Source organism: Pagrus major, chromosome 22 (genome assembly GCF_040436345.1).
Source record: "Pagrus major chromosome 22, Pma_NU_1.0".
In the NCBI taxonomy this organism is placed as follows: Eukaryota; Metazoa; Chordata; class Actinopteri; order Spariformes; family Sparidae; genus Pagrus; species Pagrus major.
In genome coordinates, this window is record NC_133236.1 from 13,130,231 (window position 1) to 13,200,079 (window position 69,849).

Genomic DNA, 69,849 nt, shown 5'->3' on the forward strand with positions numbered 1-69,849 from the left:
AGAGGGAATTCAGGCTAACTCTGGTGAAGATTATTTAATTCTTTTCAAATCTAATGTAATTATTTGTTTCTTGCAAGCCTGTCTAATACCAGCTCAGCAAACCACCACAAGATGTTAGGAAATGTAGGAAATACCTGCATCACTAATGGATGGCTTTTAATTCCTGGGGTTTCAATGAAAACATGAATTCTCTTTGCGTCACGATGCACTTTCTTTCTAGCTGATTCTCCAAAGCAAGTCAGTGAAATAACCAGAGAGAAAAGAACAGCTTCCAAAACATGCACCCTCTGTACCTTCACATACAATGACGGGAGGAAGCAGCATGAAGATCGCATGTTTGATCACTGAGCGCATCAGACGAAGAAGAAAAGCACCTCAGAGGAACTTTGGTGTCGGTTTTTCTCACAGGCTCGTTCTGTAAACTACTACACTACACCACCAAAGTCAGTGTATAAATATGAGAGATTGCAGAAAATAAAACAGCGTACTTTGGCCTGAAAGAATACAATCATTCTAGGAGACTGTAAAAACTTCCTAAAGAAAATAAATGTCAAACGTGTGTCTCCCTAGTAACTTGAATATCACTATAATGAGTGAAAAGTAGATTCTAGTATTCACAAAATGAAAAAACCACATTGACTTTTCAAACCCACAGAAATGTATTTTAGATTCTGGTAGAGATCCCAAAGTTTAATGTTCAACATTAAAGAGGAAATCTGTATGTTAGGATGTTAATCCAACACCAGCTTTCGCAAACCACTTGGCTTAGACCTGAGGAAGACCCTTCCTGGATCTGATCTGTTCAATACCATGTTCTTGTAGATTTACTTCCTGTATGCACCAGAGTGTTTTCCCAAAGTATCTGTCTCTCAGGACGAGGTGTGAAGAAGGGCCATTTTTGATGAGCTGAACACTGTCTTCTCTTAGGAACAGGAAAAATAGCTTGAAGAAGCAGATCTTAAACAGTTTTATGGAGTATTAACAGGTTTTACTGTTTCATAGCGGGCTCTAGAAGGTTTTAACACATTTGAATAGAATTCAGGGGATATGGAGCTGATGAGAATGTGGCTGTCATGACCAAAAACACATGACTGAACAAGTAACTTTAGCCAGCTAAAACCCCAAAATCAGCTTATATTTGACATGGTTTACAGTAATGTTATCTTTGACTTTCGACTTATAACTGTGGTGGGTGCCAGTTGTTTATTGATGTTAGCAGACTCCATTTCTACGCTTTCATTTAGACTATGCACAGTGTCGACACTGTAGCTTAGTTGGTTACTCACTAGCAATTTGTCTATGTTGGCAAGCTAACGTTGGCCAGCTAGAACCACTATATCATATTATATTTCACATGCGTTGCAGTGGCCTAATGCTGTGTTCAGACCAAACGCTACGTGAATTTTTCATGTGACTAGAATACATACGCAGTCAATGATATAATGCGATTAGACGTAAATTCAAGCAAAATTTTCATGTGACACTGTGGCGAAAGCCTATCGCCGTTGCCGTTCACACTGATGTCCGGACATTCATGATCAACAAAGGAGGAGTGGTTAATAATCACTAAAAGTGACTGTTTGAAGATACCCAGAGCTGTACGATAACACATCTACTCGTACCAAGACAGGACAAATGAGGAGCTGCCGTAGAGGGAAGTGAGTGAGAAGGTCAGGCTACCTGGTAAGTTTTGGAAATACGTCTCAGCACTGCACAGCAAAGCTTTTATCGATCTGAACTTCATTCAGGGAACAAACATTTAAAAAGTTGTTTGCTTGTCATCTAGCCGACAGACCTGACGAAGCATGAGTTCAGGTTTTTTACAAGACGGCATTATGATGTTATTTCGGCTCCATTTATTGCAGTCAGATCGCAGAGAAATCTCTACGTTTTGGGTGCATACTGATGTGGTTCACTGTTATTTTTATTCGCGTTACTCATGCGAGTAGACGTGATTAAAAATGTATAACCCCGCGTTCAAACTCATGTGAGTCATGCAACGCAAATATTTACTTGCCGTTTGGTCTGAATACAGCATAAGGTTGGCTTTACTTTGGAGTTTGTGTTGGACTCTTGTGTTGTGGTGGGTACCAATTGGTTGACGTTAGCAGACTCCATTACTAAGCTAACGTTTACTAGATATGCACATTGTCAACACTTAAGTAGTAACAGTAGTTACTATTGTTTGTCTACGTTAGCAAACCAGCTACTGTTAGCTGACATTAGCCAGCTTAAACTACAATATTACCTCATATTTCACATGGTTGCCAGTAAAGTTAGCTTTGACTTTGCTTTATAATGACACAGCTTGAACTTCATGGTAAAAGTCTTCACGGTAGTATCTCATTGAACTTGACTATGAATTGGCCTCTAGATGACTGCTACCTTTGGACTATGGTACAAGTTATTATGTGTTTTGTGTTCTGGTACAGTAGTTTTGTGGCATACTCTGTATACTTTGAGTTTTTACAAAAAGCTGCCAAACTCCAGACAACTTTCTGGATCCAAAAAGAGACTTGATGATTTGTGCATGGTCAGCAATCTGTTATGTCAACTCCCACCTGGTGCCCGCCCCTACCTGCAATGCTTTCTGGTACTGGGCTGATGGCCAATTGAAGCAATGCAGGAACTTTGTCCATTGCTTCTTCTGTTTGTTTGAACTGATACTGGCATTGAAATTACTGTCTATCCAGGTGGAGCCTGAAGAAGAAGAAGAAGAAGAAGAAGAAGAAAAGGAAGGAGAAGAAACTCTAAAGAGGAGAAAGGAAAGTCTTTACATTTGAAACTTTCATTCACAAACCCTAACCTATACCTCAACCCTAATATTGTTTTATCTGTGCACCACGAGTTACACCCAGAAGATGTACACTCTCCCTTTTAAACTAACCTTAATTTATCTTAATTCTAATCGTAATGCTAATGAGTGCCAATAGAGGGATAAAACAAAAATAACTCACTTTGCAAAACATATCCTCGTTCCGAAGATCAAAAACTCAAAGAGGACAGAAGCACAAGGACACACACCTAGAAATCAGTGATGGAGTCCACGTTTCAGTAAAGGAGGGGTGAAAACAAGCCCCCGACAAATGGGAGTTTTTGTCTGCAAAATGGTAAGATAGTAACCTTTGACCCCCTTAGATTCCAGCGCCTAAGAGGCAGGGCCCCCGCAACCCAGCGGGCGCTCTCATTGGACAAGGTCGTTGGACATTTGAGCTCTGTGGGGGGACGTGATTGGAGCGCGAGCCTTATGCAGAGCACAGGATGCAGGCGAGAACAAGAGACACCGACACAGCATGAGACACAGGCAGAGAGAGAAGGAGGCTGAGACAAGAGGGATGGATGGATGGAAGGAGAGACGGTGAGGAAAGTGTGTGTGTGAGCATGTGTGTGCGTGTGTGTGTGTGTGTGTGTGTGTGTGTGTGTGTGTGTGTGTGTGTGTGTGCGCTACAGAAAAGCCCGGATAGCAGTGTGTCAAGAGTGCTGTCAGTCACTCATCCATCCAGCTGGCTAATTGGCTCCTTACCCTCTCTCTCTCTCTTTCTCTCTCCTTCTCTTTGCCTCGCTCGCTCTCTCTACCTACCTCCCTCCATCCCTCCCTCCCTCGCTTGCCCTCTCTCTCTCCCTCCATCAGGCGTTGCTCCTAACTGCGCGCCGGAGGCCAAAATGCAGATGAGCTCTGCCTCGCGTCAGGGGGAGCTTCTGCTCTGCTTAATTATCTGAGTGTGTGTGTGTGTCTGTGTGTGTGTTGTGTGTGTGTTGTGTGTGTGTGAGAGAGAAAGAGAAAGAGAGAGAGAAAGAGAGAGAGAGAGAGTTAGCTTATCAGCTTACCAGCCCACACACACGCACATTCACACACACCGTTCATGCTGCGGTTGCTGTTGCTGCTATGCTAAACAGCAAGGCATCCTGGGAATTGCAGTGACAGCTCATTTTGGTTTTTTCGCAGTCTATGTATGAAAGCTGCTGAGAGACAACCCTTCCTCCCCCCCTTTGCCTCCCCCCTTACAACACACACAAACACACACTGACATATACGCACACTCTCTCTCCCCGGTGCTCATGGGAACGGGTCCGGGGCCTGTCACTAACCCTCCCCCCCATCCCTCCCTCCCCACATCACCCCACCCTTCCCTCATCGCCGCGGTGACAGGGCTTGTTGACAAACGCCAGCAGTCATCAGGGCACCATGGGAAATCTTCTGCCACCATTTTGTCAGCAGAATGACAGAAGTTGTTAATGTCTCGCCTCTCGCCCTGACACGAGACGCCGGGGCTGACAGACTCTGACACGCGCCATACACACTCACGCACACACACTCCTTGAGATACACACTGCCGTGCGCAGCCGTACACCGACACAAATGTCACGCTCGACACCGACACAAACACACACATCCATGCAAGCACACACACGACATTCATGTCCACATTTTGTGCCCCCCATCCTTCACTCTCCCCCCATCTCACTCAACTAAATCAGTCAGTGTGTGTGTGAGAGTGTGTAAGAGTGTGTGTGTGTGTGTGTTGTCTGGAAACTAGATGTGTATGGATGTTTAGTGTGTATGACTCGGGAGTGTTAATGAGGATATGTCTATGAGTGTGTATGGCTCCTAATGAGTTGTACTCTAGTGTGTGTGTGTGTGTGTGTGTGTGTGTGTGTGTGTGTGTGTGTGTGAAAAAACAGTGTCTCAGCTCTCGTTATGGATGCGGTGTATGCGTCTGATCAATAACATTTACAATCCCGACAGGAGATCGAGTCTGGCGGACAACCCTAACTGACCGTTATGAGAACATGATGAACTCCGGACAGAGCGAACACACACACACACATACACACACACACACACACGCACACACACACACGGAGATACATATGGGCAGCTTCTCTGGACAGCCAATTACCGTTCCTCATAATCCACTTGCTCCACACACAGCCTCTGACATCCACCTGTGTATAGTCGGTGTACAACCGACAGATGTCGAGATGTATTTCCGAGTGTGTGCGTGTGTGTGTGTGTGTGTGTGTGTGTGTGTGGGTTGCTGAGGATGCTAAAGTTCCCTCATGAATCCACAAAGATACACCATCTTAGGCACACAGGCCCCTGATCAGATCAACATTGGTAGTTTACCACATCTCGCTGCACCAGCTGCACCTGTTAGGAACTGAACTCTCTATTTAATGCAGGATTTCATTGAGTCCTACCTGCAGGGACGAACACTGCAGAATCTGTTGAAAGTGGAAGAAGATGTGTTTATATTGTGCTTCAGAGTGTGAATTAGAATTAGATTGGGTGTTTCCAGAAGTGGAAAAGAAGCCCAGCGAGTAAGAGCGTTGCCAAATTGAAAATACAGATAACACAATGTGACATCTCTAAAACAAGACATGTTGAGGCCGGGTAAGAAAAAAGCCATATTAGCCTACAGCAGGTCTGGAGGTTGCTTTGATATTACAGAACGCAGGCATGTTTGTTCGGTACAAAAGGAAGGTGATTAACCATCAATGTTTTCATGACTGAATAAACTGAATAAACAAACTGACCTTAAAGGACAACACAATTTCATACTGTTTAATTTGTTTATATGTGGCGGACCCTGCCACCTTTCTAGCTTCAAACAGTGTTCTGGGACCTTTATTTTCCTCTGAGAACAGCTTGTTTATTCACTTATGGAAAAAATAAATATTTCTGAGTTTGTGTAATTACCTCATTAATATTGTAAATATTAAAATTCTGAGTTTGAATTTCTTCTACAAAACTACGTAGTGTCCCTTTAAGCTAATTAAACATATACCAGGAGTTCTCAAGCACTTTCAAGTTACATATACATGTAAGAGAAGGAGCATAATTGTTAGAACAAAAAAAACTGTTATTCTTGATTTAGTCTCAATTCAATGCCTGTACACTGTAAAGTAAAACAAAAAGGTGTGGGTTACAGTGAATATATGATGTTATAGTTATTTATGTGACTTTAAAAGCATCTTTTTGAGAATTCTTAGGGAGCATTTCAACATGAGCACATAGGTGTATCTTTTTATCAATGTGATCTTTTTTGTTGTTAAAATACATTTTAAAAAGCATTAATTTTAAGTCGACCTGACATCAGACATGAGCATGTTATAATCATGTGGCCTTCACACAAGTTTTGAACCAGCATGGGGAGTTTGACAGCAAGAATAGTACAGTACAATAGTAAAGGTTGTTTCGTTTCCACAACATTTCTAAGATGTTTGCTAAAAGTCTGACCCAACCTGTTATTGGATATTAGAGCATAAAAACTTGCATACTATATATAATCAGTGGGGATTCCAGCAAGTCAAATGTGGGTATTTGCTGCTTTTCTCTGTTTTATGTAATTTTAAAGTGAATATGGGTGTTCAAACTGTTGGTTGGACAAAACAAGAAATCCGAAGACATCTTCTACACTGGGAAGTTGTGACAGAAATTTCTCACAATTTTTCTCATGTTTTTACCAACTGGATTTTTGATAAACAGTTAACTAAAGAGTAATCCATAATGAAAGAAATATCTTGCACATTACTGCAAGCAATACCTGCCCGATCTGTGTATAATTACGAAACCCAGTAATATGCATCATAGAACTGCACTCTCTACTTGAGATACTTTGATGAAGGTGTATCACAGCAGGCATTAAATATCAGTGACCTGCAATGACTTTTAAATCTTGTGTCATCAAATTTTCTTAACCAGGGATGTGTGAAGTCAGTCACAGTTGAGGGTGCTGAGGGGTCAGTCTGTATAACGATGTCGTAGTAAATGGTGCACGACATTCATGTTTTTGTATAAATTTGAATGGCCAGGATAATATAATGTATCTGATCATTATTAACAGTAATTTACAACAATTTGTTTTGTGCTATAGCAGACGGCGTGAACATGAACACTGACATACTATAGGTCAAAGCAGCCACATCAACTGCACTCAACAACAGCAAGGAGATGAAGAGGCAGAGGAATTCCCCAGACTCCCTTAAAAAATGGCTCAATTTTGTGAGTTGTTGAATTAGGAGAACTTTATAAAGTTCGTAATTATTTGGGTCTTCTTGTAAATTCAGCATATGTTATAGCCTCGTTTTATGGGGTGCTGCAGCCCCCTCAGCGACCCTAGTTCCCGCATCCATGCTTGCAACTTGCATATCGCTCGATCAAAATATTTTGGGGGTATCAATTTCTGTAAGCAAATTCCCACATACTGTCTAACCTGCGAAACTAAGTTTATTAGCAATATTTCGAATAATAGAACGGAGCAAAATAGTTCTCTCAAAACTGGCATGTGCACATACAGTATTCATCTTTAGAGTCCTCCAACCTACAGCACATAGAGTCAACTAAAAAGTTTGTCTGTGTTTGCGGTACACAGAGCTCGTCTGTGATGGCCATTTGTTTGTAACTCTTGTATAACTGCCATAACTGTCTCTCCTAGTCTACTCACAGTGGAGTTCTGACTATTAGACTACCTAAACTGGTTTAATAGTATCTACACACACACACACACACACACACACACACAGTTGGGCTCTGACATTTTTGCAGTATTAAAAGTTGCACTCACTCTCTTTTTAACAAACACTGTCAGAGCTCTGACACTTGTACAGTAGAGGCAGCAAAACTTTTAACATCACACACACCCACTCACACTCATTCTGACACTTGTACAGTACGTAGGCTGTATGGAAACCTGTTAAGCATCACACACCCTCTCTCTTTCTCTCTCTCTCACTCTCTCTCTCTCTCACACACACACACACACTGGTAGAGATGATCGAGATCTAGAGGGAAGAGCTTGTAAACAAATGGTACAAACAGTTGCTGTCCTGGTTGTTGGTTCAGATGAATAATTACACTTTCACTGGAAATGCTTTAGAACTTGCGTCAGTAATATTGTATATTATATTATAATAATATATAATATATATTATATTATTGTGGTATCACTCACCCCTCTCATGTTCCTTCCCTTCACCCTGACATGGTTACTTGTCATCACAGTCATATTCAGTGCATATGTCACCTTAATGTTTTTTAGTCATTCAAACTGTATAATTAAGTGGAAGATAATGGTCATTAAGTCTGATTGGGAGGCTAAAAGTTGTCGCCCAATCAACAAGATTTCAAACACTGCATCTGAATCTCCCTAAACGATTGACAGGTCTTTTAACACACAGAAACAAAAACTAAGTTACACCTTGAACGTTGATTTTTGACCTTGGAAACAGCAGGTGATAAACAATATTCACTAAAGGTCCGCTTGTGCTGGAGCTTCATCGATGAAGACCTCAAAAGCAACGAAACACAGAACAATCTGCATAATTTTCTTATGCAGTTTGTACAGTAATGTTTCTCAACACAGAGCAGAACTACAGTTAAAGTTCTTATGAATTAGCCTATAGAGAGCCGAAGTCACGCACCTTCCAGTAGACTCCACGGGACCTAATTTCGGATAAACTTTGCATGGTAGTGAATGAAGTTTAGATCCTGTGTGAATTGTGCGATGAACTACACATATGATTTTGTCAATTTTAAAAGGTAATTTTCCAGGTCAAGAAAGTCGCAGTTTGTCATAAATAAAGTGAAAATATTATCTAGTTTTGTGTTAAACCGCTCAGTAAGCTACATTGTCTCACTCAACATTTCAGACAGGATCAAAAAAATGTTGTGTTTCTCCTTTCACCACCATACAAAGTTACCATACAATTGCATTAGTGACGCTGTCTCGTTAACCCCTAACTTAAACATTGTAGAGCTGCTCCTGTGTGTTAGCAGCTCACAAAACTGACCAACTCTCCTTTCACATAACTGCAGTCGTCAGTAATGACCAGATTTATGTGATTTTCACCTTTTTTACTACTTTTTCTGCTCCAAGTTGGCGGCCATGTTGGTGTTGGTGACGTGTAGAGCCAGACGGTGTAGCTCACTGATCAGTTCAACTCAAAACTAGATGATATCTTACTTAAATTACGACAAACCGCGACTTTCTTGACTTGAAAAATTACCTTTTAAATGGACAAACATCGTGTGTGTGGTTCGAGGCACGAATCAAATGGGATCAGAAATTTTATAGTGTAGCTTTAATTTTATTACTATTTTTTTTTTTTTATTATTCTTCTAGTGACTTTTTTTTTCTAAAATGGGAACAAACAGACCCTTGACCCTGAACTCTCATTTATTATTTTACTCGCGTTCCGGTACACTACAGCACAGTGGAACTTGGATAACACACACACACACATACACACACACACACACACACACGCACACATACTGACATACTGAGTGAGTGAGTGAGCGCGCGAGCAGGCGGAGGAAGTGCGCGAGTCAAGTGCAGCTTTCAGCAGGTGCCGCCCCGCGTGAGCCGGCGAGGACGAGATGAAAGACACCGCTGCACATCGACTCCTCTCTCCTCTCCTCTCCTCCCTCCCTCCCTCCCATCCTCCCCCTCCGCGCCGGCACCCCGTCCCCTCCCTCCTCCTCCCTCCCCTCCTCTCCTCCCCTCTCGCTCGCTGAGGCAGATTTGTAGTGACAGCAGCGGGTGCATTCGCCAGTCATTCCCCATAAAAGGTTCCGTCTGATCAAAGCCCCGCTGAGGCAGGGAGAGGCAGGGAGGCGGCCCGCTATGTCGGCGTGTGTCGGTGTGTGTCTGCGGTGTCTCGCAGGGTTGAGGCGGGTTTGAAGCTTTAAAAACACAGAAAAAAAACCTCCTCTCTGTCTCTCTCCCTGCTATTTACATTCGAGCTCCGTTTTGCCTCGGCAGTAAAACATTGGTTTTTTATTCCCTCCGCCTGCAGCCCGTGTGACAGGCTTCGGCTGCATTAATCAACTCCTCCCCGCTCAGAGCCAAGGATCCCTTAAACTGGGAGAATTAAATCTTTAAATACATTTTAAACGGAAGCGTCTGACTGATGTTATGTTAACAAGCCCCGCAACCTGAGGTGCGTGCGTGTGATGAGCGGGGCGCACTCCCCGGTGAGCGCTGAGGGGATCGCAGCCCGCACATCCAAAAGCACAAAAAGGAGGCAGCGTGTTGATATAAATTTACCCATCCGCTGTCAATTAGACAAACACTTTAAACGGGTGTGGAAAAAGTTCGGGTCTCCACAATAGGAACACCAAATATCAGGGAGACAGCACCGCAACATGAACTTTAAAGTAACCTGCCAGCCATACTTCCCAATTTATTTATTTTTTTCCATATTCATGTTGCTTTAAATCACCAGGAAGCCCGAGCATCCCTCTTTACCTCCTCATTAACATCAGTCGTCTCGTCAGGAGCAGACAGCGTTATTCACCATCAATTAAGCGCACAGGAACCCAAAGCCAGTCTGCTGCTGACACATCTTGATACAGGATGCAAATGCAGGAGAAATTTTGGCAATGCAAATTTTCAAGTTAAAAACTAGACCCCCCCCCCCCACACACACACACACCACCCAAAATTTCTTTCACTGTTGTTGTTATTATGTGCAGCACAAAGCTGTCTATACATTGATCTTCTCCTTTGCAATAGTCCCAGTCCCTGCTGAATTAAACATAACCCATCAGCACTGCTTGAAGTTGTTGTCCGCCCATCAAGGCCTTCAATCAGCGTTGGGGGGGGAATGTAAGTGTAAAGAAAATGAAATAAACTGCTTATAAAGTAGCTGTGATTCTTGGCCTTGTTACTGGAAACATAACCACTAATACTTTAAAGGGCCACTATGTAATTTTGGAGAGGAAACACAAACTCAGAATTAATTAATGAGGTAATAATACAAACTCAGAAATATATTTTATTTTTCCATAAGTGAACAAACAAGCTGTTCTCAGACAAAAACACTGTTTGAAGCTAGAAAGGTGGCAGGGTCCGCCACATATAAACAAAGTAAAACTGTGTTGTCCTTTAAGGTCAGTTTGTTTATTCAGTCATGAAAACGAAGAGAGTCTGTTTAGTTTGTTTAGGCATAAACAAGATCAGTCAGTGAAGATCTCTCTCTTCTGATTAAAATTTCTTCCCCAAAACTACACAGTGCACCTTTAAATTTACTAATCTAATCATCTTTATTGGGTTCCTCCATCTTTTTGTTCATCTTGGCCAGGCCTCTAGACACCCATAGTTTTAGTTAGTTTTGGTATTATTTGTAAACAAACACTTCATTTTGCATCCTTGTTCTAGGGTATGGCGTCCCTCCTAATATTTCGCAGGTCACAAGGTAGAGCCAACTGTGTGTTTTGTTGTGGCCGTAACATGTAGATAGTTTTTTCCGTCAACATTGCCGGGCCACTGTTACCCCCTATCCACCAAATTAACTCTGGTTCTTGAACATGTGTAAGGTCTGTAGAACAGTGATTGAGTTCACCAGTTGCACAATGCTAACACCAGTTCTTTTTTTACTTGCCTCACCCTCAGTGGCCTGCATGAGACTCACAGCTTTATTAAATATCATAGGTGGGCTAATGTTCCCAGGTTGGATGACCAAACATGGTATTTAATAAAGCTGATAAATAGCTCTCCTGGTAAAGTGTATGCCTCTCGCAGGCTACTGAGGTTGAGGCCTCCTCCCTGTAGCTTTTGCTGCACAGAGTAAAATTTAGCTGTCATAAAAACTTTAATTTTGAACCACAAAACTGATTGAATACACATGAATACACACTGATCATGACCAACACCGCCGCAGGCAAAATGGACTACCCTCATTAAAACGAATGGGGAAACCTGTGTTTTCGCCGCACCGCCGGATTTGGTCTGAAACCAGCCTTCAGCGTCACATCTTACTGGGACAAGTGAATATAAATGAACCAGGGGGGTCACAAAAGAATAGCAAACCCAGAAATGAGTGTCAGTGTGGTTATCATCACACTATTTAATCTCAACAGTTGGTAAGAAAAAAATATTACAGCATATATAAACATTAGGATCACTCCAGCTCCTCTGAGTGCTTAAACTTTGCTATGTTACATTCGACTCACTGACAAGTCCACAAAATCCAAGGCAACGCTCCTCGACGACACTCTGCTATAATTTAACAGCCTCTAAGCAAAGCTGAATTTACACAAGAATCCTCAAACACACTCACATACTGTATCTGACTCGTCTCTGATCAAGGCAAAGTGGTGCTAGTATGTACAGTCTGTTGTGTGGATGTTAGCGTGCGTGTAGCCGTCATGATGAATCTGAAGATCAGGTTGTAGATGTCATTTTAATTTATTGGGGGTAGGCTTCGATCACCATGGCATGACCCTAGAAAACAAAAGTAAAAAAAAAATAGGGTGTTAAGATCATTTTGAACAGTTAAATAAAAATATAAAGAGCTGTCAAGTCTGAGTAGTCAAAAAAATATGTAATCTGGAAGAAATTACTTCCCTTGTCACCAGATACAAAAAAGTACTACAAAACACTGAACACGCATACAAATACATTTGAGCTTTAAACTGTGAAATTTGAATTTAACAACTTGTGTGACTGCTGTCTCGGGCACATTACCTGTCCTCCAGCAGCACAAGCCGCCACCAGTCCGTACTGTCCTCCCTCCTTCTGCAGCCGGTGTGCCACTGTGGTCACCAGCCTGCAGCCTGTGGCACCGAACGGGTGACCCAGAGACAGAGAGCCTCCCCACAGGTTGAACTTCTCCATGGGAGGAGCTCCCACCTGCACACACAACAGACATTTGGTCAGGACTGTGAAATCAGAATTCAACGTTCAGAGAGGTGGGGGATATAAACAGACACTGAGTACCAAAGTTAAAGCTCCAGTGAATCATTTTTCAACCCATATTTACAGTCTTCCATGTTACTGGAAAGCAGGTAAAATGGAAAAGATGCACCGAAACATCCATTAACATGAAATCTCTAAAAACTACTTTGCATTATCCCTTGATGTAAATTAATGAAATTATTTTATTAGTATGAGTTTGCTTGATATTATTCTGTACTTTTTAAACATTATTATGGTATAAAACTAAGGAGCAACTAAGAAAAAACATTATTAAGTGTATTAAACTAGGGATTGTGATATTATTAGGCGTGAAATCAAATCGAAGTCTATTTCAGTATGTTGTAAGCATCCACATGTTCTCTATGGATCCATTCTGACCAGCAGTTACATTTACCTTCGATTTCCTGCCCAAGTACGTCTGGCCGAACCAATCAGAGTCCATAGCCTTCAGATTTGCCATTATCTGGCCCTGGAAAACACACACACATACATCCACAGAGTTACCATAGATACCAGACAGAAAAACACATTGATTTCTACTGATTCAGAAGTCCAGGATATGAAGAAGACCGGTCGGATCTTCCTACAACATCAGCGTCCGTGAATAACACAGAACAAAAATTGGATCATTGCAGAGAGAAATTTAGAGTTCAAATCAATTAAGTGATGCATCTGTAGCTTAAAACATCTTGGAGATTGACAGGTTATTAATAGATCAATGTACACATTCAACAACCACTACATATTTTTTTTCCACCGAGTATGTTGTGATAACTTACTGCGAATGCCTCGTGGAACTCGAAGACGTCAATGTCATTCATGGTTAAACCGGCTCGTTCCAGGACCTTTGGTGTACCGTATGTTGGCCTGAAAGAGTTCAACAGAAAACAGAAAAACATTCTGATATTTAAAGGAGCACTGAAAAACGTCATCACCCCCTAAAAAACTTAAAATCCTCAAACTAAATTGACAATTTTAATAGTGTTAGAGCCTAAATGGTTTGTTTTTTTATTGTGATTATATGAATGCGACTTATGATTCTGTTACATTGCTGCAAGCAGCCTTGTGACTGCAGTGAAAATCGAAAAGTCATAAAACAATCCCACACAGCCACCACTGAATCTAATCTACAAGTGGTATAACACTAATAACATCAGTGTAGTATAATCTTTATCTGAAACTGTGCCGAAATACGGGCTATAAACAGAATGATTAAAACATACAAAAAACAAAAAAAACTGCACAACATTCATTATGAATAATGCTTTGAAGCTTCAAACTATTTAGTACAGCCCTATTACCTGCTGACACAAATGTAGAGCAGATCAAAACAAATGTTGCAAACGTTTCTTACTTTCGTAGCTCAACAACATTTATGAACAATATATAAGCTCTAAAATCCAATAAGGAAAACAACCGTCAGTTGACATTTTTACCAGACAATCATCTAATACCGAGGGACTCACCCCAAAAGCAGCTGATCTTTGGGGTCTTGAGACACGTAGACAAAGTCTCTGCAAGGATGAAATAACAATATGATCAGCACCTCAACTGAAATAGCATCCCTGGTGAAACTGAGGCTGCTCTACCAAACAGAGAAGGTGCAGATACCTGAGGTAGGCTTTGGGCTTGTAACCCATGGCCAAGGCTTTCTCTTCAGACATGATGAGCACAGCAGAGGCACCGTCGGTCTGAGGAAACACAAGTGAGCAGTTTAGTTCAGGGTTCATACAGCTTACAAGAGACTAAAAATCAAGCACTTTCAAGGTAGCTTAAACGAAAATTACAGGATTTCTTTATACCCACAGCACTTAATGTATAATGTAACCTTGTTTAATTTACCAGCTGTTCATATTAACTTTGAATATGAATATTAAATGACTTTTGGTTTAGATGAGTGATTGTGTAGACGAAACACCAGATTATATTGAATAATTGAGCATTTTTCAAGGAGTATATTCAAGTTCAAGCACATTCCTAACCTTGAAGACTGATTAAAATGCAACATTTTCCAAACTTTGAAGACTTTGTACGAACCCTGTTACTTATAGTCAGGACAGGTTATGAGTTCTGGCAAGTTTTTCCTCTTGTGAGGCAATCAGGTTACACAGTTGGCAGAGAATCAGTGAAGAAAAAAAATTATTTCATAAGCAAACCCAGAATGTCACCAGAAAATTTTATGATGAAGTGCAAATAAGATAATAAAAAACGAAGCTAAAGTTGGTTAACAGTGTTTTGCTTGAGGTAATTTACAGCTTTGTTTTTGCAGCCTGAAGTGTGTGTAGCTGTGTGTGTTTGTTTTACACACAGAAACAGATGCTTATGTCTATGCTGAAGGTGTTTTTGAACCAGAAAGGAGGAAATAAGGAAGGCTGAAAGTGCTGAAGGGTCCGATGAGAGTGTGTGTTTACCAGGAAGGAGGAGTTGGCGGCGGTGACTGTGCCGTGAGGTTTAATGAAGGCAGCTTTTAGTTTGCCCATTTGCTCCATGGAGGAGGGGCGGATTCCGTTGTCCTTGGAAACAATATCACGACCTGGTGAAGACAAAAAAATATATATAAAAATATATTCAGTTTACAGTGATATAAAACACAGGAAGCAGAAATCATCACATTAAAAACCTGGAAACAGTAAATATTACATTTTTTGCAGGAAAAAGGACTTCTGAGGATTAATTGGTTATCAAAATGGTGGCAGATTAATTTTGTGTCACTCGTCTAATCAATTAATTGCTTCAGCTCTACACACAGCCATCAACACTCTCAATAGATTATTTAAATGAGCACTTGCAGGATAAAATAATTGGATGCAAAGAACACTCCAAACAGGATCAGACAAATGATAATTACAACAATGTAACCAACAACAATTAATACACACATTTAATGTATAAATGTGAAAGAGGGAAGCTGTGTCTACCTGGCACTTTAAAGGAGATGACATCCTGCAGCAGACCGGCATCCTGGGCCTTTTTGGCCAGAGTGTGTGATCGTAGAGCAAACTCGTCCTGTTCCACTCTAGTGACTCCGAACGCAGCAGCCAGACGATCTGCACTGTGACCCATCGTTTCAGCTGTGGAGAACTCAGCCACGGCAGGAAGCTGAACATAGACATAATAAAGGGTTATAGGAGGAAACACTGTACTGAGTCTAAAAGAAGAACTTAACAAACCCAAACTGATGCAACATTTGGAGATTTTTTGTGAATATATACCTCTGGGGCAAGGTGTGCCATCCGGATGCTGCCGATCAGACTGAGCTTCGCGCCAAGGGTCTTTGCCTTGTTGAGGGACAGCATGGTCTTCCTCATCTTACGGCTGTGACGGATAGGAACGTCGGACATGAACTCCACCCCTCCTGCCACGACAGCGTCACACTGGCCTGCAGCAATCAGACCAACAGCTGGAGAGGAGGAGGGAGAAAGAAGAGACGAACAACGGTCAGGCAAACAAGGAGACAACCAGAAAAACTTATTAGGAAATAAAATTTAAAAAAATATGTACACCCGTTATTTTGCTTCATATTTTTTCTTCCTTATATTAGTGACATAAAGACACATGTGATCTCAGTCTCCTGCTGTGATCGCTCTTCTTTATTCCCCTTCATCGTCATAAGACAGCTAGGTGTTTCATACTGACATCTTAAGCTAAGGCAAAGTCCTTCAAATGAATTCTCGGCGTGCACAAAAACGAAACACCAAATAATCTCATTGTTGTTTGCAGCTACAATGTAAGACTACGTAGCTTAGTTTCTTCTGATAGTCCATAAATGATGATAATTATCATCCAGCCCAAAATATACAGTATGGATATGTCAGACAGAGGAGGATTGGTGTGGCGATAGTTTTCCCTGACATACCTGAGGTCATTGCCTGGTTGGAGGAGATGCAGGCCATGGTGACGGTGTGAGCTGGGATCTTGTCAGAGAAGCCTGCACCCAGGGCTGCCTGAAAAATGGAGCATGCAGTTCAAACGCTTAGGACCAGGGCTTAAAGAGAGTATATGAAACATTTGCAAGGCACGCAGATTCAATAACCATTACATGGGTGTACTGTATGTATGTGCAATCATACCTCTCTTGCTACGTTGCTGGTTTTGACCTCCTGAATGACTGTTCCATAGATGATGTAGTCTACAGCGTCTTTGGGTAGACCTGTTTTATTCAGCAGACCCCTATTGAAACCCAGATCAAACATTTTAAAATCAGCACTAAAACAAAAAACATCTTTCTGCCATGCATTTAGATCCTAAGAATTTGAGAAATAATCTTGTGACAAAACAGAATGGAGACTGATAAAAAGCATCCTGACTGAATTTATTGTATGAGAAAAGGGACAAAAGTAGCTGTTGTTTTCGATAAAATGCAATGTTCTTCTATCTCTTCTGCTCTCTAAACCATCGTCAGTTTTCAGCTGTTTATTACATCTGAAGGCCACCCATAAATCATAGAATCGTGGTTATATATATAACTCTTGTTTTAATGTCTACCATCTTCCACTAGAGGACGGCATCACTGGATTTTCTTCGTAAAAAGGGAAATGACTTCTGTTGTAATGAACATTATAGAACATGGCCAGGATCAACTGACAGTGTAATAAAGTTTCTGCACATATTATTTACTAAAGAAAACCCTCTTTAATGTCACTGGGGCTTAGTGGCAAGTATAGAATAGAACAGTGGTTTCAATAGGCAGTTCATTGGAACAACTACACACAATATCAGCAGCCTTTAAATTGGTTAATGGTGTTGATGGTGGAGAAAAAACACAACCTCAGGAGACACTTACTGCAGAGCTGCTCTGGCCAAGTCATGGGGCATTAGGTCAGCATATCTGTAAACACAAACCAGGACAGTTTTATCCTTCACTAAACACTATCTCTCTGTAAAAGTCATTCAACAGGTTTTCCTTGACAAATAAATCAGTATTGAAATGTAAAAGTATTCATCATTCATTTTTCTGATCATCTTCACGTTTTTTGAGCGATGTTCTTATTAAAGCACCGTAAATGTCTGTGTTAAGAAAAGAGTTGAGACGTACGTTGTTCCAGACAACAGGAAAGGGGTTCGAACTCCTTCAACCAGAACCATGTTCTTCATACCAGGCCGAGCCAGCGTCTTTTTGCTCTTTGTCTGAACTGAAGGAATAGACAGACAGATATAGACAGAAACGGGTAGATTAGATATTGATAACTGTGAGCTGACCTGAAGAATGCATTTGAGTACCATCTCAGTAGCATTTAATGTATTTTCAACCACTTAGATTCCATCTAGGGAAGATAGTTTTGCAGAGGTTCTGTCCAGGCAAATAAATTAATCAATAAATAGAGGCTTATAATGATCAGCTCGAATTTTAATCACTGTGATCTCCACAAGACTATAATCTGGATTTCTATGTGAATATCAATGATTACACTGAGAGTAATGACTTACCCTGAGCCTGAAGCTGGGCTGTCGTACTGAGAGAGCGAGCCCCTGAGCAACAAAGACAAAAATATTCTTTATCATTCTCAATTAACATATTTTAAATACTTCACCAAACTGTGGCTGGCACAAACTTCTCAAAAGATTGACGATAATATAACAAATGGAAAGGCTATATAAACAGAAGTGACAGTGGCCAAAGATAATATCTTTATAACAATTAATATACTGTATGTGTAACATAAAAAATCTATTTGCTGTCTGTGTTGTATCTTGCATTTGTTCTTGCATTGACTGTATTTTCCTGTTTTGGCAGAATGTTTTTCTCATTACTTGGACATATATCTGGCAAGAAAGTCTGTATGCAGCTTACCGATCCGCATCGCCCAGGAAGGGCTGACCGGGGAGCTCCGCATTGTGTTCAGCAACATGGAAGCCATTATGTTCTACAGAGAAAGAAACTGCAATTGTTACTTCTAGGACTGCAACTAACAGTGTTTTTTTTTTTCGATTAATCCGACCATTGCTTTCACAATTAATCAATTAATTTTTTTAAAAAATGTGAAAAATGCTCATTGCTATTTCCCAGATCCCAAAGTGACGTCTTCAAATTGCCTCTTTTGTCCAACCAACAGTCCAAAACCCAAACACTTCCCATTTACTGTCATGAATGACAAAGAAAACCGGCAGATCTTTACTTTTAAGAAGCTGGAACAAACAACTGTTTGACATTTTTGCTTGCACATTGACTAAATTGATTAATCTAATATCAAAATAGTTAGCAATAAACGTTCTTTGGATCAAGTAATTGATAAATCGACTAATTGTTGCAGCTCTAGTTACTGCAAAGTTATAACCAGGGATCTGGTGGAAGAAGAAGTTCATGGCATAACATTCTTAAGTTTTAAAAGTTTTACTACTTTCTGTTTTAACAGTGTTGTTTTTAGGGGGGCAGAAAATAATCAAATTTCAACTTAAACTGGACTGCAAACTACCAGCTAATACAGTATGTAGACTAAATAACAGAACCCCCTATCTGTATAAAATGACCAGAAAGCTGAATAAACACGTCTCTAAAACAGCTTTAACAAAATGTGAACACTATAACCTTTTGGAAGGTAGGACTTATTGCAGCACTGTTGTATTAGACAGCAACTTAATAAACTGGGAATTAAGAAAACATACTCTCAAATTCCCATACAGTGAAAAAGTTTTCCTGGTTTTCCATGACCTCCTCAGAGAATCTGTCAAAGTCTTGGACCTCCTAGTCTGAATTCAGGATGAATTTTTTATTTTATTCCTGACACCACATAACCCATGATGACTTAATTGTCCTTTAAAACTTTTATTTCATTTTACTCTTTATTTTAAATCTATATATTATACTTCTATATATTATACTTTATTCTTTTTACTGCTGTTGTGCCTTCCTGTTTTAACTCACCTTAGACGAGGCTTCCTTGTGCTCGGCTTGACTGCTGAGTTTTATTTTGTAATATTGTATTCCTGAGTTTCCTGCTTTTGCTTGCTTATTTATTATATTACCGTTGTTACTGTGTGAGTGCGTCCTTTTAGAGTGACATAACTACACTACATAGCCCCGGTGGTAATACTCAGATCAGGCTCTGTAGGTAAAAGGTCAACCTGGGACTGGATGTCTGGATCAGACACTCGACCCATAAAACCGTCATCCCCGAGTCCCATGGTCTGTTTGACTGTTTATGACTAGGTAACTTGGACATATGGCTATACAAATTATGAGCTGATAAGGTTGTGGTGTGACTATAAATTACTTGTGAAAACAGGATGGGGGAATTGCAATAAGCTTGAAAGACTTCCCCATATTTTGTAGCGTAGAGAGAAAAGCAGCTAGTTTAGAGAGAGTGAACACCATAAGAAACTGTTAATGCAATGTTACCTTGCTTTATAGTACAAACACACACCCCTGTGAAGTATAACATAACCTTAAGACATTTAATGATTCCTTATTTAGCTTTAATGTGTTCCTTATTTTCCCATATAACATAGCAATGGGGTTTTAATTCTAGGCTATAATAAATAGATTTATAATAAATCCTATTCTGTCTTTTATTATGTGGGCTAATGTGACATATCGTTGACATTCACCCAACCCCACCCCCCTTATCCAGGCTGTGACCCTTCACCTAGATTCCTAGCTGGAGAATGACAGAGACAGAAATACAGAATCACGGGACTCAATCTGGATCTCTACTGTTTACAGAACAACTTAGTATTTGGCTTAAATAACGTTTGCACAAATTGAAAAAAAAAAAAAATTAGCTAGTGTAACAAATGGCAAAACGATGACGCTAAAGCTCAATGCAAGCTAATAAAGCTAGTTAGCTACTTGTTAGCTAAAGTTTCCACTGAGTCAATTCATATCCCCTGTGTTTGGGTTGCAGATACGCATTAGCAGAGTTCATATCATATCTTTGCTCTTTTTTAATTTTATTAGTCGAAGTGATAGATAAGTTGAAGCTTACCTGTTCTAGTGTTGTATCTTTGCCGACAGTGCTTCCCTGTCAAACGATCAGCCAGGCTCAGGAGCGCTGCTGGACTACGCTTTCAAGACCCGTTAGCGTTATAGCTGTCTAAAATAATGCCTGAGTAAAACACACGGGTGACCAATAAAAACACTTAACTGCTTATGTCTACGAGGTATTATGATGATGATTTGTAACACCGAAGTTATAAAATATTCATGTTTTACAAATGAAAGATAATTATTTGAGTACAATAACATTTTAGGCTACGGCAATCTTTCAGTGTGTTTTGAGGTCCTTACCCTGTTTGCAACTCTACACTGTTGGCTCTGCTCTAGCGCCTCCATCGGTCAGGATATGTGTTGTGCATAGAACCTATGACAGGTGTGTTGAATACACTTTTCCGTATATCCATCATTGACAGGTAAATAACAGCTGGATGACAATAGCACCATCTCATATACTCTCACTAACTGGGCCAGACTGATGGTTGACCAAAATATCAGGCCATTTCCGTAGAAGTATAGCTATGTGTTATAATGTGTGTGTCTTCCTCTGATGTGGAAGTTTCAAGACCAGATTTTTTAATTGTTTACTGTCCTTTCCAGCCTGTAACAGTTAATCAAGTCAAATGTTAGCCCAAATTAACCTTTATTTGCATCGTCAGTATCACTAAACAACTGATTTAAAGGTCCCTGATAGAGTTTTCATGCAAACACATAAAAGTTGTTTACATACACCGTTGACACATCAAAACACACTGTGTGTATCCTTGAGAACTAACAGACTGCAGCTTGATAGTTTGTTGATAAATTAAAAAGGAGTACTTCAATGATTTTCTTAGAAACAATGTATAGACTCAATCAAAAGTAATCCCTCCAATGACAGCATGCAAAAATGTAGTGACCAGGTTAAATCTCTGTCTCAGTCTCTGCTCTGTGTGTCTGTTTGACCAAGGGTGGAGCTACACACACACACACACACACTGGCGGAGAGGCAAACAGCTAAGGGCCCGTGTCCACATGAGGTTTTTTTCGGGCAAAAAAAACGCTGGCTGTGGGCTCAGGAGCACTGAGATGAAGGGTTTTTGCTCTGAGGGGAAAAAAACTGCACATGCGACTTGTCTCCATGACAACAACATTTTGACAACCAACGCTGTATGATCGACACTGCCCCTTTGCGGTTTACTCTCCGTTTGTTTTTTTATTTGACATCAGGACATCAGAGCAAGTAGGATGTGGGATGAGAGATTTTAAACTCAGAGCACTCTTCATTCACTCTCCAGCTTGCTTGACCTCAGTTGGTCACTCTCTCTGTCTCGCTCGTTGAGCCGGGGAGGACGGGACTAAATTGTGTGTTTACAAACAGCAACTGACAAATCATCATCATTGGTAGCTCATCATCAGGGAGTGTGTTGTCTGACTTTGAAGACCAGCCAATGATCTTGGGGTTTAGTTACTCTTTAAAAACATTAAAACGTTCATTCAGTTGTTGACAGGCTGGTTCTTTCGCCCTCACAGTTCCCTATACACCCAAGTGTCCTTGAGCAAGGACACCATTCATGTATATTTGTGCTATATATGCTAACGCTACTAGAAATTAGCATAATACAATACTGGTAGCCCTCTGCCTGACGGCCTCTCATCTTTTGTACTCTTCTCTCCATCAAGCTCGAACACACGTCAGCTACCAGCTCAAGGATGATGTGGCAGTTATACGACTCAATGATCCAACAGCCACGGTGTGTGTGTGTGGGTGGGTGTGTGTTTATGGAAGAGAGTGTGAGACAGTACATGCATGTCAGAGAGACAGAGAGATTATGTTTGTGACAGTCTTGACTGCCTGTCTCTGTCTCTCACTGACAGATGTGACATGACTAATCAGTGTGTGTGCGTTTGTGTGTGTGTGTTTGCAGGTGAACACACCGACGGCACAGATGAATTCTGAGCTGACGGAGGCGATGGGAGAGATCTGGTCGAATGGAGCTGTGAGGTACTGTCTTCATCTCCAGCAAGCGTGGCTGCTCCATCGCCGGGGCAGATATCAAGTAGGCTTGCTAGAGCTTGAACAAGGATTTACAGTACTTATGTGTGTGGTCGCTCCTACATTTGTATGTTGTTTGAACCAGAGGTAAAACGTTAATAATGGTGCATTTTGACATTTTAAACTTTCCAGCAAACTGAAGACAGTCACACGAGTCACTTCACAGCCAGAGTCCCCAAAACCGAAGACATATTTCGTCCAATGTAAAGAGTGGATTAGGCCTCACCATCAGCTGAACATCAACATCATCACCAAAGACCCCTAGGAGCTTAGCCCTCTGACCCCCTAAGTAAAGCTTTTCCGGCAGTTATTTCTACTTTTGACGGATCTGGATCATCATACCCTGTTTTACTATCTCCTATATCTGTACTTCTGTAAAATTTGATCCCTTTTCATTCTGATGGGTTTTTTTTTAATTGCTCATTATCTTGTATGGCCTGCCGTCTTCCAGGTCACCATGGTGGAGTGCATTCAATTTAGAGGAGTTAGCCCAATGTCAGATCTGCCAGTTTTGCTTCCCCCTTATCTTTGTGGTAACATTAAAAGGATTTGGACGAGGACAGATTGGTTGGTTGCTGACGTATTTTTAAGATGATATGAATTATTGTTAGCTAGAAAAGATATTAGCTTCTCTTGTTTTCATTGACACTAGTATGACTTGGCCTCAAATCGCATCATTTTGTCGTGTTCGTAAAATTTTACATCATGAAATATCCCTCCATCGCATGCTGTAGTCCCTGCTGTTGCCTTCTTGAAGCTATATGACCTGAATCCTAGAAACAGGATCACCGTTGCCATGTTTCTTTTTGTCACTTGGATTGGACTTTGGATTGGTCAATGCCTTCATGAAACTGACATGTATTTTTTGGGCTTTTTGAGCACCACAAGCCTTCTAGTTCCATTATATTTGAGAGACTTCTCCAAAACTCAGCAACTCACACCAACATGTATTTTAGATTTTGGGTCAAACTGTCCCTTTAAAGTATTACGTCTGTCCCCTTATGTCTTTACTCTCAGGATAATCCAGTCCTGTAAGAGCAGTGAGGAGGTCACCCGTCTCTCTTGGGAAGGTCAGAAGGTTTTGGAGAAGACTGAGAAGGCTCCAAATCCCTATCTGCCCGCACCAGTCAGAGACCGCCTCAAACGGTATACATACACACACTCATATTAATCAGTTATTCACTTAATGTCTTGAAAGCACTGTCACAGTCTTGCGCTGGTGGCTACTGAGTTACACTGGAGTATATTAAGGTCAAGAGGCTCACTTTGGGGGATATCTGTTCATAATATCAGCAACCGGCTTGTCTCATGCCCATGTGTGTGTGTGTGTGTGTAGGTGGGTCTCCCCGGAGCGTCTGACATGATGCTGACAGGCAGGAACATCAGGGCAGATAAAGCCAAGAAGATGGGTCTGGTGCAGCAGCTTGTGGACCCTCTGGGTATGTTCTACGTGTGGCATTTCTTCACTGCTGAAGAAAGATAGTGTTGTTTTCCTGCTGTAATCTTCTGTGGTTTGATCCTCTAGGCGAGGAGCAGGAGGGGATTAAACTGTTGTGTCTGTTCACTCCAGGCCCCGGTGTGAAGCCTGCCGAGGAAAGAACTGTCGAGTACCTTGAGGAAGTTGCAGTGGGCTGGGCCAAAGTAATCGCCAACAAAATGGTATATTTTTACTTTACACTGAGGTCAAACAGCTCTGTCCCTGCCTGATAGCTGTTTTATTTTACCATTTTCTTTAAATGCAATAGCAGCATGACTGTATCCTGCAATAAACCCCACATCTATGTAACATCTATGTGGATGAAACACAGGAGGATAACTTGCTTTCCAGAGGTCATTACGTTTCTATTTATTTCGTATTCTCTCATTTATTTCTTCATCGCTCTTCTTACAGTGGCCTTGCAGTTACATGATCACATAGAGAGAGAGAGAGAGAGAGAGAGAGAGGATTTATGGAGTTTCTGTCATGAGAAACAGTTTGGAGAAACATCAGTGGCGTCAGTGAGCAGCCTCTGACCCGTCTGCAGCCTGTCAAGTTGTGGGAATGTTACGGAATTGAAAGAAAATGATCTCAGACATTATGAGAGAACAGCAGCTTGAATGGCAACAAGAGAATCACAAGAACTAACACACAGGATTACTCTCTGACATTTACAACAACATAAATTGCATTTTCACAGTTGTCTGGCCGACGTGGATGGTTTTGCTTCTTGTAGCTGAGGCTAAAGTTCCTGGTTATGTTCATTTTTTTTCTATCATCAGTCCCTGTATGAAGAAATAGTTTGTAACGCTATAAAAGCTAGATACACTCTGTGTGTCAAATTCATAGAGCAGGCAGAATTATGTGTATCCCTCTCATCTGCTAATGACTGGATTCAGTCTGGGGCAACATTTTTTAATCTTTCTGGTCATTTCTGACTTGTCTTATTTTTGAAGGTGTTTGTGTTTTTTAGCCACCATAGATCAAAGCAGTAGAATAATTATTACATTTTCTCATGTTGCACCTATTTTGATTATGTTGGGTAGAGGATACAGCAATTTATTTAAATGTTGGGCTGTTACTCATTATCATTTTCTTAATCTTTCAATTAATCAAGTAAGAGTCTGGTGCAGGGAATTTAAGAAACTGGTGAAAAACAGCCATTGAATTCCCTCAGCTTACTTTGGAAAGTTTAAATGGCAGACGTTCCTAAAAAAAAATTGTTCATTACCTCCACCAAGAAGGTTATGTTTTCACTTGTGTCCATTTGTCTGTTTGTCCATTTGTTGGTTGGTTTGTCAGCAGGATTACACAAAAACTGCTCAGCGGATTTCCACCAAACTTGAATGGTGGATGGGCCTCAGGGGCCCCACTTTCTTTAACATTACCAGATAGGGCGTTCTTCGATACTTCTTCGATACAACATCAATTAATGTTGATGAAAAATATCAGCCGTATTTAGGTGGTCGGTATTTATGTGGAGTGCAGTTGTAGATCCTAGATCTGGTGAGCTTAAATTATGGTTAAGCAATTTTTGGGAGTTTAACATTTCGAGTGATGCAGGGCTAATGAGCATTTTTTCTTTTATCCAAACGTATTACTTCCAGGCATCAGTGTGTTTTTTGTCTTGTTATTTGTAGTGAAAAAAAATAATTACTGGATGTGAATTCAATTTATTTTTTATGCCTGGCCAAATCAAGCAGATCTGAAAAAGTGATCTGAGGTACATTTTGAGAACTCTATATCCGAGGAAGTCGAAGCTTCTATTAAAGATGGCAACACATCTGTATATCTGACAACAGGCGGACGGACATCTTGTGTCACGTTTGAAAGGAATGTAAAAAAAAACTGTATATTTGAGTTCAGTTTCATAGTTCAGTGAATCATTGATCGGTACCAGAAACTCAATCAGTACTTCATTGGGTGCTTTTAACTTTCATATTTTCTTAATTTCCTTTTTTTTGTTACGCTTTAAACAACTTTAACAACTCTTTCTTGTCTCCTCAGGACCACTTTGTAAATTGAGCCAACTGCAGGCTGCTGAAGCTCAATGAGACGGATGAAGGACATTCAGGTAGGAACAGATTCAATGTTACATCTGTGTCATCACGTGTCACCAACAGAGGCTGTAAATGCCCCTCATACTGAAAAAAACACTTACATTAAACCCTCCCTGTTGTTTGAATGATGCAATATGAAATTCTCTCCATTTGTCAAAATATTGTTTATGGAGAATGAAGGCATTTTTTCCCTCACATCAGATTTTGTGTGGGACCACAGCATGAGGGAACCTCTCGCTGTCTCGGAGAATGAAGAATGTGGTTGAAAATCTGCCCAAAGAAGAATTGAAACGGGGCACTCTCATCATGTGGCCCTCTGTCGTAGCCATTTGTTAGTAAACTAGTCCCAGTCTGTGATTCAGACAGGAAGTACACAGTTAGTCTGGCGTGAGAGCCAGTCAAGTGTCAGTCCTACAGTTTGACCACAGGGTGGCGTCGTTTCCTTTAGCATAGTCTCAGCTTGAGTCAGTCGTGGCTCAGCAGCCGGTTGGTCACAGTGGAAGGCACATTCAGGACGGCTCAGTAGCCAACAGGCACATTATCAGGACAGTGTGTGTTGTGTGTGTGTGTGTATTAGATCTTGGGCCTCCAGCCCTGTATGAACTGTGTGATCTTGGTGACATGGAGTCGGCTCAGGTGGAAGTCATGTGACAGGATATCATCAGTCAGCTGCACCAGGAGACTGCCGTCGATTCGCTCCCTCTGGAACACGGCCACCGCTGCCTCTGATAGGCCAATGAACCGCAGACAGGCCGACACTTCCTCCAATGACAGCACCGACAGGTCAGCAGGAGGCCGCCAGGTAGGGTCAGGGGTCGGGGACAACCCTTCAGTGACCCCTGTGGACGTCCCGCCACCCTCCGCACCTCTGGAGGAATCTGTTGTGGGATTGCATGCGGGCTCAGGCGAGGGGCAAGGGGACTGGCGGTTGAAGGGGTTCAACGCTCCGAAGGGAGCAAATCGACTCTGAGGAGGTGGTGGCCTTAGTCGGGGTCCGGAGGAGGTGAAGGAATCTACCCACGGCTCCGCCCAGGTGGCCTGTGCTGGCTGAGGATTGGCTGTGATGTCTACAGGGACGGCAGAGACCGGCTCAGGACTGGCAGGGTTAGGGGCGGGGCAGTCCGCCCAGGAGCAGGGGTAACAGTAGAGGGAAGCATCTGGAGAGGGCGAGCAGCTGGAGCAGAACAGGAGAAAGAGACATTAGCTTCTAGTATCAGTCAACATGACTCAAAACACCCAAAAATTCAATGTGAAAAACTGAAACCATACACTTTTTATTGGGGTATAGTTAACTTATTCCCATGTATTGAGGGTCAGAAGTCATCCAGACCTGTAGGTTACAACTGGGCTGAAGTTTTTTCAATATTAGTTAAAAACTATTATTTCACAGTATTTAAACGGACTACAAGGAACTTTTAACTGTCTCAAATTAAAGACAAACTGAAACAGTCTCAAATTAAAACTAATGCCTCTATGACCTACATAGGAAACATCAGCAGGAAGATTGGCTGTTTCTATATGGTTATTATATTTATTCTTAATGCCTGTTACTGGGTTGTTTATTTCCAACTTATCCAGATTGGATAGGTCATAAAATAAAAACTTTTTTTATGGTGGAGTGCTGAGGATGAATTTAGGGCTCGGACAGCCAGGGGAAAGAAGATGCTCTGTAGTCTGGTCATAAACTAGAACAAAGTTGACTTTGTTTCACCCTCATCATCTTCTGTCCAAAGGGGCAGCCAGAATCAACAAAAAAAGGAGTTCCTTGTAGTACCTAAAAAGGTACTTCAATTCAATCTCATAGTCGATTAAACAATCTCACCACAAGGTCCCTCAATTAGCTGCTCTGAGCTTTGAATCATAGCACATGATCATCAGCAGATGGAGTTTGCCACATAATTGTTAATATCAATATTTCCAATCTTTCTTAGCACTTTAAGGACTTTGTTGTTCATGTTGGCTTAAAAGTTCTCAAGTTTCAACATCCATCTACTGTTGAAGATCTCCAGTTTAAGTCGAAAGCTCCAGAACAGCTGCTACATGGAGCTTTTGGCGAGACTGCTTTGTCAACTGCTGTTTGCAGCTCATGGATTCACTTTAAACCTCAAATTTAGCGCAGTTTTAATCTACACGTCAAGAGCAAAAATGATGATATTTGGAGGCAACCTCTGATTAGTAAACAGAGCTTACATTAACTCAATTTGAGCTGGAAGAGCGTCAACCTCTTGTGCGATGTTTGTTGGCTTGTTTGTGTGATGAAGCACATCCAAAGTAAAACGCTGTCAGAGGCAGAAAAGGCCAATCCTCTCAGTAATTACACTCAAGATTTAGGGCTGCAACTAATGATTATTTTCATTGCTGATTCACCTGTTGATTCTTTTCTCGAATGAGTTGTTTGGTCGATAAACGTCAGAAATGGTGAAAAATGTCAATTAGTGTTCCCCAAAGCCCAAGATGACGTCCACAACCCAAACATATTCAGTTTGCTGTCATCAAGTAAAGAAAACAGAAAATATTCACATTTAAGAAGCTGGAATCAGACACGTTTGTGTTTTTTTCTGAAATTATTATTCAAACTGATTCATTAATTATCAAAATAGCTGGCGATTAATTTGATTGACAACTAATCGATTAATCGTTGCAACTCTATTATGATTGCGAATAAATGTGATATGACTTGTTGCATGTTTTCACACTGTACCTGTCCTGAAGTCCAGAGGAGTAGAAGGAGAGGTTGGGTCTCGGGGAGGTGGAGGCTTTGGGGAAGCGAGGTGGGACGGGAGGGCTGGGGGCCGGACTGGAGATGGAGCCTCCTTTAGAGCAGCGAGGGGGAACCGGAGGGGCGATCAAGTAGCGACACTCCTCTCTCACCTACACACAAACACACACAGAAACATGAGAGCTGCAAAAAAAAGTTAACTCCTGAAACTTGACTTCTCAGGAGGCTTCATGGAGGGATTGTGTGTGTGTGTGTGTGTGTGTGTGTGTGTGCTGGCTTGTCTCAATGTTCTGCTTGGTAAATGTCAAACTTGGTGACCTTTACACCTCAAACAAACTCCCTCACACACAGCAGCGAGCTCTTCACACACACATGCACGCACACACACACACACACGCACAGTCTTGGCAGGCTAAATATCAGGGAATGAAGAACGTGGTGTGCGACAGGGTATAATCCAGCTGCATAGCAGACATCAACACCCACGCACCCTCTGTGTACTGCTGCTAGCTGCCATCACTTTGAAAGAAAAAAGTTAATTAAGCAAAACAAGCGTGATAATTTCCCCTTCACAAACACAGACAGGCCATATACACTAACATATGAACACTAATGTTGGTGAACAACCTAATGGCTCCACAATAAGAACAGCTCAGCTACAAAGACAACCTTGTTTTAACCATCACACCATTCTCTGGTTCAAAAACTATTTCTTTTTGAGATGAATTTATGTACGTAAGTAAAGGTCATACTACGGAGGCACATAAGAGCCGTCAGTTGAACATGAGAAGCATCACACAATATGCGGACAAAGTCGTAGCTTTGCCAGTGCACATACAACCCTCAATTCTCAAGTACAAAAAAGAGTACAAAAAGTTAAAGAGCAGCCACAAAAATCCGAAAAAGAAATTTAGTGACACGTCATATATTACACATGAAATGAATATTCCACAACCTTCCGAGATATTCTGAATAAAAGAGGTGTCTCTTTCTATCACTAAGTGATGTTACACAGTGATGCTCCACCTCATGTTGTTTATGGAAGCCTGTCCTTTCTTACTCTGTGATTGCTACAGTATGTCATGGAAAAGAACAGGGAGATGCATTTTCTGTTTCCTCGTCATATTCAATCATTAGAAGAAGAGGAGGTTGGACACTAAAAATTTCAAATACTACTCATTCAAATATTCTAGATTAAAGGGTAACCCCACCAAATGTGCACATTTTTTTAAGTTTACAGGTCTCAGGGAGTACTACTGCATATGTGAAAAAAGTAGTTTTGTCCAGAAGGTGCTGCTTGTAATCTGATAAATTGCCCCCAGTGATGTCACTCCGTGGCTAAGATGCATTGTGGGTAATGAAGACACCAGGTTTTGAAAAGCAGTCCACTGGTCTGCATTACACTCTTATAACAATGTTGGACTTGTATTCCTCTCATTCTCCTTTTTCGAAACCTGGGACCTACAATTTCCCACAATGCAACTAAGCCATTGAGTTACATCACTTGTGGCTTAGTCTTCAGCAGTACCGCCCAAAACCTGTAGACACACTTTAATCTGTAAAATTGGTGGAGTTACCCTTTAAGATCAAGTGCCTTACCTCTGTGAGAGAGTCAAAGTCCCCTCTGCTAGCTAATCACTGTTCCACTAGCATTATGGGAGCTTTAGTTGTTGAATATAAACAGAATAATTGCTATTTTACTTTGCTGTAATTATGAGGTGCACAAAACTGCTATCAAGGTACCTTAACGCTTAAAAGATAGACTGAAAACTCCACATTAGTTGTTTGACTCATTTGTAAAGCAAATTTCCCAGAGTTTTCTTTTTATGTATCTGAAAAATAAAATTAAATCAAGATGCCACCTGTTCTGAATAAAGAAAAATACAGACATTAATTTAAAACAAATAGAATTTGTGGGCCTAAAGATACACCTGTTCAGGCAACAAGGCCTTTGGATAACATTGCAATATTTTTAGGTGGTTTGAAATCTCCTCAAAAGAACTTCATAAATGCTAGGACTGGCCAACAAAATCAAATATCACAATCATGACCAAATACCTAACACAATGAGGTTTTTCATAATCATGTGTAATGTGCATACAATTACTTAGGGGGTAAAGGCAAGTATCAGAACAACAGTCTGGTAAAAGACAACACTTCTGCCATATAACGATATCCAAAATCTTAGACGATATATGGTCTCATATAATGATCAGGATATCATTTTGATATATTGTGCAGCCCTAATGCAAAATAAGTTGCAGTACTCCACTTGAGCTAACAAGCTGGCACTTGAGGTAAGAACCAAAATGGTCGAGAACAACGGGCAGACAAAAAAAGTGTCAGAAATCCAGAGACAAAAAAGACCACCCTGTTTGACTGCCAAGTAATCTTTTGGGAAGTGGATAACCTCTTTTACAACAAACAGTGAAGTATGATAGCTTTTGTATTCTTTTCTAATCATCAGATTTGATTTGACTGTCACTTTGTGGCCACTTTATGTCATGAAATCGATAATAATTTGGTTGTTCTAAAGACCAAAGTGTCCATCAGTATTATACTCCACCACTGGAATGAACTGACTCCATACTATTTATTCAACTCTTGTATTTAATGTACTCCAGGATACAGCACATGTGTACCTGCCTTCTTGGTGATGCTGACGCATGAATTCATGTGCTGTGAGTGTGTGGCAGCCTTTCCAGGAAGTCAGTGGGTGTTTGTGTGTGTGTGCGTCAGTGAGGTTTAAAAGCTGTGATGTATGAATAATTCAAGGCCAGGCATCCTGACTTTTAACAACCGGATGCTGCTGTGGACAGAAATGCGAGATGAGAGATGGAGGGATAAAGAGAAGGACAGGAGGTGAAGACTGAAACTCACAGCATCAGATTTTGGAGGTACAGGTGGCGGGGTCGACACTCTTGTCACCACGGTGCCAAGAGAACCGTCTAAAGAGGAAGACGAATGGAACGAGATGAGGTTTGGCTCCTTCCCCAAGCCCTCTGCATTCTGATTGGTCCAAAGTTCCTCATAAGGGATTTCCTCACTGGTCCTCATTTCAGCCTCAGTCCACTCAGGAGTCACATACTCCCGCTCCTCACCTGGCCCCTCCCCCAACCGCTCTCCAATAGAGTCCCTGCAGCGCTGCGATAGGCTGTCCGAAACCCCACCCCCATACCCGCACATGGACAGGCGCTGCAGTGCCGGTGCCAAGGAGTCCTGACCCGATACACACATGCGAGAGCGCCGCGGGCTCACACACTCCTCCGTCATACACTCCAGCTCTGGCCGGGTCTCTCTAACAGCCCGAGAGTAGGCATCTGGGTCAAACGAGTGTCGCAACAGGAGGCTCTCTAGCGCTGCTGTGTGAACGGAGGCCTCGGCCACGTTGAACCGGGGCATGCAACGCAGCAGCAGGAAGTGGGAGGGGGAGACTTCCTGTCGGCGAAGAACCATGCAGAGCACCACCGTCTTGCTGACGATGTTGAGCAGCTTGTACCGGTGGCCCTCTCGGACCGCGTGGCGGTCATAGGGGTTTCGTGGTGGTCGTGAAGGCACGGACACATTGACGGGGAGGCGAACCCTCTCGATGATGCTGCGTACCGTGTGCTCCCCTCCCAGCATGCCTTGCTCCAGCGGGGAGCGTGTGCAAAAGCGTCCACGGCAGCCAAAGGGCAGGCTGACGCTCTGATTGGTGCGATGGTTCATACAGACCAGACAGGGAGTTTTACCTGAGGAGGAAGAGACAGAAAGGTGGATTAGCAGAAGGTCAAAGAGTACAGGAACAAAAAGTAAAGGTTTGGTCACACTACATGACTTTCAAAGTTGTCAGATCGCTGTACTTGTAATCTTAAAGCAGGGGTCACCAACCTTTTTGAGTGGTGGGCGACTCACATGCTCACTGTGGGCGACCAAACACTGGCGGGTACTGTGTTGGCGACCGTGTTAGATTGTTCACTACATAACTGATCGGTCCGAGTTGTTTGTGCACTGATTTGCAGTGAAAATTAAAGGAAGAAATAGAAAAAAAATATGGGTGCGATAACTGGAGGCAAACAAATATCTTTGGAATTGTGTGTATGTATAATGACAGAAACTAAAACTGAAGAAACTACTGCCCCCTAACCCAACTCATTCCATTACATGAGCAGGTATTTAGCCTGCTAGATCTCTTTTGGGCATTTGAATAGTTCACACATTGGGAGCGAGCGCTGATTTGCCTCTGATCTGGAGCTTTTGTTGGAGATCTGTGAGCGAGTTTAAGATCAGGAGTTTGTAGTTTATGGTTTGGCAGTGTGATGTACTGAGCATGGTTGACTTAATTTCCAAATACAGTGCATCACTGGCCGGTCACAGCTGCATGGTCAAAGTTGAATAAACTGCAAGTCCAGAGGGATTGAAACAGGAAACAATGAAACTAAATGTGATCAGAAATACTGTTAGTCTGCTAGAAGTAGAATGCAATGAAACAGAGCTGCAGAGATCACACTTTAATCTTTGAAGCAAGCCAACCAGATCACAAGGAGGAATACACTTCTCATCCCGTACAGTTTGCACAAAGATTTCAGTGATTCACTTTTTCCTTCCTTTCATGTGCTTGAACAACCGCTGAAATATGACTCAGTTTGGTCTTATTTACTTCTAGGAGTCTTGCCCAGGCGTCTCAGGAGTGCGCTAAGTCCCGTCTTTTCCTTCGAGGGCGTGGCACAGAGAAGCTCCGCCTTCCCCATGAGTGACAGCTCATCTCCAGCCTGCAGAGTGAAGCTGTAGGGCTCGCTGTCCTCGCTGAACTCGCCTGAAACCACCTGCAGCATACACACGTGTGGGCGTGTGGACATGATATTGCATGACAGGAACTTAACGCATGGTATTTCCATGTTACTCAAAAATTATGAAATTATCTGGCGAAAGCAGACAAAATGCAACACATGTGCAGTGCACAAAAATACTGCAAAATAAGGAGAAGAGGTAAATAATCACGTGTGAGTCTGTAAGAAAAACAAACCTTGACGCTAAAAGTGATCGTCTCCATGACAAAGACCCTGTCAGGGAAGACTCCAGCAACTTCCTCCACACTGGAAAAATACTGGACCGGATCCCTGACGTCTCGGTCTTCATCCAACAACTTGAACTTCCCTGCAGAGAAAATGGAAGCAGGACAGGGGAAAGAGAAGAGACGGGTGAAGGAGGTTTAAGAAAGGAGGTGCAAAAATGGAAGGAGGAAGAAACTTGTCAAAAAGGAAGTAAAGGAAAGCAAGAAACAAGAATAAGGTGGAGGGAGCCCAGAGGGAAGAGGAGGAGGAAGGAAAGAAGGTAGGCAAGGAAAGAGGAGGAAAGAGAAGAAGGGAGGAAAGGGTAGAGGAGGAAAGCAAGGAAATGGAGGAAAAAAGACAAGGTCAAAAGTTGTTTTTGCTCTGCCTTTTTCTTTTTTTCTGACTCCCCACAGTCTTACTGCAAACACACACACACACACACACATACACACACACACACACACACACACACACACACACACACACACACACACACACACACACACATCTGCAGGAGACACTATTTGGATGAGAAGAATACAAAGACACCTCCGTGACCTATGACCTGGCACCAGCTCCCGGCCAATCAACAGCCGACAGGGTTGGCATGGCAACCAATAAAGGACCCCCATTCTCACGCAGAGCAGAGACACATCACCATGGAGACACTCACACATACACTCGCGCACACAGACACACACACACACACACACACACACACACACACGACTCTCTCTCTTTCACCCTTTCTTACTCTTGCTCATCCCCTCCTCCGTCTGTAAGTCTTTCACATTCGGTCCAGTAGCTGTGTTTGTGCTCTGTGTTCTTAAGACTGTAAATGTTTCTGGTCCGTGCCGGGTTTGATGTTGTAAGGAACCACTCCAAGAGGCTCCAAATCAGCTTTGTTAAAATCAAACCATCCTTTATTCTTGATTACAGTATTGAATTGGATTTAACTACAACAACCCTCCAAGGACCCCTTCTCTTTCTCAGAGTCAAAGTGTTTGTGTGTGTGAGCGAAAGAGAGATGAGAAAGTTTTTGTGTCTGAGAGGCAGAGCAGAATACCAAGCTCCACCATCCTCTTCGCCAGAACCTCCCTCCCTTTCTCTCCCCCTCTTTCTCCTGCACCCCCCACCTTCCAATTCAGACGGAGCCCCCCGGATAAGGAGCTTCCACCAACCCAACAATACCAGCAAGTGCTACTTTTCAACACAACCCACTAACCCCCTGCTCAGAAAAAGTGACACAAATAAAACAGGTTTACCACTAAACCAAACAAAACCACAGCTACATCCTGAAAACTCGTACATGTGAAAGGACTATGTAGCTAGAAACCAGCACAACTGAGATGTAGCAATATATTAAAGGTAAAATACTGAGCAGCTCTGCCTCCAAAGCTGTATTCAGGTTTAAACCAATGTCCTTGGTGTAGTTCAGTAGAAAGAAAATAGTTCCTACATGAAATCCCTCACAGGAAGCTTTCTGGATTTATTTAAGTAACCACGTCATGATTGACGCTTAGCTTAGCTTGGTTAGCAAGCCTCTATAAGTAGATGCACGGTTGCCTGTGTAGTTTGGTTGAAAGAGTTAGGTCCTACATGAAAGTGATCACAACAAGGTCTGTGGATTATCTTCAGTAACCAGATTAGGATTTCTGGAAGGAGACATTGCGGTTTAGTTTCCGCATTTTTTTTTTTATCATTGAGCACCACAAGTTAAATGCCATCGGGTTCCATTGTATTCGAGAGAAGGCAGACATCTCCAAAACTTGCCCCTCGGGTAAGAGGATGTCTTTTTGAACTGTCCCTTTAACAAGCTACTATTACTCTGTGAGAAAATGTTGCCCCAATAGATAAAAACAGAATCAGTCTGAGGCTTTAAAAATCCTTACACAGAAGGCTTTGGCAGCTAGTTCCACATAACAACTGTGGCTGTGGCGCCACTGGCTTCCCTGAAACCCATTCATTCAGCTTTTCTGCCCTCATCCTCGCCTCTCACTGATGGACAGAGGAGGATAACAGACAGAGAGAGAGAGGATGAGAAGGAGGGAGCTTCCTGTTGTCCGTCCCCGGGGGGAAACCTATATTACTCTCCTCCTAAGCTTATTTAGACTTCCTGTATGAAGTCATCACACAGACATTAGCTCATCACTGGTGATGGCCTCTGATTCAACAACTACTCACCTGTCATATCTAAAGAGACTTGTGTATTTGGGTAGCCCTAAAAGTATGCATAAATTTGAACTGGCTGCGTTGGCTGTCTCGTTCTTGTCTACCGGAATGCATCGTTAAAATGGCTCACAGGGATGATTAGGTTGATGTAATGCTTCAGGGTCTGGCAACAGAACTGCCCCCAGCGATGTAAACGCATGCATTATTTTGCCAGAAAAACCTCCCAGTCTGAAAGAACCCTGTGGCAGCCCTTTTAAGGTTGTTACTAAGACCTATTAAGCTCCTTTTTACACCAGTGAAACCGTTTTTGTTCCTTCTCAACGGTTACTTCCATTTAAAAAAAGTCCCGGCACAAACATTACTAATTAGCTAAACATAAGAATGTGGGCCTTTTCAAAAATCTGGCAACCAGGTGATTTAAAAAAAAAGAAGGAACAGACTGAGCAGTTAGCACAGAGCCCCCAGTCGCATTTGTCCATTGCTAATTCTAGTCAAATTTATTCAAACAAAACAGCCGTGTCCTTAACAATGTTGACTATAAGAGAGAAAATTCTAATTCTTACTTTCCTATAAAAAAAATATCTTTTGACAGAAGCCCTGAGGAGAACTGGACCATGAAACTGCGCAAACGGCACGACAGCCAACCAAAACTTCTGATAAGCCGGAACTTCATCTGATCGTCCAAAAGAAAACAATTTTTTAGAGGTAATTATTTTTAAAAAGATGCTTGTGGTGTACTTTAATTATTAAATTCTGAATGACGTTTACTGTTTCAGCGCACTGATGTAATTTTGGACAGTAAAGTTTATTGGTAATCTGTTTTATAACAGCATTTATGGATTATTGCAAAAATCTGAATATTTTACTCCCTAATATGGGCATCGGCATCGGCCCCAAAATCTGATCATAGGTCCAGCTCTGGTTGTGATCTCCTCGAATGTCAAGCGACAACGAATCTGGCAGGAATTTGACCACAAAATTGGTTGGAGGCGACGCTTTCAGGGTTAAAATCGTGCTTGATTTGTACAATATGTGCTTGACTTTAAGAGGTGGAGTTTTAAAGCTTGAGACGACAATGGCTACAGAAAGTTTTCTCTATATTTTCTTACATTAATGTGACTTGATTGTAATATTTCATTATGTTACTGTTTTAATATATTAAATTATAGTCCACAATAACTAGGCTTTTCCTATCACCTATTACCATTGTGTCTATTCTTGACAGTACTTTGTGTTCAAAGGACGTCTGAACTTTCCCTTGAAATTTTGGTGGAAAAGGGCCTTAAAGGGACACTCTACCAATTTTGTATATGAAAGTCAGTTTACTTGCATTATGGGAAATGTAGGATCCAGTGTTTGCTGAAGCTTGACCGATGTCTCTTGTTATGTCTCTTATGTCTCAAGTACTACTGAAACATCGCTTAGAGAGCGCTTAACATAATTCATTATATTATTTATAGTCCTTCTACTATAGTGAAACGAAGACAGCTCCAGTTCACTCAATATCTCTGTTACATTTATATTTATCATGTATTATACCTATTACTACTCTCTAAGTATTTGGACTTGGCTGTTAATATCTCCAGTGTTGGTGGTCACACACTTCCGATGTGAAAAGCTGAAATGTCTAAAATGACAGTGATCTCAACATCCCCCCTCCCACCCAAATGTTCTTTCATTCTTCCGAAAAGGAGCCTGAGAGGCGGCAGTGGAGCGAGGTGACATCAGCAGTCCATCAGTGAAGGAAACAATGAAGAGGAGGCATTAGGATCCAGTTACACAGCGAATAATGTGACTGGTCAGACAGTATGAACAATGGGATTGTGGGGATAGAGCTCCGGTGAGGTCATAATGACTCGACTCATTCAGCAGGAAGACGACAGGTCAATGGACAGGAGGAGTCAGGGAAGGTCACATCTACAGGAGCTGGTTGGATGAATGAATGTGAGCTGTAGTGAGCGTAACTGTCGCTGATTTTATTTGAAGCCTTGATCAATATTGTTAAACGTGAACATTTATTTTGAAAAATGATCATCTGATTTTACCAATTTCACACAAATCCCAGTTTTCACAATGTTTGTGTCTACTGTATTGTAGCGAAATCTTCGGTAATGTGGATATAATGACTAAAGGTAAGTATTATAACAAGTAAAACAGTCTGGGAGGGTCTGAAAGTTTACTGTAATGCAGCCTCTAAACCAAGACAACACTTATCACAGCAAGAGAGACCATCTTGTAAATGGATCACACCAACCATGACATCATGTTCATGACCGATCAGACCCATGTCCACAGACAGATGGACAGGAGAGGAATGATTGGAACTGGGTTACAGTAATCTCCATCTTAAAACAAAGGATAATGGCCCCTGTTCCTACTTCCTACCTCCCTACTTTAATCAATCAATCAATCAATCAATCAATCAATCTTTATTTGTACTGTGCCAATTCACAACAAAAGTCAATCTCATGACACTTTCCAAATTGAGCAGGTCTAAACCATACTCCTTGATTCATTTATTTAGAAACCCAACATTTCCCCCATGAACAAGCACTTGGCGATGGTTGCGAGAAAAACTGCCTTTTAACAACATTTGCATTGCCCACACCATGCCTATTTTCAAACTCAGCCCTTTTTCTTTTCCTTTTTTAAAAAAAAAGATTTTCTCAACTTTACACCTATAAAGTTTTGTGACTGTATCTTGCAGGGTTGTGATGCCACTTGTGTCACTGACAGAAATCTGTCCAGAGACATATAAACACCTGGCAAAATACTCAAAGTTGCTTCTGTGTTAGTCCCGCAACAAAAGGTGTCACTAGGAACACATTTTGCCAAATTTAGTCTCATTTCACGATAATGATATACTATTGATATATCGCCCAGCCCTACAATATGTCTGTACTGATCCATCAAAAGGAAAGATGTCTTGTACATCATTTAATACACAAATGCCCCAAACTCAGTCTGACATATTGCCTATATCTTTGGAAACTTTAAGATATTTCCAAGGATTTCAAACTTTCTGTATGTTGGACCAAATTTTGTCTGAGTTTGTACAGACTGGCTCAAGACAAAGGCTTAAACAAGATAAATTGCAGGGGTATTTCTAATGCCTGACATGCAGCAAGAAGAAGGTCACATGAACATGACCCTGGAATATATAACACAAACATACAATTTCACCGCTGACAGTTTAAATCATAGATGGTAGCTGGGAGGATTGTGGGAAACGTATTCACTTTCTTTAGAGAGAAATCTGTCGTGATTCTGGGAGTTTATATTTTGGTTCCGTTTCACCTTGGACTTGAAAGGTCTGAGCTAATCCTTCTTCTCTCAGGGAGTTCATGTTTTGGTTCTGTGTTATATTGAACTTGAAAGATTTTGGATGTTGTCTGCCAAGTTCATGATGAGTCATCAGAAACCACAAAATAGGAGACTGCTGCACTTCCATTGTAAATGTGTTCTTGTTTTATCTGAGCTCGACTATTCTAAGAACTTGTTCGCATGGGAATAAAGTACTGAACTTGAGGTTACTGTATCTCAGCTCCAGGATTGATCTTATCTATCTTATTAATCTAAAGTGACAATCCCCCCCCCCAAAAAAAATAGAGTAAGTGTGGGGATTTATTTTCCCCTGGAGGAAAATAAAATTCAGGGGAAAACTGGTATATAAAGTGCCAAGTTGAAATTGTGACTGACTATTAAATCATTTTGTGCATGCAAGTCTAGAAATGCAGTGTGTGTGTGTGTGTGTGTGTGTGTGCATGCGTGGGCGCGCACGCTCACCCTGGTATTGCAGAGGGATGTCTATCTTGGGTCCAATGACGTAGTGTCCCTCCTCTAAGCTGTGGGCAGTCACTGTGGTCCACTGACGACAGGAGTGTAACAGCACCACATCCTCCTCCGACAGACCCTCCACACATTCACCTGGAACACACACACACACACACACACACACACACACACACACACACACATCAACACACATTTACAGAGAAATGGATTAGGAATAAACAAATAGTCTACCAACAAAAAGACAACAGGTTTTTAATTTCAGAGCTCACAGTAAGTAGCTCAGCGAGGGAAAACAGTTCAACACTCCCCCTGACACACACACTCACATCCAGTGTCCATAATTACCACCATCAGTGATGGTTCACCACCCCTAACCTACTCATCAGGACCTTGCTATACAATTGGCAACCCACTATTACACAGCCCCCATACATACACACACATCCATACAGCCTCACACACACACACACACACACACACACACAGACACAGAGCTCTCCAGCTTTCACTAAAGCCATCATGTCGCACAACAGCATTGATTTCTGCTGATAGCACAGTGGTACAATTCAATCACATCACACACACACACAGACTCACACAGATCACTCCCTTTTTGCTCTTGTTGCTGATGGATAGCTGTTAAACCTTTTAATCTAACAGTCATGTTGATGGATGGGTTGAATACGCACACAGAACAGATGATGAGAGACTGTCAGTAGAAATATAGAGGGCCCTCTGAAAAGGTAATTATCAGCCTCTAATATCTGTGTGACTCAGATCGCTCCGGCCAGTGAACATGTCAGAGCTTTTGCTGCGTGTCAGTTTCACCAAAACACCAAAAAAGACACATCTCCCTCTCATCCCATCTGTACCGGTTGCCATTTTTCCTAAAGTACATGGTTACTGGATAACTCACAGACCTTGATATAAAATGTTTTCATCAAGAAGGATTTCCTGCAGTCATGAAACCAGTCACAAAGGTGCTGGATGTAAGAAAGTCAGTGAAAGGAAGTTAACTGCACACTTGTCTCCATTACAGACAGCAAGTTTATTATCTGAGCTCTGATGAATGTCCACTTGATCGGAAGCTAACACAAAGTGTTTGCTTTGGTGACGTGTGTGGAAGGACACCTGTGCACGTTTGTTTGTTTGTTAGTTGATTGGTTGCCTGGTTGGTGGTTGGTTGCCTTGTCAGCAGGATTACACAAAAACGACTGAACGGATGTCCATGAAACTCGGATGGAGGATGAGTCTTAGCCGAAGCAGACCTCATTAACTTTTGGTGCAGATTTAGAGAAAAGGAATATTAGCCCATAACATATATTGTCGAGCTGCAATGATTAGTTGAGAAGATGTCAACTAAAAAGTAAAAAGTCCAATATTTCCCTCAGAGATGTAGTCAAGAAGTACAAAATAAGATCGAATGGTACTTCAAAATTGCACTGAAGTACCAAGTACATTTATAGTAAGAGTAAATGTACTTTTCACTTTCCATTACTGGTTACAACCACAGCTAATTCCACTCAGATTACATGAGAAATTGTTGTTTTCTTGTGAATGGGAGTAATTTACACTTCATTTCACTGACATGTAGACTGACAATGCATTTGTGTCGCCTAATTTACCTTGCAAACAAGGCTATACTTTATCTGTAAGGCAAATATTTAGTCTTGGTTTAAGTCTATTGCTGTCTGGAGCGTCTATCAGGGAAGCCAGTGAAATACACCCCCACACTCACATACCACTGAACAACAGTCTGTCCATACAGATAAAAAATAAAACAGGTTTGTTTGTTGTTAAATGGGCACTTTGTGGATTTGGAGAAGAAATTAAAACTCAGAATTTTAAAATGTACAATATTAATGAGGTGATAATACAATATTTTCCATAACTGAATGAACAAGCTGTTCTCAGAGGAAAATAAGGTCCCCAGAACACTGTTTGAAGCTAGGAAGGTGGCAGGGTCCGCCACATATAAACAAAGTAAAACAGTATAAAATGTTGTCCTTTAAGGTCAGTTTGTTTATTCAGTCATAACAAACAGAGAGAGTTTGTTTATTTAGTCTGTTTAGACATAAAAAAAAAATCAGTCAATGAAGAAATATGAATACAATTTCTTCCCTCAAACTACACACTGCACCTTTAATATGAAATGAAGGGAAAATCTTGCACCACCGGTGCTGACTGACAGCATGCCCTATTGTAAATAACTAACCACCATCTGTGTTGGCTGTCTGTGCAAACAAACAGGCATCTGTGGGGTAACTACAGTGCGGTTAATAAACACCTACGGGCGCTGCTGTCTCTTCACACAATGACGCGCGCCGGCAGCGGTAAGGTGCGTAATTTCGGGGAGCATGTCACGGCTCGGACGCGCGCTTCTATCCAAGAAGTAAAGTTGGAGGTTTTCCTGCTCGTTAGTATTCACCACATTCACCGACAGATTACAGCATTTACATATGAAAAGAATTGAGCAGCACTTCAGCAGCACAACAGACACTTTGTGGCTTTCCGGGCCTCGCTGGACTGGAACAACTTTGGCCATGACACCCATCGACCGTTCCCAAAGTAAAGACCCCAAATCGGCTCAATCACATAATCACGATGATGGCGGCAAAACATAACGATTAAGAAAGAGGAAACCGAACACAAATGTTGCATGGTGACCCCCCTTATGCAAGTCAGTGGGTTGATGTGAGCTAGAAAAGTCAGTTTCCGAGAATAAACGCTGCAGCTGCGTCAAGGTGGCCAGATTGAACCAAAATCATAACGGATATACAGGGATGTTACTTTCAAAATAAGAGCACCAAATGTTTCCAGGCAGCTGGGTCAGTCACTAAAACCTGTCAATATATTGCACATGTATTGACAAGTGGCTTTGTTAATGTTTTGTTAAAACACATCAATAATGTCCAAAGTGTTGCACGTGTGGCGCAAGTAACATTTGTAGTTATCTGATGAAGCTTATTAGTTATACTTTAAAGGTGCTATTTGTAAGAAAGGTTGATTTCTGAGTCTCATTCCCAACAAGGAGCGGATTAATTAATGTGATTCACTAAGTATGATACAGGCTCATAAGCACAGATAGTCTCTAATCTCCAAGTGTCAACAGTAATATTACTCTGTGCAGTTTACTTGAAACACCTTTCAGGATTTCTGGGTAATGGAGTTCCAATTTATCATCCAGTAATGTGATAATGTTGCCAAGTCAAAGTTGGGTATCAATCTGTAGTTAGTGTATAAAGGGTAACTTTGAACTACTTTTCGGACAGTGTAAAGCAAGAGCACTGGGACAACATCTTGCTCCACTTTAATGTCCACCTCAACAGTAGGACATCTGAACACTGACATCACCTCACTGTCTCACATTATATCACTCCGCCAATCTTAATATTGACCATCACTTACATTACAGGCATAATTAGTTCCTGATCCAAATTAGGGAACAAAATAAAATATATATTGTATGTAATTGCCATTAATTAAATTATGCAAATGATCTTAACAAATGAAAGGAAAATAACTATTCAAAAGAAATCTTCATAAAAACAAATATCATCTTACGTTAGCGTGACACCATCAACAAACATAGGTTCAGACAGTTAAGTACCACTGAGGGTGCATTCCAAATTGCATACTTCTGTCTTTCTACATTAGTACGTACTGCAACTGCCCTTACAAAGTACATGCTGTTGCATGCAGTATCCATACAATTGGGACGTACTACTTTGTCAGGACAGTGCACCTTGAACTTTGACCCTCTTGCTCCTATATCTGTTGCAGCCTTAGCATGAATATTTCGAGTACAAATGGGACATCCAATACCCATGCTACCTTACTACTTAGTATGCCAGAAAAAGATTTCTGGAAATCAAGAAGATGTGAAACGCAGTATGCCAAAAATACCAGGATGTCCTACTACATCTGGTCACATTTTGCAGCATGGAAGCCAGCATGCTTTTCTGGCTATTCTTACCCACAATCCTCTGCGCAGTGGGAGATACGTCACAAACATCATGGTGTGTCACGCAAATATAAACAAAGCCGACATAGCACAAACAAATGACAGCTCACTGACAGATGACAGACACCACAATGAGAGATGAAAGCACAATTAAGTCAAAGTACTACGTTCTTTGTCCACAAAATGTTGTGCTAAGGCGATGGATATAGGAGCAAGAGGGTCAAAGTTCAAGGTGCACTGTCATGACGAAGTAGTGTGTCCCAATTGTATGCATACTGCATACTGCATGCAGCAAATGTACTTTGTAAGGGCAGCTGCAGTACGTACCAAACGCAAAAAGAGAAAGTATGCGATTCTGAACACACCTTGAATCTTTTTCTGGCATACTAAATAGTATGGTAGTATGGGTATTGGAACGCAGGGCAAATGTCCAGTTTCCTTTAAAATACACAACCTTTTCATGTCAAGGTGCTATTTGTAAGAAACGTTGATTTTTGAAGTCTCATTCCCAACTGGTCAAAAACCAAAGCTTTGGGACTGTAGGGCGGGTCGGATGCCATCCCAACATGTCAGTTTTTGATGAGCTGGGACTGATACTCAAAAATCTAATTTTCCTACACATAGCACCTTTAAATGAATATGAATTCTTGCTTTAAACTATCAGATCATCGCTATCAAAATCTGATGATAATTGAATTTCTGTTTTGACAAGATTATGTGAGGTAGCCCTCTAATAAATCATCCCTCTGATAGTTGATTATATTCATTTATTTTACTGTTTAAAAACTTTGTTTTGTTTTTTACAGAAATATGACAACGTTGAGTGTTTATTTTGAAAGTTTCGACCGGAAGTCGTACCTTTTCCTGTCGGTCTTGACGCCGTTAAAACGCTCTACAGATTCTTCACTAAATTTCTACACTCGTTCATGAATCTCACCGTCGTTTTGCTCACAAAACCTCTCAGAAACACTCTTTCCTCGATGAAACTTAGGGTCTTTTCTCCTTCCCTGACTGTAAAAGCACATTTATCGTCATTTATCATCACTCCTGTCACGGTTCATCTCAGCTCCGCCGACATGAGACGACGGAGGAGCGTCTGAGTTAGCTAACAGTTGTGCAAACAGTGCTAAAAGTTCTGTACCGGTCGCGCTGGAGGTCGGGGGCACCGGGTGAGTTTGGACTCTTACCGTGGGCCAGGCGGACCAGGGTGGGCAGACGGAACTTGCTGACCACCGCGTCCAACGGCAGCGCCAACGGGCTCCAAGCGATCTCCGACAGGCTCGCCGACAACTTCTCCATCCTCCCGGGTCATCACGGTACCGGAGATAATGGTGATGATGATGGCGAAGGTAACGAGGGTGGCGTCAGCGGCGAGGAGGACGGCGAAGCGGAGGACGGCGAAGCGGAGGAGGGTGAGGGTAATGATGGTGGTGCTTTAATGTCAAAGAGTTTCGCCATGTTTGAATGTGGGAGAGAGGGAGCGCAGTCACAGTCGGTGCGCACAGGCGGTGGGAGGGAGCGCGAGCCCTCTCTGTCTCCCTCTGTGTCATTTGTCAGACACACACACACACACACACACACACACACACACACACACACACGAGAGCAGGGTCAGTCAAACTTTAATTTTCTACAGTTTGTCATCATAATGGAGGGAAAAGATCAAACATTTCAATCAATCAAACTTTATTAATATAGCACCTTTCAAACAAAATCAAAATTCAATTCAAGTTGCTTTACAAGTGATTGAATGAAACATGGTATAACATCAGGTTTAGAGACTGATGCACATCTACTGCAATAGAATGGATAGTTAGGATAAGAAAAGATAAAAACAGGCAGTACGAATTATGATGAAAATAAAATGAAATATTGCAAGTAACAGTAGTGAAAAATGTTAATAAAAAATAATATAAAATTAATAACAGTAATATGTAAACACAAATCTACATCTACACAAAGTCACTTTCACACACTGATTGCAGAGGCTGCCATGCAATGTGAGGTTCAGCATCTTGCTCAAGGATACCTCGACTTGCAGCCAGGGATTCAAACCAGCGACCTTCCGATTACTGGATGACCTGCTCTACCTCCTGAGCTACAGTGGCCCCGTAGTACCAATATTTCCAGTTCCTCTCAGATTCTCCAGCAGGCTGTTGGAACGGCTCAGACGTCAAGCCTCTTATCGAGGCTATTGTTTGATAATCTGACTCATATCATCATGTTTTCCTCATCGCTTATTGCACCAGTTTGTCCACAGAGGTTAATCTGAGGTGTAGCCACCCACACACCTGCCTGAATAGCAGATGCAAGGACTATTTGAGCAGGATTTCGTAACATTTTCTGGCCTGCTGTGGGCTCATTTTAACATCCCAACATTTTCATGAGCCCAGCAATTACAGAAGTCATGTGATTTTGATTTTTTCAGGGGAACTGAATGTACATTAACCCAGATGATCAATCAAGCAATCAAACTTGATTTATACAGCATTTTTCAAGCAAATCAAATGTAATTCAAGACAAACAAAACAAATATGGGTTTAGAGACTAATGGAAGTCCCAACACCCATTCAAACAAATCAAAAAGTAAACAAATTGAATAAAACAGCAATAAATTTACAATAGTAAAAGATAAATAAAAGATAATACAAGCAATAAAAATGATGATTAAAAAAATATGAAATACTACACATAAAAATGCATTCCCTGAAGTACAGTGCTTTTGCTTTATGTACATGACTTTATGCTATACCTTCAGTTCACTACATTTGAAAGGCTTTAAATGTACGTTTTAGAATTTCATACACAAAATCAATATTGAGCTAAAATGTGATACATAGCAGTAGTTCCCATCCCAACCTGGGGATTGTGATCCTATGCATTTCAAAAAGTAAACTTGAGGGTCAAGAGATGATTCACAGGACAGGAGAGACGGTAAAACTTACTTCTGCTTCAGAATGTTTTTTTATTTATTTTTATTTTTTTCTGACTTTTCTCAATTTTTTGAATTCTTGAATGACAGGATACTTTACTCTCTTCAGGCCTCTCAGATGTATACAAATGAAACAATCCAAGAAGGAAAACATCCATGGCATGATATCCTTGGCACTTAGAGCAGGAAGGAACCGTGACAGCTCTCCCAGACACTCAGACAAAGACATTTATTTAATGATGTAACATTATGGTACAACAAATATGAACGCCTACACAACAAACCAGTGTCTCTACCCTGTCGTCAAAAGCCATCGATTCATCTCAGTCTCAAGAGAGCAACTCTACAAAAGACTACTGCATCTATGACATAATCAAAGGACAGTTGTATTATTTAAAAAAATAATAATAAAGAAAAGAAAACTGATATTTTTCGAGGCACCTAATTATGTTTTGGGGGTTTAGCTTTAACACAACTAATGAGATGCAACAGAGATTAACTGAAAATTCGATGTGTTTTTCTTACTAAACGTGTTGAAACGAGACAACTTCTGCACAAGTTCAGAATGTAGAATCGACGTATCGATTTCAAACCATTGTTAAAACATGCTTTGTTATAATAACAGAGGTAATGCCATCTTCTATACACCAGTTGTGCATGTGCATGAAGTATTGACACTGTTCATATCAATCCAATCACCAGCATACACAGACAATAGTGATGTTGTGGAAGTGTAATCACTTTATCCACCTCTTCGCCCAGCACTAAACTTCTGGCCCCGGGCAGGACTCTGGCCAACTCACTCTCAGTTCAATGAACCAAACTGTAAACAGATACTGATTCATTTGCTATTGATTTTCACCAACAAACCAGTTGTGATGCTACGGTCCTTTGTGCTACAACTCAGAGTGAGCGGTTCAAATTCAAAAGAATTATACCTAATTGATTAAATATACAATTGGAAGCTGGAGTACTATTCAAAATGTGGTTGTGTGTGCAAATGGAGATTATCATTATCACATTGGCTCGTACCTTCACAAATATTTGGTGAAATGTGAGATTTCTGGCTTCCTAGAATCACCAACCACGCCCACGCTCACTGAACACCAAACATGGCAGCGCTGTGGTTTACTCTCTGTTCAATCAGTTAAAATGTAAACTCAAACTGTGATTCATTGGCTAATAGCTCACTCATTCATCCACAACTGTGTATGACAACACTGAAATAAGAGGATACATTTCCAAAGGACCACACAACCTGGACTGAACCAACCAATGCGTTATAACAACTGATTATAGAATGGATTTATGAGTTTGAGTATTGTTCATACTCCTAACTGAAACATTGGATTTACCATTAAGCGTGACACAGAATTGGGACGCAGTAGTTCACTGAATTTTCCCTTATTTTTCTTTAAAGGTTTAAAAAATGTGTCAAAAATGTAATCATGTCATCTCCACACCAGTAAACATCTCTGTAAAGGCAGAAGCAAGAAATGTATTGACCATTATAAAAGGGTTCATACACCTTTTACACCCCAATTCCAAGTTATCCCAGCAACTTACATTTGTAGTAAATTACACAATATTTACAGATATATACAAAATTATTTAACTTCATTACTTTAAATCATGTTATTGTGCTATAAACAACCAAAATTGTGTTTCATAAAATTCCACAGGATGAAAAATTTAAGAAAAACAAGAAAATTTAACGTTTCAAAATGTGTCAGTGGTCTCTAAGATTTGCCATCTGTATAATAAATATATTAAGCAGTTTCAAGCACTTGATCCAAAATCCAAGCATCTTTCAAACCTTGAAAATACCACTTTAAAATTCAAGTGTTTGTGTTTAATATACATATTAAAAATATATGAATTTTCTGTTAATCTGGTTATGAGAAGGGCCTAATGTTAATTCACATACCTCTCTTTTGATTAAAACATTTCCTTAGCAGCTTTTTCGGTCTACAGTCACCACTGTGTTTAAAACAAACAACTAATTTGGCATTAACTTATAAAGGACAAAGTAAAAAAGGAAAGAAAAGACAACAATGAAATGATTAAAGGTTTGGATAGCAACTTTATTTGTTCCATATTAACAAAAATTCTCATATGAAGCTGGACTTCTGGACAAACGACTGGGGCATTATTTGACAGCAGGAGGGGGGCTGGTCAGCATGGTGGAATACTCAATGGGCAGGCTCTGCAAAAAGAGAGGACCACAAAAAATAAACATTGAAACACAGACTGTTGAAATAAAACCTTTCTAACAAAGCATGGGCAGACCAAAAATCATCAAAATATCAGCCAGTAATGACCAGATTAGCCACCTGTCAGTGACATCTAGAGGAAAACATCTGTACTTGCACAAAATCAAGTTCAGTTCACTGGTGCTTGAAAAAGAAAAAACCCAGGTAGTACCGTTATATACACTGTACACAGAAGTGGACAACATGGGTAAAATTCTCTAGCATGATATGTGCATTTTTTTATCTTGCTATAAAGATATACATCTATATCTTTCTATGCATCTTTATATAAAATTCTCATTGATGCTTGTGCTCATTCATTTGTAACATTGCCCACAATGGCCAATATAGTCAGACATCAAGGGTCAAAAAAATTATATCACAACATGTGCATTCACGATCCACATCTAAATTGCAATCTTTTTCTTAATTTTGACATGCCCTATAGACTAAAGCCAGCCTTGAAATGGCCTATGAATGTCTAAACTTGCACCCTTAAAGCACAATATTGCAATAAAAATGACACTTCCTCATCTGCCACACTGCAGGCTATAACTCATGTTGCATTATCTACAACTGCCCAAGTAAGAGTCCCGCAAAGTAATCCGTTCAACTAGCATAGCCATCTACTTGCCTACATTACTCTATTGATTTGTTCAAATAGCGCAGATCTGCTAGTCTAATGTCTAAAATTCATCTGAAAAGTTGATTGTGGTCGCTGTCAAGATTGTTCACCATCTAAAATTGTAAGGTCGCCTACCCCTAGGGATATCTACCAATGGTATAGCAAAATCTGATGGTAGACAAATTTATATCATCTCACAATATCATATAATCTTTGCCTTTCCCTAATTATTAAGTACGAATAAACAAAATGCAAGGTTACTTACTGTCCTTTACTGCCTTGTTGCCTGGAATAGAAAGAGAAGAATGATATATTAGTTGCATTAACTCATACCACAGAAACATGTTCATTTGAAAAAAAAAAAAAACATCTCAGTACATCTACAGCTGCTTACATTACTCATATTCAGCACTATCAAAGCCATTTATTTCAGTTCTGTTCACAACTACTGTATACTTATGACAATAATGTAATATAACAACATTATTATGATACCATATGTTGTTTGTATAATGAAATACATCTTCATTTTCAATCTACATTACAGAGCATTAAGTCTTGAACTCACCCCCATAGGAAACTTTGTAGTACGCATATGTCATGATGCCCAATCCAACCCATACCTCCTGGTATGCCTTTGTGTAGTAAGGGCCCATCTTGGACCACCAAGCTGCAAAAAAGCTTCTGGCCATCTGTGGAGACAGCAACAGCATAGCATCAAAACAGTGCTTAGGCCAGTGCAAATGCTACAACATCAAATAACTGTTTCTTTCTGTAGAGATTAGAAGAGCAGTGCCAGAAAGACCACACCAAACTCCATTCACAATTCTACCAATTTACTGAAGTGTTGCTTTTAGGCTTATCTGACAGAATTAAGTTTTTAATCAGCCTAAATAGTCATATAGTCATATTTTTGAAGTTACATTTAATACACTAATGTTGACTGAAGCTAAGTTTTAGAAACTGATTCCTTCATTCAGACAATGTTGTTTCTCAATATAAAGTTAGCTTGTTTGCAGCCCTGACCCTCAGCTGTGATAGGCCTAGCTAATGACTTTGGCCACCTTGGAAGGACTGATCAAAAGAGGAGGTAGCAAAAATGGCAACACCATTTTACTCATGTAATCTTTGCTCTTGGTGGAATAAGTGCCATAGCTTTTCATTGACACATTCAGTAATTTATCTTTACTGAGGATAAAGTTACGGTAACGTAGCTGGCTAACGCTAATGTGTTGCTGCTAATATCACAACCTCGGATTTGCCAAAGTCAGTGTTAGCATTAAATGTTAAGATATACCAGCCGCTTAAAAGAATGAAGAGGACATCTACAAGCAGCCATAAAGCTGACATTTATATTGCGTTCATTTAACTATACTAGCTAACTAATTCAATCAATGAATGGCCCCTGACTAGCCGTGCTAGTATCTACTCTACTGTAGAACCAGGAAAGAACGCTAACTAGCTTTAGCAAGAAGCTAGCTAGCTGAGTACACCTGCAAAAGTGGCACACACAACCATAGCATAGCAAGTAGAGATGTTAGCTTGCTTTTTTAATTGCTGTCGTGAGGCATACTATGTTTTTGTGTTAAAATTAAAGTTACTTCACTAAATAAGTGCAAACTCTTCTTTTACCTTTCAGTTTGTCACGCTGCAGAGAGAAGGTCAGGACAGCCGATGGTGCTAAACGTCAAAGTCGTGGGGAAGTCTTCTTCTACGCTCCACTGTGTAGTGTTGCATCATGTGCTGGTATGTAGCGCCACCACATGGAGGTACACGAGTAATGTTTTTGATACGTGTGTAGTTATCTCTTAGCTCCACCTTGAGGACATAGTAGCTAATGTATGACATACAGCATCATTTATAATATGTATTGACATATTTCCATTAATTAAGAAAAATATAGTAAACACAGTACAGTCAGTAGATAGTGTTATTAATTGCATTAACTGTATTTTAAACATCTCAGAATTAATTTTGATCTGATATCATACAGCTTATGTCACTGAAATTACAGTTTTCATCTGGCAATGAAAACATGATTTTAATCGTAATTCTGTCAAAAAAATAATGGCCAATTAAGGTCAGTTAGGCAGTTCTCAAGATTCCTTCTATGAATGATTACTGAGCAAAGCCAACAGTATGTTTTTCAAAACAGCTCTGATTTGGTCACCAGAAATACATTCATTGTGAAATTGGATGGATTGGTCAGCTGTCTGAAAATTAAAAAAAAAAGTAGGACATTAAAGGTAAGGAAGGCGATTCTGATGGAAGATAGTTGATTGTTGAGTCTTATTCCCTGGTCGTCAAATATCAGTTTGGGTCAGTATTTGGCCCGAAATTCTAATCCAAAGCGTCAGTAATTGACGATCCGGGCATGACACTCAATCAATCAACTATCTTTCTCCAGAGTCCCCTTCCCTACCTTTAATGTGTGAGGTAAGAGGCTGGAAATTGGTAAGAGTGTCTGGGTTTCATCTTGTTAGGCTTTGATGTCACAAACTTGTTCATGCAGTTAAACCAGACACCACTTTCCTTTAATTGCTGCTCTTATAATCTGTGCTCTCAGTGGTCATGCACTATAATAACCTAATGTGAAAAACCTCCCACATCACTTTCAATTTCAATCACGCGCTCTTATCATGGTGCATTTTTTATAGATTTTTTTTAACTTGATGTTACATTACACAGTTTGAGACTTTCCAAAGGAACAATTCAGCTATCTTATATCCTCTTCTGCTATTTGGTGCTTGTGCCTCCGCCATAACAGAAGGGAATTTGAGGTGAGGGTGCAGCTGCTACATGTATGTGGCACACAGACTTTCCACCAGCTCTGTCTGCTCACCATAGTGATTCAACAAATAAAACACTGGCACTGCTTTCAAGGGTAAAGATGGCATTGTGTAACAGGCCCTACTGTTTGTGCGCCCTCTTTCGCTTCATGTGAAACAAATAAATAAGGAAATAAAAAGGGATTTTGGCTCTCGATTTATTTTGAATTCAATTAAAGCCTTAAAATATCGCTCTAACTCAATATGAAACTGACTGAGAAAGTCCCTCTGTCCTTATTTCTGTGCTGTTATGTCATTGCATTAGCAGACTATTAGCAAATAGAATAAAAGAAAGACAGAGAGACACACTATCAGTTTTGTTTCCTGGAACATTAGTAATAAGTAAAGCTGAAAACAAAACTAATCCACAGTGGGATTTGTGAGGACATGGATACTGAGTTGTATGTGAGCCTGCAGGAGTGTTTTGGGCTTGCAGTGAGCGTAGGCGGGACTCTCCACCCTGTTTTTGTCCTCATGCTCCAATAGGCAAGAGGTACCTTGTTTCATTTATGAGCACCTAAAGGCCACGTCCTATTTGAAGAGACTGAACACAGTGAATCAACGTAGACTTGTGCCAATATTAAAGGACACAGCTGAGGACATTTATTGTACACAATCTGCTGGGTTCTTCATTGTAATGCAGTCAGCTGCATTAGCTGCCTTCAGTGACTACAGCCCTACTACAGGTATGTTAAAGATCTGTGACCAGGCCATCTATTTTTGTATATCTACATGATGGCAGTGTGAGGCCGGCTCTTTATACAGCACGGTTATTCCTCCTCTTTGAACTCTTTGTTTAAACGTTTGCATGTGTCTACTTGCATCTCTGTGGTAAAGTAAGGGTGCAGGTGGGTGTGTTCTTACTGCAACATGACTAATCAGGCTGTGGCGGCAGCTAACTAAAATGTTTTGGAAAAAGAATGATTCCTTTGTGGCACTGTGGATCTCACTTGGGTTGACGATTTACTAATCCATGTCTCCTGCCCCCCTCTGAGGTTGATCTCGTGTTGTGGTTGGAGACCACATGGCCTCAGGTGGAGCAGGGGATGACGATGGAGGCATTCCATTGGATATTGACAACGTGCACATGCTCCTCCAAGGTCAGTCTATTCCTGTACTTTTGTAGATGTTGTGACATGTGCTGTAGTCGGGAATCACAGTGGTGGCCAAATTATGAACTGTGTTGAAGAGATACTATTTCAATGTCTCTTGCATCACTTTAATTTGACATATAATAGGTACTATGAACCAAAAGAAGTACCTAAAAAGTAAAAAAGTGAAAGTGGTGGTGCTTGGTGAGAGTGGAGGTGCAGGAGGTTTACCGGTTTGTCCAGTTTCCTATTGACCAACAACTCTTACTTTCAAAATTCATATTAGCACTAAACAGCTGTGCCCTCAGGCACACTGAGGACTTTACTTGTGACGGTTTACAAACTTCACTATGATATTGAGGGTACATTTGTGCAGGTTCTGTCTTTATTTTCTCAGTTGAAACAGACAATGAATGATTTGTTGTTCAGCCCTTCATGCTAAAATTGGAAAACCTGCTATATTTGCGTGAGTCATGCCAAAAAGCTTGCTTGTGACTCCATCGCTAATTGGATGAAAGTTCCTGGTCAAACTGGTCTTTAATCACATGACAACACATTGAGTCCGATGACCAATCAAATTGTTCTTCTACTGCAGACGGCAAAACTACTGTACAGTAATCATGTCATGTTGGCTATAGTAATTCAAACTTACCTTAAAAGTCACTGTATTCATTGATCGGACTAATCTTTTTCCTCTCTGTAAGCAGTGCACGTCTTAAAAAGGGAATAAATCTTGCCATGTTTTATGTGAGCGGAAAATAGTCATTCTGATTGCAAGATGTGCAGAATTTTGTCAATATGGCTTTACACTTTATTTCATGAACACGAAGGAGTCTTCATGATTGTTTATGACTGTTGTCATCAAGTGTCATTTGGTCAACAATGTCACTTTAAATGCAGAGTTGACTTCGTTTGAGATGTCTTTGTTATGACAACTTGAGATTAACCAAGACGACATGACCTGCCTTAAACATGTCACGGCAGGCCTAATTATTAAACTTTAAAAAACTATTTAGCTTTATGTGTTGACATTACATTAAACTGTCATACGTTGGCTGTCATAAGACCATCATTATTGTGTCATGAATATTTTTCTTGACTTGTCATTAAGTGTCAATAAAAGTTATCACACTGTCAAATGCTTTTGTAACAGTGTCATGAATCATTTTCCTGACCTCAACTACAGTGGTACAATTTGAACTCCTCATTAAAAAGGGAATAAGTACCAAAATAATTTCAAGAGTTGTACTTGTTGCCAAAGTAAGATAATTGCTAACTGTAGTTAGCTGTAGCTAGTTAGTTCAGTTGGCTTTGAAGCTACAGTAGCGCTCCTATTAGCTTTGTCAGTCCTGTGGTGCCAGGAGCCAAAACCCAGTGAGAAAACCATATTCGTTGTACCCTGTTGTCACAAAATGACACTTTATAACAACAGTCATAAACATTCATGAACACTCCTTCACGTTCATGACAGGTGTCATGTCAAGGTTATGAGGTATCACGTCATATGTTTCCTCAATATGTGACGCTTGAAGAACGTGTGCTTTTAAACACAGCTGTGTTTCATTGGTGTCTGGTACCGGCTATATGTTTTTTTTTAATATAAGCATTTAACTGTGCATCAGGGATATCAGACACAGACACATTTACATACTCTCAAAGTTGTATTTGTTGTAAATTGTGTAAAATCTATGACTGAGAAAACATGTTTGTCTGATGGCGTCTTACAATGGCCTAAAGCAGGGCGTCATTACTGACATGTTGAAGCCTCTTACTGCTGTTTGTACTGGCCATGTCAGGTGAACTGCCAGGCTAACTGGGTGGAGTGGGGTGATTAAATGTTGTCATGAGTTTCCTGCCTTGGCAGGCTCTTAAACAAACAGCAGACTCACTGAGTCAGATTCAGAGCTAAATCTGATCTGCAAGTGTGAGTTTGTCAACCTGAGAGTTAGCCTGTGTGTGTTTTTCTGATTACCTCAGACTAAACATCAAGCTCCGTTAATTCATTACTGACTGAATCTTTAAATAGTCCCAACAGATTGTTTGTAATTGTAGCAACACTGCACACAGATGCAGAAAGTAGTGGTTAAAGGTTTACGAAAGCGATGCAGAATCATATGATTACTGGCAACATCCAGATGTTCATGTTGGATACAGCTATAAGTATTCTTAACAAATTTAATTAAAGTAGTAAAATACTTTGACTCAATGCATAAAGTATTTGTAAAATATACAATGGACACAAAAATGGCCATCATTGGCTCCACTCACTCTAAGTATCAATATACTCAGAATAATACCAAAACCACTTGCATATGTCTTTAACATTTCCATCACTTCCATAATACTGTCCTTCAGGAGGCCTTTATAATGTTATATATAGTAAGAGGTTCATGTTTTGGCAACAGAACCTCAGGATTTGGTCTAGTACCTCTCAAGAACCATGTATGATCAAATCCCTTCACTGTGTGTGTGCATATGTCTGTCAGGAGGTTTATTCTAGCTGTGAGCTTGTCGCTGTGTATATCAGCTGTGTGCATGAGTGTCAGTATCTATGTCTGTCGCCGTCCTGGAAGTGGTCCCGTCTTGTAGCCAGATCCCAGCCAGTAGCCTTACTTTAGCTTAAAGAGGAAGTCTGCCACTCTGGGTCAACTTGTATTAGAGAAGTAGCCTCTTCACTCATTATATATGGATTTATTGGCTATTAGTTATAAGCATGGAGGGTCAAACAGTCATTCAGTCCTCTGATGTCGGTGAGTAGTTTACGGCCAACCTGCAGCTAATATCAGGATGATTTATAGATAATTATAGACGTTACAGGAGCACGTTACAGACAGGAAAGATCAGAGAAGGTCAGGTTGCTTTTGAGGAATATACTCAAATGTATTTGACAAATGTTCTGTGCATTTGTTTGCATTAGTTGGTGTTTTCAATCCAGCTGGAGTTTAAATGACATAGTTGAGAAAACCCAGGGATGCAGTTAACTAATTAAACACTGTCTGCACCTATGTGCTACTGCCAACAAACACAAGCTCCCAAAATCCATAAAGAATCATCATTTTTCAATTGAAACTATGTGTGTTTTATGTTACAGCAATCCATGTCACTGGTTTTAGTATCCAGTACTTCAACTGTATTGAACAGTGATCATTGAAATGCAATGAGCATAGATTAAAATTTTTTGTCTGTTTCAACAGTGGAGCATGAACAGATTCAGAAAAGGACATTCACCAACTGGATAAATGCTCAACTCTCAAAGGTATGTTGATGCTGAGTGAGTGAGTGTGTGAAGGAATGAACAAGAACTTAGCAGTTGTTAAAGAAAACAAGAAACTGCCAGCACCTGATTTTTATGAAAAAAACAAACAAAAAACATTACAAGTATACGTACGTATTTGTCAAAATAATCAAAAAAGTTCTTGGATGGTTTTAAAGCTTTGGATACATTATCTAATCTATTTAATGCTTCTTAAAGCAGCGTTTCTGCTGTGGGTAGTTTCAACTAAAAAAAGATCTGGTGCTTTTAGATTCAACTGTTAAACTGGATATATCTTCTGGAGATGATCTTTATTCCAGTTAAAGTACAGAGTGAATGAGAGAGGCTGGAGTAGTGATGAAGAGAGTAACACAAGGCTGCAGGTCTACATGCAGCATCAGCATGTAAGAAGGAACTTGTCTCTTCCATGTACTGCACAGCTTATCTTTCCCTAATATCTGAAATATTCTGTCTGCAGGAGCCAAATTCAATTTGCCACTGAATGTGTATTATTATTTACATGTTTATATGTAGTCAAATGTGTCTTGTTTTCACCAATTTTTATTATGTTTGGGAGGAGGTGAATCAATATTTTTTGGTTTCATCTACAAGAGGTGTCGATGTGAGCTGTGTGCACCGGATAGGAAACACGTGTCGATCTCAGGTTTACACTCTGCATCAAGTTTCAAACAATACACCTGTTGACCTTTAACATAGATTTCTCTTCAGGTTCAGCAAAAGTTGTCTTCTCTATATTCCAAAACCTACTTTTAATTTGGCTGATGTCTCAAGCAAAACCTAATCAAAAAGATAATTTGATGCTTTTGCTTAGAGTTGAACTGCTTTTCAGTTTGCAATATTTGGAGACGAGTGAGTGTTAAAGTATAAAAATAATGTTTGGGAGAGCTCTACCCAGGTAGTGTTGAAAAATGACATGACATCATGCTGCGGCAGAGCTGTAAATGATATGTAGCGAGCTGCAGACATGCTGACTCATTGTTGAGACAGCAGGGTGCATTGAAGCAGCTCACCGTGGATCTCGGTGGAAAGAGACCTTGAGCTGCTCGTGACTGTCGCCAGGAGTATAAATAGTGCTTCAGTGAAGCAGGACAGCACGTAATCTGAATCCAGCCACCTCTTCATAACCTCAGGTCCATATGACTCCTCGCTAAAATCACCGGTTCATAACCTGTCATCTGTTACAACAATCCACTGACGACCCCCAACAAGAGAGACTTCCTTTATGTCTCGAGGACAACGGTCACAATTGTGACTTGGCCTAAAGCCTTGACCTGGAAACTTTTAAATGCTCCCAACTCAGTTTCAGTTCAGTTTTGGATGGATTTATAGGCTCTGACCTTTTGGGTTGTGGGTGTGTTTGTGAAGCAGCATTTAAAAAAATATCATGTCATGGCAAAATAATTGTTGATGTTATTGTTTCCCACAAAGTAGATCCCATTTCCCATAAACCCTTTAACTCCCTGGCACACTTTTTTCTTCTGTGCTTTGCTGAACATTTCAGAAATGTTTTTCCATCAGCCTTTCACTTTTTATTTATCACATGACATGTGAAAACCCTGAACAGCTTCCTGTTTTATACAAAATGATGCAGCACATTTCACACCAAATATGAAACAGTGACCCAAGAATATTATATGGATTCATTAACAGCCGTCTAGTTTGTTACCTAATTGATATTTTTACTCAAAATGAATGTTATGTGATGATAAATTGATCTTTATGCTGTTATTGCACGTAACATATTTGACAGTACTGTATGTTTGGACTCATGACAAAACTTGAGGAGCTCAGATGCCTTTGTCAGCTCTGCTACTTCCTGTTTAGAGGTTTAATCGGCTTTGAATGTGCTCAACACCAACATCAGAAAGATCAAAAATAGATAAACCTTCAAAAAGTCAATAAAACAAAACTCGATTGCTGTTTTGGAATCTTATTGTTAGTTTTATTTTTTCATAATAGGTTACTGCTAATTATAATTTCATGAATAGTCCTGTCACTTATTTTCAATATCCAATATATTTGGCTTATTTTGCATTTTCTTGTCTTATTGTCTGTTTTATTAAGAATCTGCTGAGATTTAAAAATGAAGACATTTAATACATTTGATTGTAATTTTGAACATGCCTCTGTGTTGGTATCTTAGTATCAGTACAGTCAGTATCATCTTCGATTGTAGTAGATGGAACAGGTGAAGTTAATGTTGGATCATCACCTAAGCTCACCCGTTCCTTTATTTTGATGTACTGTGCAGCTGGACAGATAAACTAATAAGACTATTTGTGTGCTTTGTTACAGAGATGCCCTCCCTCATTTGTGTCGGACCTCTTCTCTGACCTCAGGGATGGGTCGCAGCTGCTCGACCTGCTGGAGGTGATGAGTGGCCAACGGATGGTAAGTTACTACAATGCTAATGATTAGATTCCAAATCAAAATGAATATTAACGTCACAATTAAGCTGATGCTTGAATTTGTCTCCAAAGAAAAGACAAAGAGGCCGCGGGGTTTTCCAGCAGAGAGCCAACATTGAGACAGCGCTAAACTTTCTCAAGAAAAAATCTGTAAGTTTCCACAGAAAAAAACCCCAAACAAACAAACAAAGCATGGCAGCTGACTACAGTTTGTGTTATCAACATGTGTTGTATTTGGTTTGTGTAGATCAAACTGGTGAACATCAACATCTCAGATATCATAGATGGACGGCCCTCCATCATCCTCGGACTCATATGGACCATCATCCTCCACTGTCATGTGAGTACCAATGCTAAACTAGTGCTCACACACATTCCCCTACTTCTACTTTTGTGAAAGAGAAGAGGAAACTACAGCAACAGGATCTTGTACTACATGATTAATAACTTCAAGAACATACAGATTTCAGCCATTTCAAAGATACTGATCATTTGACATACAAGATATTGTTTTATTGTCTCTGTTTTAGATTGAGGAGTTGGCCAACACTCTCTCCTTCAGCTCTCGTCATTCCTCCCTCGACTCTCTGTCCAGCCTGGACTCCTGGTCTGGCAGCCCAGTCCCGGCAAGTCCGGTCCCTGGAGGACGGACATCGCCTCTTCACAGACGTTTCAGAGTATCCGCCAAGAAAGCCCTGCTCATGTGGGTCAGGGACCAATGCCAAAGGTGGTTTTTCTACCATATATATGAATGCTTAAAATTGAATCTTTATCACTGGCAACCTGAAAAGTTTTCTGGGCAGCATGGTGGCACTGATCCATCACAGGAGGAATGACAGTTAGTCCTTGACCTGTCTTTGTCAGGTTTGCATGTGTTTCCTTAGTTTGCATGTCTTTTCTCTTAATCAACCTTTGTCGTAGCACAGTTCAAACACATGCAAAACAGATGGACAAGCTAAATTGCTTGTTGGTAGTAATGATAGAGTCGAAGCAATAACTGGACAATGACTGATGTTTTGCGACCACTTCAAGACAGACTGGCTCAGACCCTCTTTGGTGCTTTCTTCTTGTTAATTTGTGTTTATCTCTCTAGGGTTGGCTGCTCTGTCAGTGTGAGGGACTTCAAGTCAAGCTGGAGAAGCGGAGAGGCCTTCTTGGCCATCCTGTGCTCTCTCAGACCACAGCTGGTGGATCTCTCACTGGTCAGGTCCAGAAGCAACCAGGAGAACCTGGAAGAGGCATTTCACCTGGCTGAGAGGGAGCTAAACATCCCCCGCCTACTGGAGCCGCAGGGTGAGGCTCATTCAGTAGTGACTTATACTGGTTCTCAGTATTTTTAAGGGAATCCTTTAGCTACGATAATTCACTTTGTTCACCCATTTCACCTCAGACAAAACTGTGTGAACTTGATTTTTATACATAGGATGAGGCGAAACCTGTTGCTTCAGTGGGATAGTCAGGTTAAGCAACAGATTCCTGCTCCTGCGAAGCACTGAGAAAAAGTAGTGTATTATTTTTCATCATGTGTAAACCTTTCTGTGTCTTTACCCGAACCCCAGATGTTGACGTGAAAGACCCTGAAGACAAGTCCATTATGACATATGTGGCCCAGTTTCTGCAGTACTCTAATGACATGCCATCACCTGATGATCATCTGCAGGTAGGAAATGAAACCTTTACTGCAGAACTGACTTCATCTACAACTTGCCTTCTTGAAAGTTTCTGTCCCTGCTGCATCTCTTTCTTGTTTGAACCCACAATCTCCTGCATGAAACAAACCTTTTCTGACCTTGCCTTTTCCCCCCATGGTGGCATTGGTGCAGCTGTTTCCTCTGGTCCAGCCCTCTTTTCTCTCCCTTGAGAACTTGCCTGCTCACTTCACTCCAGCAGTTGCTGTCTCACCAATACGTCAGGTAGCTGTACACTGGGCAAAGAAGTCCTTCTTCAGTTCATATTTATCAGTCTTTTTAAAAGTCTTTTCTTTCACTCTGTTGCATTGATGATGCAAATCTTCTTGACAAACAATTCAGCTGCCGTTTATAAGATGGATGGCTATCAATGCACAGGGCTTCTTAAAATTTGAATGGGTCAAAATCTCTTTTCTCTGAAACCTAGTTGAGGCAAACTCTTAGGTCTGTTTGAGTATGGCACGTGCTTCTTACATTTAGATTAACACAGAAACGTTATTAATGACAGTTTGAATTTTGAAAATGTAGGTCTCTCCAAGTGAGCGTGCAGAAGAGGTGACTTGCTGGCTGCAGCAAGCCTACCAGGAGCTGTCAGAGTCGCAGACAGCTACAGAGAAGTCAAGCTTTGCAGAAAAATATCAGGTAAGGTGAAGCAGAAGAGCCGAGAAAAGAAAACGCTGATTTGTGTCTACTATTTATTGTTGTTGTTTAGAAGTTTTAACTGTTTTTGGATCATTAGGTGTTTCAGAACTTCGCTGATTCCTTCACTGAGCAGAGGAAACCAGTGATGACCCTCCTTGCTTCCATAAGACGCCGTCCTGAGATGAGCCAAGAACAGTGTGCTCTCAAGGCAGCATGGGATCGTTTAGAGGAGGAGGTGAGGAAATCTACCTCAGTATAATAAGCAGTATGGTCATACTCTGCACCCAGCAGCTTTTTAGTCACTTAAAGTCTTGCTCATTTACTGCCTCCTTTGCAATTTTTTAAACATGTTTCTTGTGTTAAGTGTTTTGTGTTTAGTGCATTTGTCTGGGCAAATGCTCCTGAGGCTGCTTTTAATGTGGAAATTGGCTCCTGCTGAGTCCCTTCCTTTATCTCCAGATGTGTTAGACTCATTAGACAACGTTACAATCAGCAGGTTTGTGCTTATACCAGGTTGTTTATGTGCGTGTCATTACTCAGCTGCAGAGACGTAAAGCAGACCTGGACTTGAGCCTTCCTCCTCCCCTGGACTCAGTTGTCTTGTGGCTGCAGCGAGCGGAGGCAGCGCTAACAGAAGAGGGAGGAGGAGGGAAAGATCATGCAGATGCTGCCAAAGAAGCAAGAGTTCAACAGGACACACTAAAGGTTATTTTTAATTTGAATCAAAAATCGAAATGTAACATTTTCTAGACAACTCTGAAGTGGCATATATGCTATGGAATGAGAATGTCACATCTTGTTTTTTTTGTGCTTATAATCACTTAAATTGTTTGCTGTTTTTTTCTTCAGACTTTAATTAAGCAGATGAGCCACCACGTCGATATCCTTGATACCTACCACAACATGGATGACTCAGGAAATGTAGTAGTGCCACTAGAAAAGTTTGATGAGATAAAAAGACGGTACGTGAAATAATTGTTCAACTTCTGTAATTACAAATTTGATTAAAATTAAATCCATAAATCTTTAAGTCTCTATTAAATGTATCTGCAGTTCCGCTCCTGTAAAACACTTACGTAACACATTCACACCTTCTTTGTTTATAAACAGTTTAACCGATATCCGAGTCACAGCCAAGTATCAAGGGATTAAGTTGGAATACCAGGAATCCCGTCACACTGTTCTGGATCTCCTGGGTCGCATCACTGCTAAGCTTCAGACCTGGAAAGCTCCCTACAGATCTCAGGAGACAGTACTTGTGCTTCTGCAGGACTGGCACGTAAGTATCTGAAAGAGCTGGATATAAAACCTTGTAACACCAGTTCCAAAAACATACCAGTGGTATAATGTCAAAGTCAAAAACAGCAAAAGTGATGACTTCTGTTGGTTTGTTGTCTAGGACACAGTGGAGCGGCAAGGACTGCTTTTGATTCTAATGGACGCTCTCCAAAACCTGAAGGAAAAGGCGAATGCTTACACCAGCAAGGCAGCGCTAGGTATGTGCTAAATGTGTTTTTTATACGAGTTCTGTAAGCTCAGTTTTATCCTTTCATGAAGATTCTTTATTTTCAAAAGGCAAGACTTGACCTCCACACACTCTTCACTCCCCCAGGTGAAGGTTCTCAGCTTGTCACTCGTCAGGTGAAGGAAGCAGAAAGCGAAGCTGAACTGGTTGCACAGGCTGTGACAGCTGTCAGGGGGATGATGGAGAGGGTGGTGTCCGCGTGGGAGACCTACAACAACTGCATCACTTCTCTACAGACGTGGTTGGCACAAAAAATACATTCGCACACCCAGTCTCCTGCTGCAGGGACGCAGGTAATCTCACCTTTATTTGGGAATTTTGTCAATGAATACCTCTAAAAGATTCCTTTATGACTCTCACTATTAAGTCTAGTGTGAAAGCTGCACCAACCAATGTTAATGTGTTAGATTACTGTATATCCCCTTGCGGTAAATCACAACTGATGACTGCAGAAGAGAAGCTTTGGATCCACCTGATTTTTTTATCTTATGGTTTGGTTTCTGTAGGGTATGAGTGAGTGGACATCATGTCAGGCTAAGCTAAACGAGGCAGGGAACTTACTCATCGAACTGACAGAATCTTCAACCAGCCTCGCTCTGGCTGAGCAACTCAGCAAGGTCAACATGCAGTGGGCTGAATGTATGAAGAAGACAATGTTTGTAAGTATGCATGTTCTCATTGCTCTTTCCATTGTAGTACAGATTTTTAATGAAGGTACAGTTCAGATGAAATTCATGTATAGGATTTTAAATGTTCAAAATTTACCTTCTTAAATAGTGTTGCAGGACATAAAGGTTGTTACTCATGAAGCACGTCTTTCTTAGGAAGTATCATCAGAGCCCAGTGTCGGTCCCCTCTGTTTTCAAATGGTGCATTCACTGACCCAGGAGGCCAGCCAGCTTCTGAGGCAGCCACTGGATGTGGCTTCTGTCCCACTGAAGGCTAACAGACAGAAACTACAGGTTGGCAAAGTTACAAGTGGATGGATAAAAATAAACATACAAATATAGACACAGTTTTTGAAAAGTCTTTCTGAAACGTTATACTTTCTTTTATTAGCTACTGAGTAAGAAGATGGCCGACGTGGACCTTTCATCTCTTAGTTCATCCCCAGACTTTCAAACAAGCCACATAGAGAACCTCATGCAAACTCTCCCACAGGTACTATGCTGCAAAAAGCTGTGACTAACTGTAATGCATTTTAACATCATTTCATTTTCCATTTTTTGACTATGAATTGTTTCAATCAAAACATTTCCATAAGATTAGTTATTGATATATTATCCTATTATTGGTATTATGTTGTAGTATGACAAAGTAAGGATAGGCTTCACTCCTAATTGCTTGTACATGTACATTAGATGCTTGCTGAAGCAGAGAGGAGCTGTGGAGAGCTGCAGAAGGCTGCGTCCTTGCTGGAGGGCCATCTGGCTGAGCTGGATCACTGGAGCACAGAGGCCCTTGACTGTCACCAGCACCTAAAGGAGAAAAAACACAGAGGACGCTCTGCAGTGGAATCTACAGCCAAAGTCAGCAAATCACAGCTTTCTGCACCTTCAAACTAGGCATTATTTTGTTTTTTGTTGAAGGCATCACAAATAATCCTAGAGCCCGTTTCAGAAAAGCATTTGTTAACGTGGATATTGCAAGTGATGGCAGTGTTACAATTCACAAATGACTGTCGCTCTCAAATTGTGGATACATTTTAGAGTCTTGTTTGGTTTCGGTCCATAAAATGAAACATTACAGTACAGATAATCAAATATAGGCTATATAATCTTTTCTAGGTCCTGGTCTCCCGAGGCTTGCAGCTGGAGAGCCAGGTTGTAATGGAGGGACAGGATCTGCAGGACCTTGTGGCACAAGTACAGAAAACTTCTCCTCTGCAGCACCTCAGTACTTCTGTCATGCAGGATAGGATCTCAGAGGCAGTCTCTCACTGCCAGGTGAGTTAAATCAATGTAAATAACCTCTAAAAATAACCTAACTTTTTAAGTTCTTCAACACTTATATTTATATGAGACAATAACATTTGTATATGTTTTATTTTTTCAGGAGATTCTTGAGAGGTTTGCTTCCCTTGGGTTTCTGCGACATGTTGAAACAGCCGATCAGATGCAGAGGCAGCCACAGTCGGGTTTTTTGGTTGTGGCCAGAACCAAACATGTAGACCAAGTTGGAAATGTTATGCTGCAAACTCAAGACCCAAATCAGGTTTTAGCTGAGAGCCCATCTCAGACACCTCAACAAAGAACAAGAGGTCTCCAAGGCTGGCCTGAAAAACAGCACATGAACACACAGGAGGAACCATCCATTGTTATACCACATGTTCAAATCCAGATGCTGCCTCAGCGTTTGGGGGCACCAGGATGTCATATTCACCCTCCTCTTGCTCAAACTGTAAAAGAAGCGGAGCAAATGACTCAGCCACAGTCAGTGTCCAAATCACACACTCAAGTTTCACGTCCGAGTCAAAATGATCAACTTCTCCCTGCCTTAACCGAAGCTCCTGCTGGAACAACTTGTCCAAAAAGTCCAGTTCTGTCAAGTCCAGTTTCTGAGGAAAAGGAAAGCTCATCTTCCCCACAAATCCACATGTCAAAATCCAGAATAAGAGTGAAACCAAACACCCCACAAAGTAATAAAACATCTCCACAGCCACCGGTTATGGTCCGCAGTGAAGTTCATTCAAAAGCCCAGTCGATGGCGAGGAGCAGACTGGAGAAGGCCAGGTTTCGTCTGCAAGGACGCATCCAGCAAGCCATCAAGTTATTTGGTGGCAAAGAGATTTCAGAGTCACAAGCCAAAAGGAAGCAGGTACAGATTTAAATATTATGGATATAGTATTATTTATTCATCTTCAGAAAAGTTTCTCGATAGCAAAAGTAAATGAATGAATAGTAAAGACTTTGAATTAAGAATATATACGTAGTTTCAGATTATTTTTTTATCATTCGTGAAAAAGGAACTTTGCACTTGCTAATAAGTGTTAATCAAAGTGACTATAAAGCTGGCTTTGCACCCAATTGTTGCTTAAAGAAAATGCTTTCATGCTTAAACATCCAGACCATAGAAACTCAAAAATGTAATTTCAGAATTGGGACATATTTTTTAAAAGGTCTGTGGTGTTTTGCTTTGCACAGCTGCCGGTTTTGTCCGCGTATGTTTGTCTAGCTTTCTGTGTCTTTCTGTGCAGAGAGCTTTAAAGATTCTGCAGCCTGCCATCCTGGAGGAGTTCCTGGTTGCAGTGGAGGGTTTTGGGGCCTTTTGCACTGGGCCCCAACTCCAGGACTTGATGCTCCTGTCTGACTCAGTCAGAAAGCAGTGGGAGGTATGACAGAGACCGTACACAGAAGACTGTTGCATCTATAAGAAGGGGTTCAGTCACCTCTGTCATGAAGAAAGGTTTAACTGCGCTTTGAACCGGTCTAAAGGCTTAATCATACACCATACAATATATTCCTGAAGTTTAATCTGTTTTATTGTCCTCAATCTTACTCTTAATACAGTCAACACCCAAAAATATTGATTGTGTCATATCTGTTTGTTGAAAACTAAAGTCAGCCAAAGAAAGAAAGCTTAGCTTCATTTTACTTTTTATGTACAGTATCTTACTTTCTGATTTGTCCCACCTGTAACACTGTAGTTCATCATCATAACTCATAACATAACTCATTTAATTCAGTAGCTTTAACCGCTATGATATACCATGATAACTTATCACTTACATTTTTCTTAAGTACCTTGTTTGTGTCAAACTCAGGATGTACGCAGAGAAATGGCGGCCTTTGTTCCTGTCTTATTGTCTAAGATCAGAGAGGGAGAGCAGTCTTTATCTGTTGTGCAGTGTGAAATGCAAACTAACCCCCTGCATGAAGCCACTGACCAGACTGACCTTGACTCTTTGTTGCAACAACAGGTATTTGCATAACTCTGTAACATTTGCATTAACATCTAACTGTGTCGTGTGACAGACTGTATGATCTGGGAAACGTTACGATAGCCAGAAAGAAAGAAACTTGATTTTAGTTCACATGTTTTCCAGGCCGTCATGGACGACGCTGCATCTGCTGAGGAATGTGTTGAAACGCTCCAAGAGCTGTGTGAAACACTGACACCAAGTGAATCCTCCTGCCTGGAAACAGACCAACTGAGAGAGTCAGATGAAGCACAGGAAACACAGCCCAGTGACATAGTGCTCCCATCTGACTGGTAAGATAATGCTAAGGAGAGGCGGCATGAGGTGTAATACATTAAAAATCAACACATTTAAAGATCCACTCCACACATGTATTAAGGCATATTAAAACAGTGTCTGAGAAGGTTTTTGCTGAAAAAAGTATCATTAAAAAAGTATAACCACATTCAAATCCTCAAATGGACATCTCCCACGTTGTTTAATTGAAGCAGACAGCTTATTTATTAACCATTGTCACTCTGTAATCCCTCAAGTCTATTAATCGTAATGAGCTGCCTGTAGTAGGACTGAGTGGTTCTAACCATCCGACATTGACCTCCCACTGATGAACACTTCTTAACTCAGCAGGGGACAGCAGCTCTGGGGTAACACCCCGCTGAGAGCGACTGGCATGTCGGCTGACACACAGCAACAGAGCAACAATCTCCCACATAAACAAAGCGTGGACAGCCCACAACAAGACCTGTCACCTGTGGGAGGCAGTGGGGATGTCGTGAAGTTGCGAGTTCAGGATGTCCCAACAGAGAGCGAGGAAGACCTCACACAACACAGTGGCTGTGGGTCAGTGAAAGATCTGAAGCCATCACTTCGAGCCAAAGAGCAGTCGCTGAAAGTTCGTCTGTTGCACATCCCTGGGGGCAATCAACAAACCCAAGCTCATATACAGGTATGAAGAGGGCTTTTATTTAGATTCTCTTAATTTTATGAGCTCTATAGGTATGTTATTGCTTTTAGGGCCGCAACTAATGATCATTTTCATTAACAATTAACTTGTCAATTATTTTCACAATTAACTGATTGTTAAGTGAATTGTTCAGTGTATAAAATCTCAAAGATTGGGAAAAATGCTAATCACAATTACCCAGAGCCCACAGCGACATCTTCAAATTGCTTCTTTTGTCCATCCAACACTCCAAAACCTCCAAAAGACTCTTCATTGACCATCATAAATGACACAGAAAGGCAGCAAATCCTTACAATTAATAAGCTGGAATCAGCAAATGTTTGACAGTTTTGCTTAAATGATTCTTGACTGAAATGATTAATTGATTATCAAGACTGTTGGGAATTAGTTTTCTTTTGATAAACTCAAATCAACCAATTGTCAGAACTCTAACTGATTTGTCAGCTCTGAGTTTCAGCGAGAAACAACGATTTGCATTTTTTAAAATTTGAAGAACTTTATTTTGTTGACCTACCAAAGATGTGAGTGGTGAATCCACTTTTCTTTGGATGTATCAAGTATTTAGATTTCAAGCTTCAGTTTTGTTTTATAGGCTCAACAGTAGATCATAATAAAAACTAAAACAACATATGACATAGAATGTATGCTTTACATTAAAGAAAGAAGGGGAAAGCTTTACAGTCCTCACTTGGATGCAGCCTTTTTATTTGAAATCCTGGACATCAGTGTCTGTGTACCCCTGCCTTCTTCAGGATGCTTAAGAAGGCAAAAAAAAAATAGAAGAGTTAAAGTTATTAGTAACCCTTTCTGCCTCTTTCTTTGATTTTCACTGCAATCCAAAACCTCACTACAACCAGATCACAATGTTGGGATGCTGTGTTTAACATAAATAAAAAGGAATGTGCTAATTTGATAATCCTTTTTGACACACACTCGATTGAAAAAGTACAAAGACAATATATTTAATGTTTTACCTCATAGACACATTGATTTTTGTAAATATATGCTTATTCTAAATTTGATACCAGCAAAAAATTTCAAACAAGTTGGATGAGGAGCAACAAAAGACTGGGAAAGTTGTGGAATGCTCCAAAAACACCTGTTTGGAAGATTTCACAGGTCAACAGGGTCATTGGTTACAGGTGATAGTATCATGATCCTCCTGGTCAGAAAAGAACTCAGCAGTTTCATTGGCTGTGACTGACCTGTAGAAGTCACAGCACCAGCTGCGGGGCACTAATCCTCAGTAATTGGATTGGCACGCTGCTCCATCTTTTCCTCTGTTCTTCGCTTGGCTGTTACAATCTGGCTCTCCCATCTCTCAGGCGGTTGTCAGAGGCAACACTGTGGAGACCAAGCAGGAGGCAGAGTGGATGGTCATCACAGAGACAGACGTCCCACCACAGGAAGAGCACTCCTCCATCCAGGAAGTACTGGAAAGGTGTGGGTTAATACCGCTTTCTCTCCTTATTTATTTATTTATTTTTTTTACTTTTTTGCTTTTGTTTAAAGGACTGACAGCATGTGGAATTAAGTTTTAACATGATAGATTATTACAGTAGAACATAATCCAGAATTGAAATCTAATATTTATTTGCCTTTGAGGAACATCTGGTTCAGCATCATCCTTTCAAATGGATAGTTTTTTAACAAATATTTACATTTCATTGTGGATTTACAATGTTATTGACTGTGTAATCCATTTAAACAACAATATGATGCTGCAGACATTACAGTATTCCACGTTCCTTATTATCACTGTAGTGAAATAAGAACAAAAGACAACATAGTGCCAAGAACTTGATGTCACAG

General features: G+C 40.8%; 7 protein-coding genes across 7 annotated transcripts in view; 4 read left to right on the forward strand and 3 right to left on the reverse strand.

Moving 5' to 3' along the window:
• Positions 1 to 11,823: 11,823 nt before the first annotated feature.
• On the reverse strand, positions 11,824 to 20,715 carry hadhb (hydroxyacyl-CoA dehydrogenase trifunctional multienzyme complex subunit beta). The gene is made up of 16 exons (XM_073492742.1): positions 20,627 to 20,715; positions 18,496 to 18,568; positions 18,132 to 18,173; positions 17,740 to 17,836; positions 17,488 to 17,532; positions 16,775 to 16,874; positions 16,561 to 16,648; positions 15,917 to 16,104; positions 15,623 to 15,803; positions 15,116 to 15,237; positions 14,316 to 14,395; positions 14,171 to 14,218; positions 13,484 to 13,571; positions 13,099 to 13,173; positions 12,474 to 12,638; positions 11,824 to 12,230 (listed from the first exon to the last, which is right to left on the reverse strand). The coding sequence occupies exons 2-16, from the start codon at positions 18,560 to 18,562 to the stop codon at positions 12,195 to 12,197; spliced, it is 1,422 nt and encodes a 473-aa protein (XP_073348843.1). The 5' UTR covers positions 18,563 to 18,568; positions 20,627 to 20,715; the 3' UTR covers positions 11,824 to 12,194.
• Positions 20,716 to 21,003: 288 nt separating this feature from the next.
• Positions 21,004 to 25,128, forward strand: hadhaa (hydroxyacyl-CoA dehydrogenase trifunctional multienzyme complex subunit alpha a). Its single transcript, XM_073492436.1, is given in 9 exon segments — positions 21,004 to 21,010; positions 22,249 to 22,367; positions 22,542 to 22,618; positions 22,620 to 22,673; positions 23,687 to 23,779; positions 23,857 to 23,928; positions 23,963 to 24,108; positions 24,240 to 24,328; positions 25,120 to 25,128. Coding segments are annotated over 9 exon segments (666 nt in total).
• Positions 25,129 to 25,799: 671 nt separating this feature from the next.
• gareml (GRB2 associated, regulator of MAPK1-like) lies at positions 25,800 to 46,001 on the reverse strand. Its single transcript, XM_073492914.1, has 8 exons — positions 45,919 to 46,001; positions 45,077 to 45,430; positions 39,917 to 40,057; positions 33,931 to 34,061; positions 33,565 to 33,730; positions 31,806 to 32,656; positions 28,908 to 29,077; positions 25,800 to 27,380 (listed from the first exon to the last, which is right to left on the reverse strand). The coding sequence occupies exons 2-8, from the start codon at positions 45,186 to 45,188 to the stop codon at positions 26,780 to 26,782; spliced, it is 2,172 nt and encodes a 723-aa protein (XP_073349015.1). The 5' UTR covers positions 45,189 to 45,430; positions 45,919 to 46,001; the 3' UTR covers positions 25,800 to 26,779.
• Positions 46,002 to 48,884: 2,883 nt separating this feature from the next.
• Positions 48,885 to 51,420, reverse strand: atp5mj (ATP synthase membrane subunit j). Its single transcript, XM_073492898.1, has 4 exons — positions 51,331 to 51,420; positions 50,267 to 50,390; positions 49,964 to 49,984; positions 48,885 to 49,027 (listed from the first exon to the last, which is right to left on the reverse strand). Exons 2-4 carry the CDS (start codon positions 50,388 to 50,390, stop codon positions 49,014 to 49,016), a joined length of 159 nt encoding a protein of 52 aa, XP_073348999.1. The 5' UTR covers positions 51,331 to 51,420; the 3' UTR covers positions 48,885 to 49,013.
• A 2,130-nt stretch (positions 51,421 to 53,550) lies between these two features.
• LOC141017704 (calmin-like) lies at positions 53,551 to 62,034 on the forward strand. The gene is made up of 10 exons (XM_073492437.1): positions 53,551 to 53,626; positions 56,812 to 56,873; positions 59,187 to 59,282; positions 59,547 to 59,639; positions 59,830 to 60,026; positions 60,393 to 60,592; positions 60,859 to 60,959; positions 61,516 to 61,629; positions 61,727 to 61,864; positions 62,008 to 62,034. Exons 1-10 carry the CDS (start codon positions 53,551 to 53,553, stop codon positions 62,032 to 62,034), a joined length of 1,104 nt encoding a protein of 367 aa, XP_073348538.1.
• Positions 62,035 to 62,532: 498 nt separating this feature from the next.
• LOC141017705 (nesprin-1-like) lies at positions 62,533 to 66,491 on the forward strand. Its single transcript, XM_073492438.1, has 12 exons — positions 62,533 to 62,591; positions 62,740 to 62,908; positions 63,029 to 63,125; positions 63,242 to 63,447; positions 63,661 to 63,813; positions 63,979 to 64,116; positions 64,214 to 64,315; positions 64,516 to 64,683; positions 64,942 to 65,100; positions 65,210 to 65,286; positions 65,833 to 65,971; positions 66,351 to 66,491. The coding sequence occupies exons 1-12, from the start codon at positions 62,533 to 62,535 to the stop codon at positions 66,489 to 66,491; spliced, it is 1,608 nt and encodes a 535-aa protein (XP_073348539.1).
• A 714-nt stretch (positions 66,492 to 67,205) lies between these two features.
• Positions 67,206 to 69,849, forward strand: part of LOC141017706 (uncharacterized) — a 3,089-nt gene continuing 445 nt past the window's right edge. The window contains exons 1-3 of the mRNA XM_073492439.1: positions 67,206 to 67,366; positions 67,701 to 68,019; positions 69,363 to 69,478. Coding sequence (XP_073348540.1) covers positions 67,206 to 67,366; positions 67,701 to 68,019; positions 69,363 to 69,478 — 596 coding nt within the window. The remainder of the gene's footprint in view (positions 67,367 to 67,700; positions 68,020 to 69,362; positions 69,479 to 69,849) is intronic.

What these genes read in the sequence shown, in the direction of transcription:
- LOC141017704 (XM_073492437.1), top strand. Translation starts at nt 53,551, where the DNA reads ATGGCCTCAGGTGGAGCAGGGGATGACGATGGAGGCATTCCATTGGAT. An exon ending in TGATGAGTGGCCAACGGATG is followed by an intron (nt 59,283 to 59,546) that starts GTAAGTTACTAC and finishes TGGTTTGTGTAG; the next exon opens with ATCAAACTGGTGAACATCAA. An exon ending in GTCAGGGACCAATGCCAAAG is followed by an intron (nt 60,027 to 60,392) that starts GTGGTTTTTCTA and finishes TTATCTCTCTAG; the next exon opens with GGTTGGCTGCTCTGTCAGTG.
- LOC141017705 (XM_073492438.1), top strand. Translation starts at nt 62,533, where the DNA reads ATGGATGACTCAGGAAATGTAGTAGTGCCACTAGAAAAGTTTGATGAG. An exon ending in TTTGATGAGATAAAAAGACG is followed by an intron (nt 62,592 to 62,739) that starts GTACGTGAAATA and finishes GTTTATAAACAG; the next exon opens with TTTAACCGATATCCGAGTCA. An exon ending in TGCTTCTGCAGGACTGGCAC is followed by an intron (nt 62,909 to 63,028) that starts GTAAGTATCTGA and finishes TTTGTTGTCTAG; the next exon opens with GACACAGTGGAGCGGCAAGG.
- hadhb (XM_073492742.1), bottom strand. Translation starts at nt 18,562, where the DNA reads ATGGCTTCCATGTTGCTGAACACAATGCGGAGCTCCCCGGTCAGCCCT. An exon ending in AAAGATCAGCTGCTTTTGGG is followed by an intron (nt 13,572 to 14,170) that starts GTGAGTCCCTCG and finishes GAACTCTTTCAG; the next exon opens with GCCAACATACGGTACACCAA. An exon ending in AGTTCCACGAGGCATTCGCA is followed by an intron (nt 13,174 to 13,483) that starts GTAAGTTATCAC and finishes TGTGTTTTCCAG; the next exon opens with GGCCAGATAATGGCAAATCT.
- gareml (XM_073492914.1), bottom strand. Translation starts at nt 45,188, where the DNA reads ATGGAGAAGTTGTCGGCGAGCCTGTCGGAGATCGCTTGGAGCCCGTTG. An exon ending in CCTGGTCCGCCTGGCCCACG is followed by an intron (nt 40,058 to 45,076) that starts GTAAGAGTCCAA and finishes TGTGTGTTCCAG; the next exon opens with GTGAATGTGTGGAGGGTCTG. An exon ending in CGATCACTTTTAGCGTCAAG is followed by an intron (nt 33,731 to 33,930) that starts GTTTGTTTTTCT and finishes TGTATGCTGCAG; the next exon opens with GTGGTTTCAGGCGAGTTCAG.
- atp5mj (XM_073492898.1), bottom strand. Translation starts at nt 50,390, where the DNA reads ATGGCCAGAAGCTTTTTTGCAGCTTGGTGGTCCAAGATGGGCCCTTAC. An exon ending in CTACAAAGTTTCCTATGGGG is followed by an intron (nt 49,985 to 50,266) that starts GTGAGTTCAAGA and finishes TTTCTATTCCAG; the next exon opens with GCAACAAGGCAGTAAAGGAC.